At 37.8% G+C, this 72,089-nt stretch overlaps 1 protein-coding gene and 2 long non-coding RNA genes across 3 annotated transcripts; 2 read left to right on the top strand and 1 right to left on the bottom strand.

Annotated features, from left to right (window-relative positions):
* The first annotated feature begins 21,525 nt into the window (after positions 1 to 21,525).
* On the top strand, positions 21,526 to 21,913 carry LOC104222083 (ATP synthase small subunit 6, mitochondrial-like). Its single transcript, XM_009773265.2, has 2 exons — positions 21,526 to 21,759; positions 21,867 to 21,913. The coding sequence occupies exons 1-2, from the start codon at positions 21,639 to 21,641 to the stop codon at positions 21,911 to 21,913; spliced, it is 168 nt and encodes a 55-aa protein (XP_009771567.1). The 5' UTR covers positions 21,526 to 21,638.
* Positions 21,914 to 26,188: 4,275 nt separating this feature from the next.
* Positions 26,189 to 26,638, top strand: LOC104222076 (uncharacterized). The gene is made up of 2 exons (XR_709870.2): positions 26,189 to 26,254; positions 26,408 to 26,638. It is a non-coding gene; the product is annotated as an uncharacterized lncRNA (long non-coding RNA).
* A 2,812-nt stretch (positions 26,639 to 29,450) lies between these two features.
* Positions 29,451 to 30,820, bottom strand: LOC138872147 (uncharacterized). The gene is made up of 2 exons (XR_011400591.1): positions 30,637 to 30,820; positions 29,451 to 29,955 (listed from the first exon to the last, which is right to left on the bottom strand). It is a non-coding gene; the product is annotated as an uncharacterized lncRNA (long non-coding RNA).
* Between the last annotated feature and the right edge of the window lie 41,269 nt (positions 30,821 to 72,089).

Below are 72,089 nucleotides of genomic sequence, written 5' to 3'. Positions count from 1 at the left end.
TCAAGATGGTCTCATGTGTGCCTATTATCATCTCGCAACCTGGCGTTTGCAAAGCTATTAGCCCAAATAATTCGATTAAGGGCACAATTTCCAAATTATCCTATAAAGGCTATTCGCCTTGATAATGCTGGAGAATTCTCATTTCAAGCTTTTGATGATTATTGTCTATCAGTTGGGATAAAAGTTGAACATCTTGTAGCTTATGTTCATACTCAAAATGGCCTTGCAGATTCATTTATTAAACGTCTGCAATTGATAGCGAGACCACTACTAATGAAAACAAAATTGCCCACAACTGTTTGGGGCCATGCTATCTTGCATGCAGCATCACTTATCCGTCTCAGACCGACACATTATAATAAATATTCTCTGTCACAATTAGTTTTTGGTCATGAACCAAATATTGCTCATCTACAAATTTTTGGATGTGTTGTATATGTGCTAGTAGCACCACCGCAGTAAGATGGGACCATAGAGAAGTATAGGAATATACGTTGGGTTTGAATCACCCTCTATTATTCGCTATCTTGAACCATTGACAAGAGATTTATTTACTGCTAGATTTGCAGATTGTCGGTTTGATGAAACAAATTTCCCACAATTAGGGGGAGAGAAAAAGGAAATAAAAAGAGAAATTGTGTGAAAAGTTTCATCATTATTTCACTTTGATCCACGTACCCCTATATGTAATCAGGAGGTCCAGAAGATCATCTATTTACAGAATATAGCAAATCAAATGTTAGATGCATTTACTGATTTGAAAAGGATAACTAAGTCAAATATCCCTGCAGAGAATGTGCCTATCTGAATTGATGTCCCAGTAGGACCATCTACTAGCATGAGAGATAGTGAACCTAAAGCACGCCTGAAGCGTGGTAGGCCTTTGGGTTCGAAGGATCGAAATCCTCAAAAAAGAAAATCGACAAATGATCAAAACGATACTATAAAGGGATCTCCTGAAGAGACCCAAGATCTGATTAGTTCTGAGATTACTGAAGAAATCAATAAACCCGAAGCTCATGTGAGTGAGGAACTTTTAATAAGTTCGACCGGTGATGGGATTAATTTAAATCGATCTGAAATAGTGGTGGATAATATTTTTGCATATAATGTTGCACTTAATATTATGCAAGATAGTGAGGATCTTGAACCTCGATCTGTCGAAGAATGCCAACAAAGATCTGATTGGCCAAAATGGAAACAGGTAATTCAATCGGAATTGAAGTCACTTGCTAAAAGAGAGGTCTTTGGACCAGTAGTCCAAACACCTGCTGGTATAAAACCAGTTGGTCATAAATGGGTTTTTGTGCGAAAAAGGAATGATAAAAATGAAGTTGAAAGATACAAAGCTCGCCTTGTTGCACAAGGATTCTCACAACGACCTGGAGTCGATTTTGATGAAACATATTCACCTGTTATGGATGCCATAACATTTCGATATCTCATCAGTTTAGCACTACATGAAAAGCTTGAAATACATCTAATGGATGTAGTTACAGCTTATCTGTACGGTTCACTTGATAATGAAATTTATATGAAAATCCCTGAAGGATTTAAAATGCCTGAAGCAAAATCTCAGGAAATGTATTCAATCAGATTACAAAGATCTTTGTACGGTTTAAAGCAATCTGGGCGGATGTGGTATAATCGCCTTAGTGAATATTTGCTGAAAGAAGGTTACATAAATAATGTTATTTGTCCATGTATTTTTATAAAGAAAATGGCATCAAAATTTGTTATACTTACTGTTTATGTTGATGACATAAATCTTGTTGGAACTCTAGAAGAGCTCCAAAAGGCAATTGAATATCTTAAGAAAGAATTTGAGATGAAAGATCTTGGAAAGACAAAACTTTGTCTTGGTGTGCAAATTGAACATTTAGTAGACATGATCTTTATCTATCAATCTGCATATACAAGAAGGATCTTAAAACGCTTTTACATGGACAAAGCACACCCATTGAGTACATCAATGGTTGTTCGATCACTTGAGGTGAATAAGAATTTGTTCCGACCCCCAGAAAAGGATGAGGAACTCCGTGGTCCCAAAGTACCCTATCTCAGTGCAATCGGTGCACTAATGCATCTTGCTAATGCTACAAGGCCTGACATAGCATTTTCTATTAATTTACTAGTAAGATACAGTTCTTCTCCTACACTAAGACATTGGGACGGGATTAAGCATATATTGCGATATTTAAAGGGAACTCTTGATATGGGTTTGTTTTATGCTAACAAAGATAGTGCAGATCTTGTTGGTTATGCAGATACAGGTTATTTATCTGATCCCCATAAAGCTCGATCTCAAACCGGGTACGTGTTTACATATGGAGGTATTGTCATATTATGGCGCTCCATAAAGCAATCTATTGTTGTTACTTCTTCAAATCATGCTGAGATAATAGCTATTCATGAAGCAAGTAGGGAATGCGTATGGTTGAGATCAATAATTCATTTTATTCGAGAAAAATGTGGTTTGGAATGTGAGAAAAGACCCACAATTTTATACGAAGACAATGCTGCATGCATAGCCCAATTGAAGGGAGGATTTATAAAAGGAGATAGAACGAAGCACATTTCACCAAAATTATTCTACACACACGACCTTCAGAAAAATAGTGACATTGATGTGCAACAAGTCCATTCAAGTGATAATCCAACAACACTAAATCTTTGCCAACTTCAACTTTTGAGAAGATGGTATACAAGATTGGAATGCGGAGACTCAAATATTTGAAACAAGGTTCTCATCAAGGGGAGTAAAATACGCGATGCACTCTTTTTTCCTTACTAAGGTTTTTTTCCCATGGGGTTTTCCTTATAAAGTTTTTAATGAGGCACCTAGCAATGCGTATTACTAAATATGTGTACTCTTTTTCCTTCACTAAGATTTTTTTCCACGTGGTTTTTCCTAGTAAGGTTTTAATGAGGCACATTATCTTTTAATGAACATCCAAGGGGGAGTGTTATAAATACTAGTATTATCACCCGCGCGAATGCGCGGACACTAACCATGTAATATAATTGAGTTATTTGGATTATATGTAAATAATCTTAAAACTTAAATTTTCTCCATTAAATATAGATAATCATTGGATATTAATTAAGAAACACTACATGAAAAAGATTATCCATTTCTCAAATTTCCTATATATATTTTAATTTTAATTTTTTGATATCATTCTCGCGGGTGTCATTGGATCCTAAAATTAGTCGGGAAGCAAAATAATAACTCATTTTATAACAAAACAATCAAAGGTTGAGACTATGAAGAATTCTTTGGATACGACTTGACTCTTTTACTACTACTTGAAATCTTATGTTGTGTGTTGATATCTTTCAAAAATTATTTCTATTTTAAAACTTCAGTTTCTAAAACATTATTTTTAAATAATAATTTATTTTATAATAATGTAAGTGAAAATATTATCCTTAATTCAAAACTAATTTTAGTCGGCTATCTAAGAATTTAAAAAATTGTTTAGCCAGTAATTTTTTTTCCAGTGTGACTCCATTTTGATATTTGACATTAACCATATTAAATATCCGAGTTTTTTGAATGATATGTAAATAACCTTAAAATTTAAACCTTCTAGATAATCGTTAGATATCAGTTACGAAACAGTACATGAAAAAGACTAACATTTTCTCAAATCTCGTAATGATAATTTTATTTTTGCACCATTCTCATTGGTTTCATTGGAATCTAAAAATAGCTTAAAAGTGAAATAATACTCGTATTTATGTCAAAGCACAAAGGTTGACACAATATGAACGATTCTTTGGTTATGACATGACTTTTTTACTACGACTTGAACTCTTATTTGGTATGTTGTTATCTTTCAAAAAATATTTCTATTTTGACATTCCAATTTCTAAATATATATATATATATATATATATATATAATCTATATAATGATGCAAGCGAAGATATTATCTTTAATTTAAAATTCTCTTTAGTCAGCTATTTAAGAATTTAAATGATATTTTATTTCAATATGACGTTATTTTGAGTTTATCGATATCTCTAGCCACATATTTTGAAATTTGGAATAAACTATATACCGAGGCGGATCTAAGATTTATACTTTATGGATTCAATTTTTAAGGTTTTAGCATTGAACTCATTATATTTTTAGAGTTATGAGTTCATATCTACTATTTTTATATTTTTAAGAATGTTTTACATATATATTTTTGCTTAGTGTGAAAAGTTACGGGTTTAATTAAACCTGTTGCCAACACTCTACATCTGCCTCTGCCTATATATATATATATACAAATATTTTGTTCTTTGAATCACTGAATGTTAAATTAGTTAATTGTTATTGTATAATATTGCATATATTATTTTGAAATTGCCAAGTAGTTTTTTCTCGACACCATATTTGGCTTACCTTCAATGCAAACTGTTCAAATTGCATTTATATTCAAATTCAGATATCATATCAGTTTGTTAGTAATAGTAATTTTTTAAAAGCGACACATAATTTAAATTAAAAAAATATCTAAGATATCCTTGTCTTATAGTCTATGTATTTGAGTTGAAAAAAATATTTAAAATCGATGATATCAACTTCCAAATTTTTTATACTTAACATAGATGAAACAAAAGAAGTGTAACGACCCGACTAGTCGTTTTGAGCTTTTGCACTTCGCTCGCCAGTTCTCGGGCATGACTTGCCCCGTGTGGTGTATTATGACTTATGTAAATCGTTGGTGTTGGGTTTCAGATTAATTGGAATGAATTTGGAAGAACAGTTCTCAGTTTGAAGCCTTAAATTTGAAAGATTTGACCAAGAGTTGACTTGTTTGTATATGATCTCGGATCAAACTTTTTATGATTTGGTTAGCTCCGTTAGGTGATTTGGGACTTAGGGGCGTGATCGGAATGCATTTTGGAGGTCCGTGGAAGGTTTAGGCTTAAATTGGCGAAATTGAGATTTCAGCGTTTTCCGGTTGATAGCTGAGATTTTGATATAGAGGTTGGAATGAAATTCCGGAAGCTGTAGTAGCTTTGTTGTGTCATTTAGGATATGTGTGCAGAATTTTAGGTCATTCGGACGAGATTTGATCGACCTTTTGATCGAAAGCATAATTTAAGAGTTCTTTGGGTTCTTAGGCTTGAATCCTACGTTAAATTGGTGATTTGATATTGTTGTGAGCGTTCCGAAGTTTTGAACAAGGTTGAACGATGTCATGGGAGGTGTTGGTACAATTGGTTTGAAGTTCTGGGAGTTCCGGGTAGGTTCCGGGATATTTTAGGCCGAAAATCATAGCTGTAGCAGGTCCGGAAGGGTTTCAGGCCTCGGAACCCACCCGCGCGGTCTGCACAAAAAGAAGTGCGGCCACGGTATGTGCTGCGTGGACCACACAAAATGAAGTGCGGCCACGGTAGGTACTGTGCGGCAGCGGTGGGGAACGTTTCACTAGTCCTACTTTGGAAGCTCATATCTTTTGATCTACAAGGAATTTTAAGATGATTCAAACTTGAAAGTTGTAGTACTTTGTGTCTAGTATCTAGAAAGGTAAAGATATTGCAATTTGGACATCTGTAGCGAAGGTTATGGCCAAAATACTAAAGCCTGTCACTACAGAGGAAAGCCTGTGCGGCCACGGTCGTTTTTGTGAGGACCGCACTGGTTTTGTGCGGACCGCGGTCGATTTTATGCGGTCCGCGGAGGTGGAAATCTTTGAGGTACTCAATAAATACGAGATTTTGGGTTTTATTTGATATTTTGACCTAGAGAGCTCGAATTCTGGCAATTTTTTGAAAGTTTTTCAAGAACTTCATCGGGGTAAATGATTCTAACTCAGATTTGGCTAGATTACATGAATCTATCATTGAATTCATCATTTAATTCGTGATTTGGGATGGAATTTGGGAAGAAAAATTGTGGAATCTTCCAAAAATATAAACTGATGATTTGAAGGACCAAATGGTATCGGAATTGGATAATTTTCGTATGGTTAGACTCGTGAGAGTATAAGGATTCAAGTTTTGTGAATTTTGTCAAATTCCGAGATGTGGGCCCGGGGATCAGGTTTGACCAATTTCTAGAATTTTGTGGTAATTCGATTGTTTTCGCTTGGGCTTCGTTCCCTTAGCATATTGTGATGTATTCGTTCTGATTTTGGATAGATTCGACGCGTGTGGAGGCCGATTTGAGGGGCAAAGGCATCGTGAGCTAGAGATTTAGCCGATTTGAGGTGAGTAATGATTGTAAATGATGTCCTGAGGGTTTGAAACCCCGTATTTGCACATCGTAGTGCTATATTGAGGTGAGACACACGCTCGATGACTAGCGTAGGGTCGTGCACTATTGGGGATTGTGACTTGGTCCGTCCCGATTGATGATTTTACCGCGTATTTGGCTGAAACTTATTTGCTATCATCATGATTTGGGCTGTTTACCATATTTGGGCTTCGTTCCAACTATTTGAACCCTTCGGGGATTTTATTACTATTTCCTCACTCTTTTGACTTATTACTTAAATTTAGTCATGTTATTTTCCACTGTTTTACTACTCAGCCATATTTACTCAGTTTTGAGACTTAAATGATATTTTAAATGATGTTTTGGGCTGAGAAATACTATTTTACTAATGCCCGAGGGGCTTGTGAGTATTTTTGACTGAGTAAGGCCGAGGGCCTAGTTGTGAGGAAACGTTGATATTGATTTGAGGCTGAGGGCCTGAGATATGTATGCCACGAGGTGGCTTGTTGATATTGTTTATGAGGCCAAGGACCTGAGATATATATATATACGCCACGAGGTGTCTTGACTGATATAAGGCCGAGGGCCTAGATTTGATGCCACGAGATGGCTTGATATTTTGCTTGGGCCGTAAGGGGTCCCTCCCGGAGTCTGTACACCCCCAGTGAGTACGGGTACCCATTGTCATGTGAGATATAGCGCGAGGGGTTAATATTGTTCTATGTGATAGCCCAAGGGGCTGGTATTGTTCTATGTGATTGCCTGAGGGGTTGGTACCGTTCTATGTGATTGCTCGAGGGGCTGGTATTGTTGTGAGATATTTGCCCGAGGGGTAGAGTTGTTGACATTGAGCCCGAGGGGCAGAGTTGTTGACATTGAGCCCGAGGGGCGAACCTTTATGTGTTTATCTTTTATATTTACCTATTAAACTATGTTATTTGTGCCCGAGGGGCAGATTTCTGTGCTTATCTGCACTAGTTGTTTTGCATTCATTTGCGTACTGTTGAAAAAGCCATTTTCAAAGAAGTTTAAACTAAGCTAAGATGTTTAAAGAGATTTTACAGCTTCACTACTTTCTTACTGGTTTTTGAACTGCTTCTATACAGCATCTTGATATGTTGTACGTGATTTCTTTCCTTCAATATTTATTTACATTTGTTACTCACTAAGTTGGAGTACTCACTTTACTCCTTGCACCCCTGTGTGCAGATTCAGGCGTTATTGGTACCGCTCCCGAGTGCTAATACCTCCAACTTCAGGCGGGCTTCCGCAGATTACGAGGTAGTTGTTGATGTCCCCAGCCCCGTGTCTCTACTCCCTTATCATCTCTATCTCTTTTCATACATCTGTACTAGCTTATAGACTTAGCAAACTTGTATTATGAATTATAGATGCTCATGACTAGTGACACCCCGGTTAGGGCCGTGTAGGGCTGGATTTCTGCATTGTTATCTATGTTTCCGCTATTCAGTAATATGTAAACCATGTTTAGACTATATTTGTGTTGATTAACTGTTTAAAAAGTGAATTGGGTTTAATTGGCTGGCCTTGTCTTCACGAGAGGCACCATCATGACCGTGTTCGGGTTTAGGGTCGTGACAAGAAGAAATCCGTTGTCATCTCTTATTTCTGGTTTTTAAATTTTTCAAACATCTTTTCTATATTTATTTTCTTTTATCTTATTTCTTTTAGGATATTAAAAATTAAAATTAACGAACAGTACTCTCTTTCCTCTCTCTTTCCTCGAAATCAGATTTTAACGTTTAAAAATGTACGTCAGACCGTTACTGTTGCCGGTGAACCCTCCGGCGACGGCGACCAGGTAAATGACCCTGACCCTTCCCCCCCCCCTCTCTCTTCTCTCTCTATTCTCTCTCTCCTCCCTTCTCTCTTTTCATTTTTTCACTTTTTCTTCTTCTCTTCCCTCTTACCTCTAGTAGAGTCTCGCAGATCGGTACGAAGACGTCTGTATTTATCCTCGAGAGGCTGCAGAACCTTTAAGAAAACTTCACATTCTTGAATTCTTATCGTGCGTCCTTGATTCAGCTTGAAATGTAACTCTTTGAATTTCTTCCACGCGTTCGTATGCGCGCATGATCGCTCAGTATCAGATGTGCATTGATGGCTTGTGATTCCTTAATCGAGGGGCGAGATGTGATTTCTGTGAGTTGATGTTGGTCCAGTTTGGAGAACTTGAGGCCGGATCTTTGCCTATGGCTTGAGCACCAAGGTGCTGATTATGTGAGCAAGTATTTTTGAACGTATATGTTCGGTATTGTCCCTATTAGTGGAAGTGACGACTGGATAACTATGTGATGAGTATTTGGTACTGCGAGATGTATCCACATGATTTGGAAGTGACAAAAAGGTCTGCTAGAGGATAGAAGAACTATTAGGTGCTTGAATTCCATCTTTATTCGAGGTATAGCCCCGAGTTATGGGCGTGTGGAGGATCTTTTCATGTTTCCCAGTTGTGAGTGAAGTAAATTTCATGTTGCGGTATGAGTTCAGACTGAGGAAGACTAAGTGACTACGTACAGTTTATGACGGTGGAAGGTATACAGAAATGTTAGTTAGAGGCAAAGCAGGTGGGTTATCTCCTGCGAAATGTTCTGAGGTTGTACGATCCTTATGTGTCTGTTAGAAGATCTCATTTTCAAGTGAAGGATATGTGTTGCAACTTAAATTGGGTCACTTAGAGAGTGGGTGTAACTATTGCGAGAGTAGAATGCGAGATTTGCAGAAGAGTTAAAATTCTAGATGATCTGTGTTTTCATAAGCTTATAAAAGATTTGAGTTTAATCTCACTATGGTATCATGTCATCAATAGAGTATAATCGTTATGAGTTATTGAGTGTGTGTTGATCTATGGCTTCGAGCCGAGTGGGGAAGTCTGCCATTGATTAGGCGATTGCATGGATAGGTGCTATGTTGGTTCCAGTTTGAGGCATGCTGGTGAATCAGTTATGGCTTGCGGAAATTGAGACCGAGGATGGCTCGAGTAAAGGAAAATTTTGACAGAGGTTATATTATGCTTCATAGGGTATGAGAATCACGGAATATCTTGAGTTGTTGTTGGTAAAGGATGCTCGATGCATAGAGTAGGAAGTTGTTTGGTTGTACTGGAATAAGGTTACATTCTGCGGTGTCAGAGTGCTAGTGAGGCATGGGTTGACGGTTCGTTTAATTAGGCTAATTGTGGTTTGAGTAGAGGATGACTCTCGGGAATGGTTCTAATAGGTTCAAGACTTTCAGGTAATAATTGGAGATATTTAAGTGTATAATTGGGCTAGAAACTGAGGTTTGCATTAGAGGGTGCCAAGACTTGTGTCACTTCTATATCAATTATGGGATCCTATGTATCAATATCATGAAGGTAAAGGTAACGGATTTAGATTCATAGGAAGTTTCCTCAGAGTAAAGTATTTTGAATGTGGTGCCTTTGGGAATAGTTAAGAGAGTATTCAGTGGCTTATGGGTGTCGAACGGTGTGGCTTTATGCTTGGGTCCTGTGTGGTAAGTTTGGGTTGAGGAATTGTGATGTTATAGCAAGAAGGAGTATCAAGTTGAAGGTAAATCAGAAGGAAACTTGGATAGATGGCATAGCTTGGTAGTGGGTCGGATCGATATGGTAAGGATATGATTAACTCTTTGGATGCTTATGGGGTAATAAGTCTCTACAGGTGTTTCGCGGCAATTCTTTTGGGTTTTAGAGTCATACGTAGCTCGGTTGAGTTAGAAGGATTCAGTCCTGATGAGGTAGGGTTGTGCAAATGGAATTCGGGGAGTTCTTGGTGGTTCCTACCTTCGTTGGAGATGTATATTTTCCTATTGGCATGAGGAGCATATGATGTATAGTGTTTTTTTTTCTAGATGGGATCAATGGGAAGTTCTTGGCTAGTGAAATGCATAGTTGCTTGCGGTTCGGAAGGGATATGAAGTTCTCATGGTTATCCTAGAATGGTATGGGTTATGCGGTATTTTGTAAATAATTGAGAATTGCGTGTGTGAGGTCGCGGTTCGGTTCTGAAAGGAAGATCATAAAATTCTTAGGCAGCACAGGCAGTTTCAGATAATTAGAGGAATGATCTTCAGATTATTAAGGAAATGGTATTGCTAATTGGAGTGATTTGACAAGGGTATATGTTTCAGAAAAGGCAGTGAGATTAAGTTGATGGTACTTCGGTAATATTGCGGCACTTTATTGTTAGATCGACTGCTGATATTCGAGTTTTCTTGACGGCACAAGGGAATTTTAGAGTATCTTTCGTGGAATGATTGGGTATTTGAGGTGTGGTATGCATTCGGATGGCGGAATTAGGATCAGGTGTGTTGATTCATGTGCCATATGGATTTGGAGACGGGAAGTTCTCATATTCAGGCTATGTTGTGGTTACGAGTCGTGGGTATCAGTACTGTTTAGTGACTATCAGGGTTTGGAGACCCGAGCGGATCTTTTGTTGCTTGGTATGTTAGATTTTGGATGTGATATTAGGTTCAGATTGGTTGTCTCCATGTTGTGTCGTTTTGGAATATTGCGCTAAGGCGGCGTTGTTGGCTATGCCGGAGATACCACATATTGAGTGGTGAGGTTCAACGGATTATGTCCTAGTGGAGTGGTTTTATATTTCGAAGACCCAGCGGATGGCTGGGAAGAATTGTCTTTCTTATGTGGGCTTTCGTGATAGATGGCAATGCAGAGGCTTCTACCATTGATTCAGTTCCGGTGGGGAAGGGCTTTTCGAATGTGTTTCTTGTGGCCGGGCATGCTGCCGGAAAAGGTTGTTGATTTCGGTATTGATTTGATGCCGGGCACCGTGTATCATATGGCACCGACAAAGTTATAGGGGTAGAAGGAGCAGCTTCAAGACTTCCTTGATAAGGAGTTCATTGGCAGGCCAATGTAGATGCGTGTTCTAACTTGAGCCGGCTTGGTTGGCACCAAATTGTATTGTTGAGGGATGTGTTGATTCGAGTGTTATTGAGCTTATTAGTAATCTGGGGAGGTCTATGAGTTACCTTTTTGTGTTGCGAGATGTATGATTTGTTGGTTGTGGGCACATATGGTGCGGTTCTATTAGGGTTTCATAGTGGAAGTCGAGCGGGAAGAGTATTGGGTGTTGCTCGGTAAATGGCGTATCGGTTATGTCCTTTCAAGTTTGTGTGGTGTAGGTTATTTGCTTTACCGTGGGTATGATGATATGTTTTGGCTCCAGACATCAAATTATGCGTGGTTGTCGATTTCGATCATAGTGACTTGAGGTGGTTCATATGGAACAGTGTTGGATAGGATCACGCATCACGGCGAAGTGATATGAAGGTATGACCTTGCGGGTTAGATTTGTGTGTTCTGTTCTTATGATGTGAGACGGGTTCTCAACCTTGTGTTGTGGTGGTACTGGTGAGCTTGAGGTACAGCTCTTTCATTTGAGTCAGTTTCATGATGTAAGTATGTTCGGATTGTTGCTTATTGGTGCGCGGACTGTGCAAGTTGTGGCTTTAGTCTGTATTGATGTGTCATGTCACCAGAGTAATTGTGTTGGATTAGATGAGATCGTTGGGGTCTTTAATGAATACAAATGGACTCGATTTCAGCATGTTTGAAGGATAATATCAAGATTCGGCTCAGAAATGTGCTATGGTCCTTGCCAAAGGAGAATTGGCTTCATGAATGGTTGATCTGAGAAACGGTTATGGTTATTATGTGTTTCATTTATCATTGGCAGTATATGAAAGTGTTGGAATGAGACTTTAGTGATAAGAGTTTTTTTCCTATCGGTATTTGGGTGTTGTGTACAGCTGCTGTGAATAGAAGTTATTGCTACGAGCATTTGAGTTATGTGGTTTATCATGTAATTGCATCTGAGGTTGTAGGTATGGGTTATTACAGCTGGTTCGGGCTTATTCAGAGTATAGATATGAGATTTTGATCTTATGGATGATTTCGATAGTGGAAATGCGGTTCTAATGTTTATGGGCTAGGATGGGTTGTGAGATTTCAGTCATATTGTGTTATCGGACCTATGTGAGATAGGGTGACGTGGGATCACCCACGGGTATATGCATGGTAAGGTTATTCAGCAATTGGTTGGCTTTTAGAACAACTCTTGGCATGCTCGAGGACGAACGTATGTTTAAGTGGGGAGGATGTAACGACCCGACCGGTCATTTTGAGCTTTTGTACTTCGCTCGCCAGTTCTCGGGCATGACTTGTCCCGTGTGGTGTATTATGACTTATGTAAATCGTTGGTGTTGGATTAGGTTAATTGGAACGAATTTGGAAGAACAGTTCTCAGTTTGAAGCCTTAAATTTGAAAGGTTTGACCAAGAGTTGACTTGTTTGTATATGATCTCGGATCAGAATTTTTATGATTTGGTTAGCTCCGTTAGGTGATTTGGGACTTAGGGGCGTGATCGGAATGCATTTTGGTGGTCTGTGGAAGGTTTAGGCTTAAATTGGTGAAATTGAGATTTCGGCGTTTTCCGGTTGATAGTTGAAATTTTGATATAGAGATTGGAATGAAATTCCGGAAGCTGCAGTAGCTTCGTTGTATCATTTGGGATGTGTGTGCAAAAGTTTAGGTCATTCGGACGAGATTTGATAGACCTTTTGATCGAAAGCATAATTTAAGAGTTCTTGGGGTTCTTAGGCTTGAATCCTATATTAAATTGGTGATTTGATGTTGTTGTGAGCATTTCGAAGTTTTGAACAAGTTTGAACGATATCATGGGAGGTGTTGGTACAATTGGTTTGAAGTGTCAGGAGTTCCGGGTAGGTTCCGGGATGTTTTAGGCCGAAAATCATAGTTGTAGCAGGTCCAAAAGGGTTTCAGGCCTCGGAACCCACCCGCGCGATCTGCACAAATAGAAGTGCGGCCGCGGTATGTGCTGCGCGGACCGCACAAAATGAAATGCGGCCGCAGTAGGTGCTGTGCGGACAACATAAAATGCTGTGCGGCCGCGGTGGGGAATGTTTCACTAGTCCTACTTCGGAAGCTCGTATCATTTGATATACAAGAAATTTTGAGATGATTTAAAAACAAAATTTGTAGACCTTCGTGTCTAGTTTCCTGAAAGGTAAAGATATTGCAATTTGGACATCTGTAGCAAAAGTTATGGCCAAAATGCTAAAGCCTGTCACTATAGAGGAAAGCCTGTGCGGCCGCGGTCGTTTTTGTGCGGACCGCGATCGATTTTGTGCGGTCCGCGGAGGTGAAAATCTGTGGGGTACTTTATAAATACCAGGTTTTGGATTTTATTTGATATTTTGACCTAGAGGGCTCGAAATTTGGCAATTTTTCGAAAGTTTTTCAAGAACTTCATCGGGGTAAGTGATTCTAACTCAGATTTGGCTATAGTACATGAATCTATCATTGAATTCATCATTTAATTCGTGATTTGGGATGGAATTTGAGAAGAAAATTTGTGGAATCTTCCAAAAATATAAAATGATGATTTGAAGGACCAAATGGTACCAGAATTGGATAATTTTTATATGGTTAGACTCGTGAGAGTATAAGGATTCTAGTTTTGTGAATTTTGTCAAATTCCGAGATGTGGGCCTGGGGGTCGAGTTTGACCAATTTCTGGAATTTTGTGGTAATTCAATTGTTTTCTCTTGGGCTTCGTTCCTTGTGATGTATTCGTTCTGATTTTGGATAGATTCGACGCGTGTGGAGGCTGATATGAGGGGCAAAGGCGTCGCGAGCTAGAGATTTAGCCGATTCGAGGTGAGTAATGATTGTAAATGATGTTTTGAGGGTTTGAAACCCCGGATTTGCACATCATAGTGCTATATTGAGGTGAGACACATGATCGATGACTAGCGTGGGGGCGTGCACTATTGAGGATTGTGACTTGGTCCGTCTCGATTGATGATTTTATCGCGTATTTGACTGAAACTTATTTGATATCATCATGATTTGGGCTGTTTACCATATTTGGGCTTTGTTCCAACTATTTTAACCCTTCGGGGATTTTATTACTATTTCCTCTCTGTTTTGACTTATTACTTTAAACTCAGTCATGTTATTTTCTATTGTTTTACTACTCAGCCATATTTACTCAGTTTTGAGACTTAAATGATATTTTAAATGATGTTTGGGGCTGAGTAATAATGTTTTACTAATGCCCGAGGGGCTTGAGAGTATTTTTTACTGAGTAAGGCCGAGGGCTTAGTTGTGAGGAAGCACTGATACTGATTTGAGGCCGACGGCCTGAGATATGTAGGCGCTTGGGCCGTAAGGGGCCCCTCCCAGAGTCTGTACACCCCCAGTGAGCACGGATACCCATTGTGATGTGAGATATAGCCCGAGGAGCTGATATTATTCTATGTGATAGCCCAAGGGACTGGTATTGTTCTATGTGATTGCCCGAGGGGCTGGTACCATTTTATGTGATTGCCCGAGGGGCTGGTACCATTTTATGTGATTGCCCGAGGGGCTGGTATTGTTCTGAAATATTTTCCCGAGGGGAAGAGTTGTTGACATTGAGCCCGAGGGGCAAACCTTTACGTGTTTATCTTTCATATTTACCTGTCATTTACCTGTTAAACTATGTTATTTGTGCCCGAGGGGCGGATTTCTGTGCTTATCTGCACTAGCTCTTTTGCATTCATTTGCGTACTGTTGAAAAAGCCATTTTCAAAGAAGTTTAAACTGAGCTAAGATGTTTAAAGAGATTTTACAGCTTCACTGCTTTCTTACTAGTTTTTGAACTGCTTCTATACAGCATCTTGATATGCTTTACATGATTTCTTGCCTTCAGTCTTTATTTACATTTGTTACTCACTGAGTTGGAGTACTCACTTTACTCCTTGCACCCCTGTGTGAAGATTCAGGCATTGTTGGTACCGCTCCCGATTGCTGATACCTCCAGCTTTAGGCGGGCTTCTGCAGATTACGAGGTAGTTGTTGACGTCCGTAGCCCCGTGTCTCTACTCACTTATCATCTCTATCTCTTTTTCAGACACCTGTACTAGCTTATAGACTTAGTAGACTTGTATTATGAATTATAGATGCTCATGACTAGTGACACCCCGGTTAGAGCCGTGTAGGGCTGGATTTCCGCATTGTTATCTATGTTTCTGCTATTCAGTATTATGTAAACCATGTTTAGACTATATTTGTGTTGATTAACTGTTTAAAAAGTGAATTGGGTTTAATTGGCTGGCCTTGTCTTCACGAGAGGCGCCATCACAACCGGGTTCGGGTTTAGGGTCGTGACAAGAAGAAATTCGTTGTCATATCTTATTTCTGGTTTTTAGATTTTTCAAACATCTTTTTTATATTTATTTTCTTTTATCTTATTTCTTTTAGGATATTAAATATTAAAATTAACGAACAGTACTCTCTTTTCTCGAAATCGGATTTTAATATTTAAAAACGTACGTCAGACCGTTATTGTTACTGGCGAACCCTCCGGCGACGGTGACCAGGTAAGTGACCCCGACCCTCCCCCCTCTCTCTACTCTCTCTCCATTCTCTCTCTCCTCCCTTCTCTCTTTTCATTTTTTTCCACCTTTTTTTCTTCTCCCGGTGACTTGTCCTCGCGTCGGCGTCTTCTGTTTAGTCCGGTTGCAGCCCAACCCCCTCCCCTGTTCTTCTTTTCTCCTCTTTCTTTTTTTCTTCTTCTTTCACTGCCCGCTTTGTCTCTGCAGCCCCGGTGTTCTCCGGCGACGTCAGACCGGTCCGGCAACTCCAATTGGACCAATACCAGATCGGTGTTCATCAGTGGTGACGATGGCAGCCCTGTATTCCTTTATTTTTCTTGGTCCCGTGGTGTGTTTTGTGTGTTGTAGGTAGCATTTTTGTGGCCGTTTGGTGGCGGGAGGGAAGTGCACGCGCAAAAGCAGTAGAGCATTCCAGTTGGCAGGAACAAGAGCAGTGCATCGGGTTTCTCAGCATACGGTATACACCAAGTCGAAAGTCTAGGTTAGGGACTATGGATATTAGCAGTGAGCGGGACATGCGTGTGCGGACAAAAGGAACAACCTCGATAAGGGTTGTAAGCACGTGATTTTTGCCCTATGAGAGAACTCCCTCTGCTACCCTCGCGGGGCGGAAAAAGGAGGTGTGACAAGGGTCAACAAGGGTCGGCAAGAATTGGATGCGAACGTGCTAGGTGGACGCAACATCGTCGTATATACCAAGACAATCCCCAGGTTCTACTCGTGGGAGTTGGTACCTCCCCTTATTCATTTTCTTTTATTGTGTTAGTTAAATTATTGCAATCTTTCTTCCTATTTTTTTATCCATCGTATTAGTGCGCTTATAGTTGTAAAGTGTCTTTGTCTAACTTGGTCTGTTGCCTTGTGTGTATTAGGGATTCCCATAGTCTGTCGTAAGTATAGTGGCTATGGTCTGGGATGGTCGAGTAAGGTCATGTCCTCGGGGGGAGCGGGGGGTGGGGCGGGATATAGGGCATAGGTTAGGGGGTGGGTCGGGAGGCAAGGGAGGTAAAGGGAACAAGGGTGCCAATAGGTTAAGAATCGGGTCATGGAATGTAGGTACATTGACGGGTAAGTCTATAGAGTTGGCAACGATTCTCCAGAAGATGAGGGTCAATATAGCGTGTGTCCAAGAGACAAGGTGGATAGGGTCGAGGGCGAAAGATGCGGACCGGGTATAAACTTTGGTACTTAGGGGTCGAGAAAGGTAAGAATGGAGTGGGTATCTTGGTGGATAAGGAACTTAGAGAGTCTGTGGTCGAAGTTAGAAGAGTGAATGATAGATTGATGGTTATTAAGTTGGTGGTTGGTGAGTACACCCTAAACGTCATTAGCGCCTATGCACCGCATGTGGGCCTAATGAGGAGGTTAAACGACGCTTCTAGGAAGGGATAGATGAGATTGTGCGCCAGGTACCACCTACCAAGAAGCTATTCATAGGAGGGGACTTAAATGGTCATATTGGGGCGACCACAGGTGGTTATGGCGAGGTGCATAGAGGCTTTGGTTTTGGGGAGAGGAACGGTGGAGGTACTATGCTGTTGGACTTTGCTAAGGCTTTCGGGTTGGTGATTGCGAACTCTAGATTTCCGAAGAGGAATAAACATTTGGTTACTTTTCAGAATGCGGCAGCGAAGACTCAGATTGACTATCTCCTCCTCAGGAGGTGTGACAGCGGGCTGTGCAAGGACTGCAAGGTGATTCCGCGTGAGACACTCGTGATGCAGCATAGACTATTGGTGATAGACGTTGGTATTAGGTTAAAGAAGAGGAAACAGACTGCTCGGGGAACACCGAGAATCAAGTGGGAGCTTTGACTAAGGATAAATCCCAAGAGTTGGAGTGGCGGCTGTCGGCTATGGGTTCTTGGAGGAGCAGTGGGGACGCAAACACTATGTGGGTAGCAACAACAAACTATATAAGGGCATCTGCGAGAGAGGTATTAGGGGTCTCGAACGGTGTCTCTGGTGGGCATAAAGGAGACTGGTGATTGAATGAAGTGGTCCAAGGTAAAGTGGAAGCGAAGAAGGTAGCATACATGAAGCTAGTGGGGAGCATAGGTGAGGAGAAGAGGCTAAGGTAGCTAGGAAGGAAGCTAAACTGTCAGTCAGAGAGGCTAAAACTGCGATTTATGGTCATCTGTACAAGGAACTAGGGGAAAAGGGCGGTGAGAAGAAGTTATTCCGGCTGGACAAGTTGAGAGAGAGGAAGGCTCTGGATTTGGACCAAGTGAGATGCATCAAGGACGAAGATGGTAGGATACTGATGGAAGATGCCCAGATTAAGAGGAGATGACAAACTTACTTCCATAAACTTCTGAATGAAAAAGGGGAACAGGATATTGTGCTAGGTGAATTGGAGCATTCCGAGAGTCACCATGACTTCGGGCATTGCAGGCGTATCGAGGTTGAGGAGGTTGTGGGGGCTATGCGTAAGATGAGTAGGGACAGAGCAACCGGGCTAGACGAGATTCCGGTGGAATTTTGGAAGTGTGTAGGGAGAGCGGGTTTGGAGTGGTTGACTAGGTTGTTTAAAGTTATTTTTAAGGCGAAGAGGATGCCGGATGAGTGGAGGTGGAGTACGGTGGTTCCATTGTATAAGAACAAAGGTGATATCCAAAGTTGTAACAATTATAGGGGTATTAAATTACTGAGTCATACCATGAAAGTATGGGAGAGAGTCATTGAAGCGATGGTGAGGAGGACAGTGTCTATATTCGACAACCAGTTCGGGTTTATACCAGGTCATTCTACCACAGAAGCTATACACCTTGTTAGGAGATTGGTGGAACTGTACAGAGAGAGAAAGAAGGATCTGCACATGGTGTTTATTGACCTAGAGAAAGCATATGACAAGGTTCCTAGAGAAGTTCCCTGGAGATGCTTGGAGACAAAAGGTGTGTCGATTCCCTATATTATGGCGATTAGGGACATGTATGATGGGGCCAAGACTCGGGTTAGGACAGTAGGAGGTGACTCTGAGCATTTTCTGGTTGAAATGGGGTTACACCAAGGCTCTACGCTCAGTCTGTTCTTATTCGTCCTGGTGATGGATGCATTAATAAACCATATTCAAGGGGAGGTGCCATGGTGCATGCTATTTGCCGATGACATAGTTCTGATTGATGAGTCACAAGCCGAGGTTAACGGGAGACTAGAAGTTTGGAGACAGACTCTTGAGTTTAAAGGTTTCAAGCTGAGCAGAACGAAGACGGAATACCTGGAGTGTAAGTTCAGCACTGAGCCGGAGGAAGTGAGTGTAGATGTGAGGCTTGAATCACAGGTTATCCCAAGTAAAGGCAACTTCAAGTACCTTGGTTCGGTTATCCACGGGAGAGGGAGATCGATGAGGATGTCGCACACCGTATTGGGGTAGGATGGATGAAGTGGAGGTTAGCATCCGGAGTTTTGTGTGATAAGAGAGTGCCAACAATACTCAAAGGTAAGTTCTATAAAGCAGTGGTTAGACCGGCGATGATGTATGGGGCTGAGTGTTGGCCTGTTAAGAACTCACATATCCAAAAGATGAAAGTAGCAGAAATAAGGATGTTGAGGTGGATGTACAGGCACACTAGGATGGACAAGATTAGAAATGATGATATTCGGGAGAAGGTGCACATGGCTCCCATTGATGACAAGATGCGGGAAGCGAGACTGAGATGGTTCGGACATGTACAGAGGAGAAGCCAAGATGCTCCAGTAAAGAGGTGTGAACGACTGGTTGTGGAGGGCACGAGAAGAGGTAGAGGGAGGCCTAAGAAGTATTGGGGAGAAGTGATCAGGATGGATATGACGAGGCTTCAGATTTCCGAGGACATGACACTTGATAGGAAGTTATGGAGGTCGAGTATTACGGTTGTAGGCTAGGAGGTAGCTGAGTCTTGCGTTACCTTGTACTGTTGTGAGCCTAGTCTGGTAGGATTTTTGTCTGAAATAGCTAGGGGCGTTGCAGTGTCTTACTATTTTCTTTTTTCGGTGCAAGACCTATTTACTAGCCATCATTTTTGTTTTGCATTTTTCCTTCTGCATTTTATGTTCCTATTTTTCCTATGATCTCTGTGGTGAAACTAATATTCTCTCCTTTTTGTTTTTCTTATTATCTTGAGCCGAGGGTCTTCCGGAAACAGCCTCTCTACTCCTTTGGGGTAGGAGTAAGGTCTGCGTACATACTACCCTCCCCAGACCCCACTTGTGGGATTTTACTGGGTCGTTGTTGTTGTTATCTTATTTTTTATGTCTTTCTTTTTTTTTTTTACAAAAAAATAATTTATTTCTCTATAAAAAGATGAGTTTAAATAGAAATTGTCTACATAAGAACTTTATTTATATTTTTAATGTTTAGTTGAAATTCTTCCATATTTTTCTTTTTGCTTTATCTAATCAACCTAAATAAGTGCTCGACTTACCACTTAAATTAAAAAACTGAAAAATGTGTAATTTATATATAATCCATATATAATATGTGTATAATATATATATATATATATATATATATATATATATATATATATATATATATATATATATATATAATATGTATGTATGACTAACATAGTCAAATATAAAATAAAGTTACCATATACTATTTGCATTTATTAGCTTGCCACTTGGCTTAACCACAATGCAATTATATATGGTAACTTTCTTGCTTTAATATATATATATATATATACTAGTCTTAGATATATATATATATATATTAAACTCTTTTTTGTTACCTGGATAACCATAGACATATATCCTATATGTTACATTTATTATTTATTTTAAAAGAAATTCGATTTATTCAAATCTAGCTATATTATTTTAAAGAACTATAATTATAGGGTTTTAAGTGTGAAAGAGTTCTATAGTTATATGGAATAGTTTTTTTTTTCACAGTCGCATTAGTATTTAAATAATTAGAAAAGATAACAAAAGTTCCTATCATTATTGCATATGATCATTAACCGAATTAAGTATGATAGCTTGACAAAAAAAAGATAAATTTCTTTTTTTTTTTAATTTTAATTCAAATTTAAAAACTTTATCTATAAATTCAAAATTATTCTTTAATTCAATTCAGTTATATATATATATATATATATGACTAACATAGTCAAATATAAAATAAAGTTACCATATACTATTTGCATTTATTAGCTTGCCACTTGGCTTAATCACAATGCAATTATCTATGATAACTTTCTTGCTTTAATATATATATATAGATATAACATTATGGATGTTCATTTAGTACCCCGTTGTAAATGGGCTTCCTGAAGAAGCTTATCCATATGGAACTACGCCATAAATATGTTTATCTATTTAATACTCTATTGAAAATAAGCCTCCTGAAGAAGCTTATCACTTCAGTATCCGGGTATGGATAAACATTACCCCGGTAGAAGATTATCCATATCGGGTATAATAAGCTTATCCTTTCGATAATAGGTTATGGATAAACATTACCCCGGTAGAAGATTATCCATAACGGGTATAATGAGCTTATCCTTTCAGTACTCCGTTATAGATAAACATTACCCCCAGTAGAAAGTTATCTATATCTGGTACAATGAGCTTATCCTTTCAGTACTCCGTTATGGATAAACATTACTCTCAGTAGAAGATTATCCATATCTGGTATAATAGCAACTTACACAACAGCTTGCAGTATCAGCTTACAGCAGCTTGCAGTAGTAACTTACACAACAACTTCCTTTCTTCTATAAATAGCGTAGATTTCAGTTCATTATGTACATCAATTTGAATTCGAATAATATATCAGTTTCTCTCTATACTTATCTTTACTTTACCGTCTTTATTTTATAACAAATTAGTATAAATTACAGCATTATTTCTTTATACCTTGAAACAAACAGACCCTTATACCAGCTTTTACTCTTGCGTTAGCTGCCAATCTAACATTGTACTCCATTATCGAGGAAATTCTACCAAAGGAGAGAGAGAAGACAGAAGCCTAAGTTTGGAAATGAGAAAATTCGACGCGTGGCCGGTGTTTTTCCGGAGGGAATGGAGCCGCAACTGGCCGTTCCTGGTGGGTTTTGCCGTCACCGGCGCTATCATCACCAAAATGTCCCTCGGCCTCACTGGTCTGCACCGTGTTTCTCTCTTTTCTATAATCTGTTTATATATCTCAATGTCTCTGTTATGATGATTGAATCCGATTATGTTTTGGCGATGTTTGAAACTTTTGCAGAGGAGGAAGCAAAGAACTCTCGATTTGCGCAGAGGCATAAGAAGTAAGTCCTGTAACCTTAAATTGAATTTATACTGTAGATCTCTATGTTGATTCATCTTTACAGTATGAAATGTTTAAGAAACTAACAGCTTGTTTGGATGGTTGTTACATGTTGTATTGTATCGTATTGTTACTTTTAAATATAATGTTTGTTTTGATTGTTACTTAAGTTTTATTGTATCGTATTGTTAAATCCTTTGTGACGTAACGGCGGAAGTGTCACTTTACGGAGCGACCGATTAGGTGTGGTCGTTACCTAATTTTTTCTCTAATCTTGCTCTTTTTTATTATTAAATACTCCTACCCTATCTTTTTATCTAATAATTTTACCTAGTACCTTACTTTTTATTTATAATATTGCAAGTTTATTCTTCGTATTATTAGTGCATGACATCAAACAATACAATCTATCCAAACATTATATACATCAAAACGATACAGTAAAATACAATACAATAAAATATGATACATTATGAAACGATACATAACAACCATCCAAACAAGTTGTAAGGGCAGCTAATGAACGGAAATTTGGCTTTTAGGCTTTTATGACTATGTATAACGAGCTGTAGTTTTAAGGGGTTTCTTGTTGAGTGCAAAAGGATTGTTTATGTTTGCATTCCCGATTGTAAGTAGATGATAAAAGGTGAAACATTTTTTTTCCTGAAGTGCGCCAGAGTTTGAGGCAGAGGATTTATTTTTGTAATTCAGGAGTTACGAGTGGTCAAAGCAAGGATATGTGCCCTGAAACTATAGGATATATGAATACCTTTGTAACAACAATACTCTCAGATGTAGAAAGCCAAAATTTTTATGTAGGAAAGTCTTAGGAGTTTTTTAGGAGTAATGTAGAGGAAAAAGCTTAGAAACTCATGCTAAGAACTGCAACCGGGTTGAATAGGATACTGAGCCTAGTAACAAAAGAAATTTTCAGGTTAGAAGACAGATCGAGAGACAGGCTAGAATGTGAGTTCCAAAGGCTTGATTGCGAGCTGTAAAGAATCCAGAAGCTCTGGTTGAGTCAGGAAGAATCAATTAATGTAAGATTCAGAAGAGACTTAAATGCTAGGAGTTTGAGGTAATGAACAATTTCCCTGATGTGATACAAATCCAGTTGCCTCGGCTACAAAAAGAGATGAATTAAGGTGGAACGGAGATAATGCCAACCGTTTCTCCAGTAAATCCTACTATTTTTAGTTTGGCGAAGGAGAATGCCCTGTGGAAACATTTCTGAAAGCAATTTGGAGGACAAAAGCTCCGCCAGAAATTACTTCCTTTGGGTGGACGACCATACATGATGCCATCCTAATTCCTGACAACCTGAAGAAATGGGGCTTGATTCTTTGCAATAGAAGCTACATATTTGACCAGAAGATGGTGGTATATGTTTCTAGCTCATTTAGAGCTGTCTTGAAAAATTATGTCCCAATCAGAGTAGTCAAAAGCAAAAAGTGTAAAAAGCGCCAAGGTCTTTTAGAGCTTTAAACGCAAAGCGTAATTAAAGCGTGGGCTTTAGCGGTTTAGCCAAGAAAACCGCTAATGAAGAAAATTTTGACTATAATCAAGCCAGCATATGTGTGTGCGTGCGTGTGTTTTGTGTGTGTGTGTGGTGTTGTATGTGTGTGTTGTTGTGCCCTTAAAGACAGAACCATGAGTGAAGGTGGACACGATTTAGACAAGAGAATGGAAAAACTATAACATGTTGCTGTGCTCTTAAAGATAACCCATCGGTGAAGGTGCACACGCCTTAGCACCTTGATGCACTCTAAAGCATCAACCGAGCGAGGGATAGGGCACAACCTGGGCTTCCCCGAGCTTCAGGGTCTAGGTGAACTTAAAACGAGCTTTAGCAACGCTGTTACTAATGGAAAAAGAAGCAAAGAAGACATGATAGATAATAGCATGTACATTGCATAGCAAATATGGAACGAGGGAAGCAGGATATGGGAGATGATACTATTTTACATAGCTTGGCAAATATTGAAGTAAAGAAGCAGGAAAAGCATTTAAAAGCAATGTGATAGGGCCTGACGACTGGTTTTTTTGGGGCAACCAGAACAAGCGGGTGTCTTTATTGATTTATGAGCTCTTTGTGAACTTTATGTACATCTTTGTAGTCTGCCAAGTTGGTGCTTTTGCTTCGTTATAAAAAGAAAAAAAATAAACCAAAAGGGAGATCAAAATAACTGACTGTAAAGGAACAGGATTAAGGGGTGTTGACTGTTGAGTTATTGTTCAGAAAGTGGGGGAGCAAATTTTATCAAAAAGTGTGGGAGCAAACTTTACTTTATTTGGTTGTCTCTTGGGCTATTTAAGTTTTTTTACATGGTCTATCAAAAAATGCTTGATGTACATGGTTTATGCCTTTGGGTGCGTCTACAACAGCAACATACCCAGTGTATTCCTACAAGAGGGATTTGGGGAGGGTAGTATGTAAGCAGGCCTTACCCCTACCTTGTGAAGGTAGCGAAGTTGTTTCCGGTAGACCCTCGGCTCAATGAAAGCATAATCACAGCAGTAATGACAAAGACTACGGAAAGAAGAGCAGTAACAACAACCAGAAAAATAACAGAACCGAAGTAAACGAAACAACAAGTAGTAAAAGAGATCTAAGACTAGGAAATATGAGAATAACAGTAGTACTACAGGTAAGAAAGGGAATTATAGGTTTGAAAGAGAAAAATGCTCGACTACTCACTAACCTACTACCCTAATCCTCGACTTCCACACCTATCTATCAAGGGCCATGCCCTCGGAGATCTGAAGATATGTCATGTCTTTCTTGATCACATCTCGCCAATACTTCTACTGCGTACCTCTACCTCTCCATGGATTCGCCATAGCCTTTGGATGCGTCTGTTCTAAAAAAATTCAGTTGACCTATATGAATAGAATTATGTTTGAGTTGACTAGAGCACCAAAAAGACCTTGAGTTTTCTATGGTTTCTATTGGTGGTACTGATATTGTCTCTTTTCGTCTTCTTGAACTGAGGGTCTTTCGGAAACAAACTCTCTATTCCCTCAGAGTTGGGGTAAGGTCTGCGTACACACTACCCTCCCCATACCCCACTAGTGGAATTTTACTGGGTCGTTGTTGTTGTTGTTGATTGATATGCTTACCGACACATTAAACAAGACACGTGGATCATTTCCAGATATTGCATTTCTCAGAAAGGCGATTGCTTAGTGAATGTTTTATCATTTTTTTGTTTTATATACTCTGCATGTATGTAACTCATTTGATTAAAAAGTATTTACATGTACTTGATGTGTAGACTTCTATTTGTTGTGAATTGGAACCAACTTTGTTCGTGTACAGCTCTTGGTCTCTTTTAATGGGCTTTTTACATCACAATGATGGCCAAACAATGTTTCCTTATGGAAGATTGCTTAGGTTATTGGTTTTAAATGTTCTTCTGAATATAATTTGCCCTGACATGTTGGGCGTACTATTCTTAATGTCACTCATCTACTGTTAATTGCAAAAAAATATCATACTTCGTTTCAGCTGTAATCTCTGTCAGTATAGTGGAATGTTATGATCTTATTGGCCTAGAACTATGAGATATGCTGAGAGTAGCGGGATGAATTAGCCCACTTAAAGTCGTTATATTATCTCATTGAGGTGGGATAAAAGAAGCCTTAGATAATTTTCTCTACTCCTGCTTGAAGCTTAGCAAGACAAAAGCAATGATGTAAAAACCTCTTACTTTACCTGGATTATGTTAAAGGGTTTTTTTATATTTATTGGTCCCATTGTTATCCAATTTTTGATTAGTAAGTGAACCCAAACCATCTGATCTGAAAGCTCTGTTAAAGTTTGAAGATGCACCCTATCTCAAGGTGAAGGTGTTTAAAGTAAGATTGCCTGAACCATGTGTCTCCTTGGATTGCTCAGCTTAGAAAGAAAAGGAAAAGAGTTATGTGGTTAGAGTAACTAACATCTATTCATATCAGGAAATTTTGACCTTTTATTGCTGAAAGTCTGAAACCACCATAGTATTTGAGAGTTGCTTTTTCTGAGCTCCGAATGCTCACTGTACGTAGAAATGAATATTATTTTTCAACTGTGATAGATCCTGGTTGATATTTGTGGCGTTGAAGCAACATAAATTATTACTGTATTATTTCTTATTTATTTTGTTGGCTTCTAATGTGGAGGAAAATTTCATCTGTTTCATTCGGGTTTTGTATTAGAAACAATACTTGCTAGATTAGTAATGGATTTATCTTATGTCACTAATCTTCCAACTTGTCTAACTTGTTTTATGTGCTTGCAGTTAAATCTTGTCATGCTTAATTTTGCGGCTGAGTGGAGACTACCATGCTGGACAGCCCTTTTTTTGGTACTATTTTTTTAACTGTCGAAGACAAATTTATATTGCATAAAATGTCTCCCAAATCTTTTGGTGGAGACTAAACTCATGTTATTGGAAGCTATCATTTAACTGAAAACTGCTTTTGTTTTCTATACTACTAACTAAGGATTTATCTCTCAGAACCCTCCTTGAATGTGAAATATTCTGAGAGTTCTTTGACAATCTCCCAGTTCTATAATCACGTTCGTCTCAGTAGCAGACAGCTGAGTTCTACCTTCCATAGTTTTCTATGATGGTATTTGACTGGATCTAGAGTTTAAAATGTTTATGTGACTTGTATATTATAGTAGCAATAGTGGAACAAATAAGTTGGACTGTCTTATGCAACAAAGGTTTATGGGTTTTGGTTTCTGATCATCCCCAATTGCGTATGTACACGAATGGAAGGATGCTGATATCTGTTGTTTTCAATCCAATGAAATATGCAGACAAGGATTTCTTTCTTATTTTTGTTTGCCATATGTTACTAAATCCCCTGATCTATCAGCATTCAAGAGACTACTGCGGCAGACATCCATGCCTGTTATTGTGTCTCTTTCGGATAGACCTTATGTCACGTTCCGAAATTGGATGCCCCTGATGGGAACTTAGCGAGCCAAAATTTGATGGCCGTTGTAATTAGCGAGAATTTATTGACGAGTTTAGATGGTGACTCCATTGAATAAATCTTTTTTTTTTTCCGGCATATTTGAGAATTCCCTGTTTTCAAATGAAACATCCTTTTAAGTGGTGAAAAGGGGAACGAAAAGGAAAGATATATAAATTACTAAAGAGACCTGGATTTTATTCAAATAACAGATTAACATGGCGTTCTCTTTTGAATTTTTGTTGCTTAAGGAAAAATTTACCAGACCAACATGTTCCCCGAAAAATTAGTAAACATTTAAAATACGTTAAAGGACCAAATATACTCCTCTACTATTGTTTAAATTTAATAATTTGAGTTTATCCTCTTGCCGTTGGGTAAATTTGCAAATATACCCATATTTTAACAGAAAAATGATATTGTATAGTCGCTCTCAAAATAATTGCCCAAAAATGTATATTTTTTTAATATATATATATATACACATTTTGTATGTTAACTAAAAAATTATACAAATTTTATACACTTTTTCAGCTACCAAATATAAATAGTTTCTGACGTGGACTAAAAATGACAGGGAAACTACTAGCTATGTTCATTTATAAGTAGCTTATTACAAAAATTGGCCAATTCATTAAATATTACTAATATTAGTCAATTAGCTATTTGTAGTAAAAAAAAGAAGAGAAAGGCCAAATTTTTACTTTCGTTTGAGTGAGCGTTGTTAGAATAGATTGGATATACCTTAAGGAGCTTGAATCTCAGTTTTGGAGTGATTTGGTGGAGTTTTGAGGTGGTTTGAATTGAAAATTCGAAGTAGAAGATGAACATGAAAAAATGATCTGTGTATCACATATGTATTATATTTGTATCAAATGTGTATCACATGTATATCCATATATACCTGTATGTGAGATACATGCATGATACACATTTGATACATGTGTCGCAGGAGAATTTTTTGAACTCAATTTTAACTATGAATTTTGATATCAAATCAGTCCAAATCACCTCCAATATTCCTCAAATTTTGTATATTGACTCATTTATATGTTTTCAATGAATTTCAACCATCCATAAAATTTCCTTTCCGTCGTTGCATATGATATTGCTAATCATGCTTAAAAATATGAAATGAGATTTTTGCGTGTGATTTTTGGGGAGAAAGAACCTTATTTATTTGAATTTTTAATTTTCATATGTGTTTTGCTAGTTTTTGTAAGTTTATGATTAATGGCTAGAAGTTAGTAAGTTGAAATTTATTTGGGACATTTATGTAAGATTCCCAAAATGATAATACCCCTATTTACATAACACTTGGCAGCCTCTAGTCAAAGTCCAACCCAGAAACTAAAATCCCGAAACCGGCCTAAAACCCATGACTCGTCTCACGCGTGTAATGTTAAAATAGCACGGTCTAGCCAGTTTTCAGACTGGTCATTCAAAAATAGTCAGCGTTTGCCGAATCATTAAAAAATAGCCACTATTTTGCTGCAACAGAGACCGGTCCAACATAATATACCCAAGTTCGGTGCACCTGTGTATGAACTTCCAGCATATTATGCTGGACCGGTATACTTTGCTAGCTCCAGTATAATATACTGGAGATTGGAGCACCGGTGCTCGAAACTCCAATATATTATGCTGGACCGGTATATTATACTGGAACTCCAGTATATTATGCTGGAGTATTTTTCCGGATTTTAAATAGTATTTTCGTTCAGATTTATCTTTACATGAAAAGTGGTTAAATATCGATTACTTTTGAAATTGTGGCTATTTTTGAATGATCGCTTGTAAATCTGGTTATTTTTGAATTTCCCCCGCGTGTAACAGGGTAAAGAATGAACTCAACCTTCCTCGCTAGCGGAGTGATGGTGGTAAACTCGACCCAGCGTTAAAATTGGGTTTCGAAAAATCAGCCATGAAATACAAACTAATCTAACATGATAAATAATAGAGAAACTTCCAGAAATTATTATGTTTTAGTGGTTATTAGCTAGTTGTAGTTACCATTTACTATATTACTTCTTATAGCTATGTTTCAGATTTTTAGAACGTATTCAATGTATTTAAGTTACTGTATTCATGAATACGATAGCATTTCTAGGCGTGAAACATGAGATTACAGCTAGACAGATTTTTGTATTCGAGTGTATTGGACTGTATGCATGGCATGAAACATGGGACTACAGTTGGACAGATTATTGTATTCGACTGTATTCACGGCGTGAAACAAGGGATTACACTATTTTTAAACAGAAAGTGAATCAATTAACATAATAGACTCCTAATATAACTCAACAAACTCAATTATAACACACAAATTTCGTATTTTCAGTTATAAAAAATATTCTCAACCGAAAAACACTCCAAAAGTATAGCAATCTTCAGAGAAATTATATAATACATATATATATATAAATTATATTAATTAAAAAAATATATGAATACATTCATGAAATATAGAGAGACAGTGAATACAATGGAATACAACGGGATACATTGAAATACAATGGAAACAAAGACAATGAATACAATGAAAATACATAGAACACATCGAGATACATTGGAATACAATGAAAAAAAAAGACAATAAATACAATGAAATACAACGAGATACATTGAAATACATTAAAATATATTAACAGAAGTATTTCTTCTGCGAATCTGGTATCCGAAGTATATCGATCAATTGGATCGCGAACCTTCTAACTACATCGATGAACGCCACGGTGAACCAGTACCCTGGCACTGTACTAAGTAGTGCAATCAAGGTTTGTGCTCTTGCAATCTTGTAAACTTCTTGAACGACATTCATGGTTTTGGCTGCTGGTATCCATCCAATTGCGCTGGACACATCTTTTTGGAATAGATTTTGGCTATAGAAAGCAATGTCCAACAAGAACCATGTGGAAGTTGTGCCGCATAGGTGCAACCCATGGCGACGGACAAATTCCCAAGAAAATAGACCAAATTTATTGGTTTCGTCCCTAGACATTTGTTTTATTTTTGCATCCTCAGGATCAATGTCAACTTGCAGTACCCTTGAGATCTGATTCGTTAAAACAAGAGAAAATGTCTATGGAGAAAGACTGGAGTTCAGAGAGAGATGGTGGAAAAAAATCTGAAAGAATGAGAGAGAAAAATAATACAAAGCGTATTTTATGGCTTAAGGGTAGGAGGTGACCATAAATAGATATTTTGGTATAAAAATCAAAAGGTAGCTATGAAATATAACTTTTTAAAAGGGTATTTATTTAAAATAAATAAAGTATCAACCTTTGCTATAGGAGGTAAAAATTTCTAAATAATACTATATAAACTAGTAAATTAGCCTTAAAGGAAATCAAAATATAGTTAAATAATTATTGTTAAAATTCTTCTATAACTAAAAAGATATAAATCTTCTCTTATCTCAATTCTTCAACCATAAAACTATTAATTAATTATATTCTCAAGGTTGATACCAAACTGGAAAAACAAAACCCAGCTCAACAAATTCAAGAGATAATGTGTTCTTAAGCAAAAAGCCAAAATATATATTCCCAAATCCCAATTACCAGTTGGTATCTCATGTTTATATTTTAAATAAGTGAAGGAGTTGTGACATAAAAAGGGAAAAGAAAATAAACCATATAAACGATCAACACATTTTGGCCATGCTCATTTGTCAGATTTGTATGTAACAAAAGATAAATGTAATAATATAGTTGTTAAGCAACAAAGTAATAAAATGTTAAATGTATCATAAATAAGTTACCTTGGCAATTATTAAAAAAATATTGATGTGGATGATCTATATATAATCGTTTTAGCGGAGGTGAAGTTGAAGTCTTCCGGGTGATGACCTTTATTCGTAAAACGAAGGGAACTTCTGTATACTCTATTGAAGATTCAAGATTAATCGAGTCTCACATGCAGCATAATAACCAAAAAAACCAAAGTTGATTTCTACAGTTAACTTAAAATCAAAGAGAAAAGTGAGAATATAAAATATAGAGATACATGAAAGACAACAAATAGTTTCAAAAACAAAAAGAGATTTACGTCAGGGGATTAGGAGAAAGAATAGAAAGAACCTTCTTTCTTGAAGCGCAAGAAAGAAAAGGAAGCAGATTGTGAAAGCTAAGCATTTTTAAAGAGAGGATTTAATTTGCTGTGGGTGGTAAAATCTATATCTATATATAGAGAGATATATATAAAAGAGAGACATTGACAGCTAATGTGGCATTCTTCTAAGCCAGGATTTCAACTTATCTTTTCTCTCAATTATATTTTTCACCCTTTTTCTATTATTTTGCCTCTTTCCTATTTGTTCAAAATATTTTTTATCCTTCCGTTCACTAAAAAGTATTGTCCTTTCATTAACCCTTTCCATTAAATCTCACTCAATTAATTAATCTTCTTAATAACGTCTCCTGCGTTACTTTTCACACAACCCAAATGTCTTATGTCTATACAAACAAACAATACCGGTTGTCAAACACAATTGTATCTTCTATCAGCAACTTTTTGGCCTTTCAAAATACATTTTTACTGTCAAGTTCTACCCATCGAATCTACAAAACAGGGCAGGGTGCACAATATAACTCGAATAGGTATTCCCTTTTCTCGCTCTCTCTCTGTTGTAGCTTCCATCTAATTGTCTTTCACTTAATTTTCACTGCTAATGCTTGCATCTTTTTCTGTTCCACTTGTGATGCTAATTACATAAGTATTTGATTTGGAATACATAATGTGTTTCATAAAACTTGCTTGGACAGGCCGGCCTCCATAGATGTGGCCAGCCCAGGACAAGGGCCTACAACAATCACTCTTGAAACGCCCATTGCTTTATTTAAACTTGAACGTAAAACCTGAAAGATGATGTGGCCAGCCCAGGACATTAGGGCCTACAACAATCACTCTTGAAACGCCCATTGCTTTTTTTAAACTTGAACGTAAAACATGAAAGATGATGTGGCCAGCCCAGGACAAGGGCCTACAACAATCACTCTTGAAACGCCCATTGCTTTATTTAAACTTGAACGTAAAACCTGAAAGATGCGTTTTAGATAAATATCTTTACTCCTATTATCTTTACTTCTGTTGTTGTCTATTTGCTTCTTTTTTTCATTTCAACCCTACATTGTTCCTCAGGTATCAAGACATTCTTTTTAGTATTTTAATTTAGTTTGCATCTAGGATAACTCATTCTTTTTAATTTTTTTTTTAAATTTACAGTTTATGTAAATTTTTTTCATATTTATTCGGTCCGGTAATTTATACACAATACTTGCCTTGGTGTAGTTTATACGATGGAGCAGAGATGAGCAACTTCGTCAATGTTGAATTTCTCTTTCGATCAGTATGTATTTTCCTCAACTCTCAATATATTTTGGCTTCCACATAATTATGTCCTTCGTGTAGTTGTAATTTTTTTATCCTCTTTAAGTTATCAAATATATTGTAGTGAATATGTCTCTTTGAAATGCAAATTTGGTATCTTACTTCTTTGACGAGAATCAAAATGAATATCAATACGATTATAAGAGATTTTTAGTTAGTGATTTGTTGTGAACTATTAAGTATATTTCTTCTCAAATTTGACTTTGATGAGTGGATTAATTCGCTGGTTCATAAACATATTTAGTCTACATGTTTGACAGGAATGTTAAGCCTCATTTTAGTGTAGGTGTAACCACTAAAACTTTTTCTGATTCGTTTAAATCGAATCTCTTACTATCAAATGTTCGAACATTTTTTTTCTTCAGGTTTTACCAATCGTTCTTTACGATTAAGTCTCGATTCTCTCAGTCAACAATGCTGAGCAACATTGATTCCACCATTTGTGCTTTCGAATTTCAACTGCTCTCTAAATTTGTTCAACTATTTTGCAAAAAACTCCACTTACCCAACTGACATATTTAATTTAGTCACGATGACATGAAGATAATTTAATCCATTTTTGCTTTCTAATTTCAGCTTTGCTTTTCAATTGGGTTAATTCATTTGTTGGATCACTTCAGTTATTCGCTGATTCATACATTTATTCTTTCTCGAGTTCCAGGTTTTAACTTCGACAGTGAATGAATTGAAGATCAATGAAAAGGATTCTCTCCTCCTGATAAATGATGTTATTTGCGATGGAACCTTCATCCCCATGAAAACCATTGGCCAGCAAGCAGTGACAGTTCCAAAGATAAGGAAGGAGTACAACGATGAAGAGAAAAATTTTCGAGAAAAAATGATCCTCGTCTATGGTATTGGACCAGACGAGTATAACAAAATTTTTGCCTGTCAATCTGCCAAACAGATCTGGAAGCTCTCCAAATAGCACATGAAGGAACAACTTAAGTCAAACATTCAAATATCGACATCCTCACCACTGAGTATGAACTCTTCAGGATGAAGGATGATGAGTCCATTCGGGACATGCACACTCGATTCACCTCCATCATAAATGAGCTTCACTCTCTAGGGGAGATTATCTCAAAGAACAAACTTGTCAGAAAAATACTTAGTGTATTACCTGGTTCCTGGGAAAGCAAAGTCAATGCCATCACCAAGGCAAAAGATCTGCAAAAGTTAATCATTGATGAACCCATCGGATATCTGAAGACCTATGAAATAAAGAAATAGAAGGACCATGAAAGAAAAGAACCCAAAAAGGATAAGAACCCGATCTTCAAGGAGGACAACAATGACTCAAGTGGCGAGGACGCTGGGATGGCTTATCTAACAAAAAGATTTCAGAAAATGGTGCACAGAAATGGAGGTATTTCAAAAAGAGGTAGCTCCAGTAGACCAAAAGGTTATGACTTGTGTCATAAATGTAGGAAGTCATGATATTTCATCAAAGATTGTCCTCTGCACAAGCACAACACAAATAAAACAGCCAAGAAGAACCTGATTCCTTATAAGAGATTCAAGAGAAAAGATGTCGCTGATAATATTGTGAAACAAGCTCTTGCTGCAGGGGAAGATTCCTCCGGTGAATCTGAAGGAGATGATGAACAAGGTGACACCTCCATGATGGCCGTTGAAAGTGAAACATCTGAATATGACTCCATCCTTTTCCCTGATGGCAAAATCTAACGAGGATGAAGATGATGATGACGATGAGGTAAACTTCCTGGACGTTCAAAGAAATTTGAAGTCTTATTCTCAGAAGAAGACTATATCTCTGGCAAATGTTTTAATTTATGCTTATCATAATCTCATTAATGATAAAATGGTTTAACTATGGAACTAGGAGAGGTTGAACATGAGAGAGATGATCTGGTAGTCGTAGTGGTTGATTTAAAAGAAACCATTGATCATTTAAAAAGGGAAAATGATACTTTAACCAAAAAAATTGAAAAATAGAGCATGAGAGAGATCACTTGTTGGTAGTAGTTGTGGATCTAAAAAAACAATTGAAGAACTAAAGAGGGAAACAATTTTGGGAATGCTCAGAAGGGAAAGAAAGTTGCGAGCGAGGCACACCTTAAGCTTGAAAATGAGCTAAAAATGGTAAAATCTAGTTTGTGTGCCGAACTTGAAAGAAACAGACAACTTCAGGAAGATCTAGGAAAAGTTAAAAATGACCTAGAAAAATATCTAAAGTGGACCTGATACTCTGATGCAATCACTGCCATGTATAAAAACAATTGGGGGAACAAGCAGGGAATCAGGTTTCAGAAAGAAAAGACTCCCTACAACCCACACAACAAGTATGTCACTGTCCCTGATAACTGGCTTTGCACTCACTGTGCTAATACTGGGCACTTTAAAGAAACCTATAAAGCTAGATTTCAGTCCCAGCAGAGAAATAAAGTTTTTGTTGAAAAAGTAACTACTGCTGAAGGACCTGGTCCCTCTAATAAAAAATGTGTGATGCCTGTTTGGACAAGAAAAAGTTTAATTCACCTTTTTCCTCACTACAAGGGACCCAAACTTTTTTGGGTTCCTAAGTTTAATCCTTGATTTCCTTGTGCATAGAGCAATGAAATGAAGCAGCCAAAGATGGTATATAGATAGTGTCTGCTCTAAGCGTATGGATGGAAGCACCGACCATTTCCTTTCACTCAAAGCCCTGCAAGGTGGGAGTGTGTCCTTTGGCAATGGAAAAAGGGATACATTCTGGGAGTAGGAAGAGTTGGAAAGACACTAACTCATTCAATTGAAAATGTGTACTATGTGAATGGACTAAAATATAGCCTACTGAGTGTATCTCAAATTTGTGACAAAGGAAATAAAGTGGGATTCTTATCAAAGACTTGCACTGTTACAAATCTTGTAAATGGTGAAGCGGTTCTGATGGCAAAAAGATTCAAAAATATCTATGTTGCTGATTTTGAGTCTTTGAATAATGGGGATCTTACACTTGAGTGTTGTTGATGATGATGCTGCACTTTAGCATAGAATATTGGGACATACAAGCATTTCATTGCTAAATAAGTTGGTCAAGAAGGACCTGGTTCGTGGTCTGCCTAAGTCAAGATTCAAATATCACAAGTTGTGTGATGCATGTGTAAGAGGAAAGCAAGTCAGGTCCTCCTTCAAGTCCAAAAAGGAACTAAGCACCTGAAGGCTACTTGATCTCCTCCATATGGATCTGTGTGGAATTATGAGGGTGCCAAGTAGAGGAGGAAAGAAGTACATTTTCGTCATAGTAGATGACTACTCTAGATTCACATGAACCTTGTTCCTCAGAACCAAGGATGAAAATTTTCAAGTGTTTGTTGCCTTTGTGAAGTAGATTCAAGTGAAGATGAGGTATAATATTGTGAGTATAAGATCTGATCACGGCACAGAGTTCGACAATGTAAAATTCAACGAATTCTGTGCTGAAAATGGTATAAGCCATAATTTTTCAGCTCCTAGAACACCCTAACAAAATGGTGTTGTGGAGAGGTAAAATAGGACTTTTGAAGACATGGAAAGGACTATGCTGATTGACATTGCAAAAGGTTTTTGGGCGAAAGCAGTCGACACTGCATGCTACTTGGTGACCAGTTGCATGATCAGGTCCCTCTTGAACAAAACCCCGTATGATTGTTGAACGGGAGGAAACTCAAGCTAACCCACTTGAGGACGTTTGGCTGCAAATGTTTCATTTTCAATAATGGTAAGGTAGCACTGGGAAAATTTGATGCCAAGAGTGATGAAAGAATTTTTCTTGGCTATTCATAACAAAGCAAAGTATACAAGGTCTACAACAAAAGAACTCAATTTGTTAAAGAAAGCATACATGTGATCTTTGATGAATCACACCACTTATGTGGGAAGATTCACATGATAAGGTTGATCAAGATGGAGAACAGTCAAAGGTTCTTGGTAAAGTCATTGATATGGCAAATGGAAAGGCTGACATGATGAGTCAAGTCAAGGAATCCAACGAAAAAGATGCAGCAGAATCACCAGCTGATACAGAGGAACCTGGTTCCTCTATCACAATAAATGAAGCAAAGAACATAGTTGCTGATGTCGTGCAAGGAACTCTTGATGCTGAGTTGAGAAGTGACACTTACCCCTCCATTAATGCCAGTAATGGATCCCATTCAGAGGAACTTGGGTCTTCCTACAATCAGATTCAGGTGTCTAAATTGGAAGCACAAAAGTTCATATCCTCTCCAAAATGTGATCACTCCTCTTGACTCAAGGATTCAAACCAGATCAAAGACAAGAAGTTCACTTGCCTTCTCAGCTTTCCTTTCTCAAATTGAGCCCAAAACTATCAAGGAAGCATTGAAAGATGATGACTGGATTACTGCTATGCAAGATAAACTCTATCAATTTCAGAGGAATAACATATGTCACCTGGTTCCTCGGCCCTCATACCGAACTATTATAGGAACTAGGTGGGTGTTCAGAAACAAGCTTGATGAATTTGGGAATACAACAAGGAACAAGACCAGGTTAGTAGTGCAAAGCTATAATCAAGAAGAAGTGATAGACTATGATGAGACTTTTACCCCAGCTGATCGAATGGAAACCATCAGAATCCTCATTGCCTTTGCATCTCATATGGAATTCAAATTGTTCCAACTGGATGTCAAAAGTGCATTTCTAAATGGATATTTAAGGGAAGAAGTCTTCGTCAAACAACCACCTGGTTTTGAGTGTCATGAGCATCCTGAATATGTATTCAAACTTGACAAGGCATTATATGGACTGAAGCAGGCCCCTTGCGCATGGTATGAAAGGTTGTCCAAGTTTCTTCTTGAAAATGACTTTAATAGAGAAAAAATCGACAACACCCTATTTCTGAAGAAATGAGGGAGGAACCTGCTCATCGTGCAAGTCTACATTGACGACATCATCTTTGGTACAATAAATTATTCCTTCTGTGAGGAGTTTTCAAAGCTTAAGGGAAGCGAGTTCGAAATGAGCATGACAATACAAATCAACTCCCCACAGCTGTAAAGTAGCCGCACTGTTTTCTCTACACACACGCAATAATACAAACAATGCATCAGTTGCTTTATGGAGCATGACTTGTACCGTAAATTGCTTCCATCATCCAAGTGACATCACTTGTATATTATCAACATGAAGCAAGGGAAAAACACACACTTGAACGATCCAAAAATCATCAAGGTTCTCTCTCAAGTGTGTTGCCATCTTCCAAGTTACTTCAAGGCTTCAAGAACGATGAACAACAGAACAAAGGACCAGTTTCCAGCACTGTGTTACCATATGTCATTAGTTGTGTTGTATCTTTGTTAGAGTGATCTACTTGTAATTCCTACGTAGCTTAGCTAGAAGCAGTATGTAGAAAACCATATGTAAAACCATAAACTTTGTGTTTGTGCCTTGGCTAGAATTAGTTGAGTTGTGAGCTTTGTCATAGAGTTATTACAAAGAAACTTGTAATAGAGTTATGACAAGTAAGTGAGGGATTAAGAGGTTAATCCTAAGTTACAATAGTTTGTAATCTGAAGTTTGCTCAGTTAGTGAAGTTGAAATCCTACGAGTATAAGTCGTGGTTCTTAATCCCGTGAGCTGATAGTTTTAACTCTGCTGTCTTATTTACTTATCTCTGATTATGTGTATTCTATGTGAAAAGATAGAGAACCAGGTTCGTATGAGATGAAATGGTCAAAGAGTTTCGTATCCTTATGTGAATAAAGGAAAAATCAGAGGATGAGTACGAGAAATATATTACCGGTTTTTTTTATCATCTTCAGAATAAAGACTGTAAAAGTGTTGAAAATGTTGAGAGTCGTTACTGTTCAAACAGAGAAGACATGGATGAGAGATCCTTATGTTGCAGAAGGACGTGAGAAGGAAACCAAATAAAAGCATAACTGTTGAAGGAAGTCAAAGGGACGTGTCTTTTGAAGGAAGAGAAAGAGCACTCGAGTAAAGAGGGAAAAGGCTAAATTTTGAGAAAATTGGAAAATAGCTTTCCTAACTTGTGAGACATGCCACATCACACCTTCGTGCCTCTCCTTTATATATATATATATATATACTAGTTCTCGAACACGTGCGTTGCACGTGTATCCCATGTTAATTAGTATGAGTAGCAAATTGACAGGTCGGGTCGAATATGGTTTGGGTTGAAAACGAATAATAAAAAAACGGTTCAATTATCCGATCCAACCCATATTTAATACAAATAAAAAACGGGTTAACCGGCCATATTATCCATGACTACTTATAATCACTTTTGGAAGAATTTCTTGTCTCCTAAACTTGAGGAATCCCCAATTTGAAGTTTTACAAATGTAAAAGTTAAACCCATTAGTTATCCATTTTCTAAATGGATAATATGGTTCTTATCTATATTTAACTCGTTTTTAAAAAGTTCATTATCCAACCCATTTTTTAATGGATAATATAACTGATTAACTATTTTCTTTTAACCATTTTGCCACCACTATTAATTAGTATAAATTAACAAGAAAGCTAATAAGTTTTGGAATATGCAATCATGTTTGTGCAATTATAACAATTATTATGTATATTGGATCTATCAACATTTTGAGGGAGAAAGGAACTCCATCTAGAGAATAGAAATAATGAACTGCTTAGTATTTTTTTTTTTTTTTTTTTTTTTTTACTTTTTTGGTGTAAAGAATGCCCTGTAATAATAGTCACTCCATACTTGACATCATACAATTCATGTAAGTTTTTGTTATCATAGAATCTCTGTAAATTTTTGTTTTAAGGGGATTCTTATCTTTTTTTTTCTTGGAGTATGTATGTTCTCACTTCTAATTGTACTTGTGCTATTATATTTATAAAATTGTAAGCATCCTTAGAAAAGAAGTAGATATTACTATAAACATTTACCATTAATGTATCACGTTATATAATTTAATTATAGAGGCAACAATTCAATTTTTATTTTTACACTGATCTTCTTATGTTTGCAAAGTGTTCCACTTATTAGTTACGATTGTAAATCACCACCACCCAAAGTAGTAGTATAACACAAAAGGCAACCAATCATTTTAAAACAAAGATATAATAACAAAATCAAATAAGGATGCCAAAGATTGCAACAATCTAAATTTCAGCTTTTGGACCACTACAAAATATACCAAAATGGAACATGAATCAGACACAATAAATAAAGAGAAGAAAATCAAGAAGAATTCAAAAATTAAACCTGTTATATGTTGCAGAATGAAGTCCGACAAAACCAATGGATTTTTTGAGGAAAGGGAAAATTTTGACAGAACCAAGAGAAACGAATATACAGATTAGACAACTTGATGTGCATTTTTATAGAGTGAAATAAAGAATTTATGCAAAAATATTACACTACTATTACCCTAGAAGATGAAAGAAACAAAACTGAATTATGAAAACTATATGACTTTCCATCAATAATAATCACAATAAATAAATAGAGTACTTAATATATCATTTAAGATTGCAAGAACTAATGTTCCCACGTAATTGTATATTTATTGTATTTTCATGTTCATATGCATTGTAAGTGAAAAGATGTTTAGTAGATTAATAAATTTATTAAAATATATATTTACATTTTTGTACAAAAGTGTTATAGAAATAATGTTTGTCTGAAGGGTATGGCCATTCATTTTTTGATGGGTATTTTGGTAATTCAAGTTTTTACTTTGGGGCTTCCTACTTATAATATAATATGATATATATATTATTAGGGATAGTTATTAGGAAATATAGTATTTATCTTATTAATATTTTGAATTGTGCATAATCACCATAATACATGCAACGCGTGCCAATGCTCTCAAGCGATGCAGAAACATCTTTACAGTTTCAACTTTTATTTGTTGCTGCTAATACGCATATTTATTAAAAGTTAAGAAAGATAAGTAATAGAGTTTTTATACTGGGGGACTGTTCTGGCTATACAAGTTCCAGAATAGTAAATATTAAAAGCAAGTAACGCATAAGAGGGGTCCTTCATAGTGTATAGGATGACAACGTTGATGGCCTGCGCAAGGACCTAAGGTCATGCCATGTTTAACATGTAGATCCGCTACAATATTGGCTTCACGGGTAAATATGTTGGTGCTCCGGATGTCCTAGCATTATCGGTAATGACCTGCATTCCAAAATAATAGGCAAGTAAAGATTAGTCCATGCGTGCAAGACTCTTTGCATTACCTAAGAATCTATTTCTGTTAGTGGATATAGGTGAAATTGTTGAGCAATTTTCAATCATATCAACAAGGCTTGTAACTCTGATTCGAGTGCTGATGAACACATAATTTTTGTGGAGAAACCAAGAATCCACTAGCATTGATTGTTTCTAAATACTCCAGCAGCCAAAGGCGGAGCCACAAATATATGTGTTCAGAAGTCTAATATGTTTAAGTTACTGGGTTCTAAATTAATAAATTGTACATATTCGATGAATTTCTTAAAACAAATACATGATTTGGACAAAGCTACTGGGTTTCGCCGAACTCGTATGTTATGTTCTAGCTCCATCCCTGCCAGCAACACCACCTATCTTAGTGATAGGATTAAAAGCGTCGCCAATAAGGTGTTTTGGGCGGGTGCCATTTAATGTATTCGAGGGTGGAAATGGGATGGGGAGTTGGAGATGGAGTGAGGAAATGAAATTCGATCACATGGAAGAAAATATTTTTGATGGAGACATGTGCATGCAAGTTATTGAAGAGGTTGTGATTTCGGTTGGTCCAAATATGCCAAAAGATGAAAGGGATAAGTAAAGTTATTGGGACTTCAATTCCTTGGTAGGTGAAAGAATGGTGAGTGTTGGTACAATGAAGTCTAAGCCGGGAAATAAAGGAAATAGCGTTAGTAGTGTTAATATTAAAGAAGTTCCATATGGTATGAGAATGAATGCACTCGAAAAAAAGATGATGGAGGGATTTAGTTATGTTCGCACAAGAGTGGTAGTTATGGGTGTTCAAACCAAACCGAAAAATTGCACCAAACTGAAAAACCAAATCAAACCGATTAAAAAACCCGACTAGATTTGATTTGACTTGGTTTGGTATTGAATAAAAAAGCCCGAACCAAACCGACATATAAATATATAAATTTTATTTATATTTTTAAGACTTTATAGTGAATTTTCTTTAGAAAATGTAGAAATATTTGAGATCCGCTCATGTATTAACCTTGAAAGCGTAAATTAACGAAAAATTATTGTTAGACGACTAAGAAAATAACTATCATGTGTTATTAAAAAAAATTCTCCCATTAGAATATTTTAATAGATCATATGTTTGTCAATTTTTTTCCCATATTTACTAAACATATATTCATTTATCAAAACTTTATCTATAATTTTAACAAAGTAAGATTGAAATAATATTCATGTAACAAAAAACTCGAAAACCCTAAAAACCCGACAAAATCGAACCAATCCAAACCGATATAGTTGGTTTGGTTTAATTTTGGTAAAAACCGAACCAATCCGGTCCATGTACACCCCTAGTGGCAGTAAGAGTGGTGAAGAACATTAATATATGACAGATATGAAGCAGCAGGTAGCCGACTAAGAATGAGTAGCCAAAGAAAAGTTTTAATTTTATTGGGGATATGAAGGGTCCAAATCTATTTGATATCAGGCGGGTTAGCGGGAAGATTACAATGTGTGACAAGATAAAGGTGGTAAGCTGATTTAGCGCAAAAGGAGCTTGTAGAATTAGCAAGCCAACAATATGTATCGGCTGTGGGGAAGTAGGATTAAAGTAAGTATTGTGGATGAGAAAAGAGAGATCTTCAGGCAGTTCAAAGGAAAGGGCAATGGCGTCCCGATTACCATTGGACAGAAGGTAATCCAGTGTAAGAAATTGTTCATTATAGGTTAAAGGACCTTGGATAAGGCTATGAAGCGTGGAGTTATTGAGCCAAGTATCATCCCAGATGTTAATAGAGGTTCTTCTGCCAATGTGCCCCTTCATTGCTGGCACAATAAAGGAATGACCTTTGTAAAGATTTTTTCAAGTAGACGAATCTCGTGCCTTGGAAGGGGAGTAGCGGCCAGGAGAGAGGTTGGTTTGTATTTGGAGGTGATAATTCTGGTCCAAAGAGATTTGGGTACAGTTTCAACTTGGTTTAGCCATGGTTTCTCCGATCTTTGCTATCTTTACTCAATTATCTGTAACACACTTCAAATAATCTCGAGTCAGGCACAAGTTTCTTTGCAATTTCAACTTAAATACTAGTTACCATACTATAATAATTTAAATAATTGAGACTACTGTATTCATTCACTAAATTTAAATTTTATATGAGTCTCTAATATCAGTCGAAATATTAACTTCCTACGAGTTTAGCAATTTTAATCGTAAATATAATATTTTAAATACTGGAAAAAGAGAAAAAAACGGATTCTAGGAACTTTTTTCTACTTGTTCTTTTTCTGTTAAGAAAAACACCTTAGGGCTCATTTGGTACGAGGGATAAGGGTTAATCCTGAAATTAAATTTGAGATGAGTTTATCCCATATTGGTTGGGATAAAATCGCGATATAACTAATCCCGGGATAGTAGTATTTTTTATCCCTGTAGGAGTGTATGATAACTAATCCCAGAATAATTAATCTCAAAATAATTAATCATGGGATAACTTATTTCCAACCAAACAACTCCTTAGTATATTGAAAGACGAAAATATAAGGGTTTAGCTCTCTTGCACATGTAAATGTTAATATGTCTCAATGCTTATCTAAATTATTACTCTCTCCATCTCAAATTATATGTCGTGTTTTTTTTTACACGTTGCTTAAGAAAATATTAATTAGAAGTAGTTTTGGATTTTTTTTAACCTTTATTTATGTCTCAAGATATAATTCCTCTTCCTTAAAATTTTTTCTATTTGTGCTATCTCCATTTTCAAGAACAGTTATTATTAAAAGTAAAATGGACAAAATAATTAATTTTGTTTTGAACTTCGAAAATGACAAATAATATAAGATAACTATTTTTGAAAATTACGAAATATAATTTGAAACGCAGAGAGTAACATTTTGTACTTCTTTCATTTTAAATTGTCACGACCCAATTTTCCTTATAGGCCGTGATGACGCCCAACGTCGTTTCTAGACAAGCCAACGATGAACTGGCCATGTATTATTCTTTTTAACATTTTTTTGAAATGGTTGATTTTTAATTATTAAATGAGTAAGAGGTGTAAAATTTAATAAAATAAAGTGTAAACAATTATAAGACACGTGTGGTGAAATAAATACTCAAAATTATTGTCTACTAGCATAGTTTCAAGACCTGGTGTCACAAGTGCATGAACTACTAGCAGAATATACAAAAATACTAAACTACTGTCTGAAATAGAGTAGACAGAAGGCGGAGTTGGCTTGGTCGGGGGCTATGAGGAAGGCGGAGGCTTTGGATATCGTGATCTGTGTCCTTCGTTTCAAGCGAGAAAATGCTGGAGATAGCGAGGATCAAGAGGAGCGGCTTGATGAACGGATTGGAGAATTGGAAAAAGAGGCATCTGGCCTTTGTGATCGAGTCGCCGCTCTTGAAGCCGAGAAGGCCCAATTACTGGCTCGGCCGTCCTCTCCCCATACTTCTGGTTTACCTAATATTACTCGAGATTTGTACGAGGAGTAGATTCACACCGAGGCTCAGCTGGATATATTTAGATATCTGATAAGGGCAGGAGCCATTTTGGAAGCTGTCTTCGAGGATTCTCGTGTTAAGTCACGCGGAGCTCGTGTCGCTTGTGGCTATGATCCTGCTGTCCCACCCCTTTTTCTCGCGAAATCGGGTTTTGATATTTCTGGGACACTGTTTTCTGAGAGGGTAGGGAATTGGATTTGAAAGAATCGCCACCTAACGGATTAATGTACGTTAGGACACCTAGAGCAGATAACTTATGTAACCAATTCACATCACCAGAGATCGGGTAAGATCTCGAAATTAACTTGAGGGGAAGATGTTAGACACCCCTCGAGATCCACAATAATGGGTCCCGACCGAACTTAACTTAAGCGAATTAGTCTTAAAAGGGGAAGAAAATAATTTGGACAAATACAATATTCAATTTATTTTAAACAGGAGTATAGGGGGGTGGTCCTATATTTTTAGCCTATAGGATCATTCCATGCAATACTTTGTAACTCCCTCAAGTCGGGGTGTTACTCATAGCATTAGCGCACGAACTATCATCTCCTTACTACCCAATTTACTATCTTTAAGTTGTTACTTAAGCATTCTAGTAGTTTCTAGCTCGTTCCTTATGCGTGCACTACCCGTTCCTTACCTATAGCCCTGGAGGTATTAGGACCTCTATTTGGGATAGTTCTAGACCAACCTATATGGCTTAAGTGATTGACAATAGCGATTGAATTTAGAATCAATCAACAGGATCTTATAGGCATGATTTCTACGAGCTTATTAATTACAGACCTATAGACATAGTTTCTGGGTGTAGCACTGATTTTAACTCGTAAAGATAGATTTTTATTTCCTATAGGCATGCTTTCTAATTGCTGAATTGACTTAAATCTTGTAGGCATGATTTCTAAATTTGAAATTGACGTTAGTCCTATAGGCATGATATCTATTGATTTAAACCCTATAGGCATGATTTCTAAGTTTGAAACTAATTTCTTTAATCCTATAGGCATGATATCTATTAGTTGTATCCGGGTAGAAATTAACAGATGTCAGAAAGGATAATTAGCTCAAACAACAAGGTCCTATAGGCATGATTGCTAATGCACATTTGTTGAAAATATGTATAGATCCTATGAACATGATTTCTAATGTACAGAATTGAACGAAAGTCCTATAAGCAGGATCCCTAGTATGCAAATGTAAAATACAGAATCAAAATGATCATAAAAGTCCTATAGGCAGGATTTCTAAACACAGTATAGTACTCATACAATTCAATCAACATAATTACATCCTATAGGCAAGATTTCTACCCAGTTTTGATAAAAGATATAAGAAAAACCTCCCGCAACTTTACTAAATATCCCCAAATCTGCTATTACATAGTTATTACAGACCAGAATAGCCGAATGAATTACATAATGGTAATAGTTACACTATAGGAAGCCTTCATAGGCCCAAGTAAACCTAGGAACCAAGCCTTCCAACCATAACCACTTTGAAGCACAACATAGGGGTTCATAGCATATTAGGACCAGGTTTTCAATGTGTCAAAGTTCCCAAGGACCTCAGGAGACCCAGGGCAATGCTCACACCAGAACCACATTCAGAAGATAGTTCATAAAAGATTGGAAAACCAACCCCCAGTGTGTCAGAGTTCAAAGAAGTCTCAAGGACCCTAGGCAGTGCTTACACTGGGGTGGTTGAGAACCTAAGGGACTAAGAGTAGGGGTTCAGTACATAAAGGAATAAAGGGCAGGTTTTAAAATAGTTCAATTTCAGAAGAAGGAAAGTTCAGAATACAGAGTTGCAGGCAGAACTGCACCAGGAAGCAAGCGAGGTTCATGTTCAGCATATAGTTCAAATAGATTCAAATCTGATCAAGCAAGTACTCATGCTAATATTCAAACCAGTCATGGTTTAATCACAATAGCAATTAGGCAGAAACATTTGAGTCAAACAAACATGACATATGAGTTAAGCCACAAGCTAATTGATTACATGCTTATAGTGTGAAAAATTCAGAACAGATAGAGGATTAATAAGTAATACATGATGCAAGTTAAACCTTAGGCTAACTCATGCGAGGATTCATATTATTTGAACAAATTAGTCCTAAGTTAACAGTGTCACTAAATGGAATCACATAATCATGTGAAGGACAGAATCATGCTGAGAATTGAAACAGGCCAGTCAAGCAAAGCATAAAGAATGAAATTGCAAAGGTTGGGGCATACAAGTTAAGTAAGAAAGCAAGTAAGCCACAACAGTTAAGTTCCAGAATGATGTGGCCTTGGATTTTAGCTGGCCAAAACCAGTGACACTTAGTGCAGAAATCAGAACAAGAGAGAACAGGAGAGAGCTTAAGTTTTTTAGTTTTTAGCGAAAATCGGAGAGTTCGAGTCTTGTTTTTTAGGGAAAGTAGGGAAGGGGTTTAAATAGTACTCAATGAAACAAACAAATAAGATAATAGGTCAATCATAGACAAATAAGGATTGGAAATAATTCCAGAATCGATTTAAAGTCGGCTTCAATCAGTTAACAGAACATAGTAGCATAAAATCAGGCAAGTATTACTTAAATTAGGGAGGATATTATACAGAATCATTCAATATTCAAAAATGCCGAATCAAATAAGGTAGGGAGTAATGAGAACAGGTAAATCGAACCAAATAAGGGAGTACCAATATCGTACAAGAAAGGAATGGCAAGGTTGTAATCTTAGCAAAGATTTCCAAACCCTAATTTGGGGTAAGTAAAATTAATCAGCAATTAACGCCAGAGTTAAAGATAAATAGACAGAAACATTAAGAGAAATAATTAAATAATCGAAACCCTAAAAAAATAGGCAGAAATACAAAGACATATAGACGAAAATAACTAGGGTAAGTGAAATCAATCAGAAGTAATAAAGAAAACCATAATAGATACACAGAGATAAAACAACAGATTTGGTTCGTCTTTGAAAATCAAAACCCTAATTTTAGGGTAAATAAAATTGGTCAGAAATAGTAGAGAAACTATAGAACATAGAGATAGAGATACCAAAACATTAAAGGAAAAATACTAAAAAATAAAAATTATTTTAGATCTGGAAAGATTTAAAACCTAATTTTAGGGTAAGTAAAATATTCAACCAAAAATAGACAGATTCGACGAGTATCAAGGTAAATAATAACATTAAAGCGAACCAAAAATGAACCAAAATCTGGTTTGAACCAGAGATCCAAAACTCTAACTGAAAGATATGAAAAATGTTCACACTCATAGATATAAGATATTTTGAACCAGATCTGGTTTCGAATCTCTCGAGATCAACTTGCAATTTGAGGCAAACCAGTCAAGTAATATAAAAAACTAGTGGCTGGTAAAGAGGTAAGACTAGATATGGTAAGGAATTAAGGAATGATTCCTTTTCTCGATAGGAATCAAAAGGAAATGGTGACGGTGGGTTAGGGTTTGAGAGGGTGAGGGGTGAGGAGATGAGAGGATTAGAGGATGACGGATGGAGGGAAATGATTTAGGGTTAGGGGGTATTTGGTACAATTAAAAAGGGTTGGGCGATTGGGAGCCGTTGATCTTCTGAGATCAACGGCTAGGATTAGAGATTATGGGCGAGTGGGTTAGTTGGACGGGTATGGGTCTGGGGTAATTGGGTTATGATAATTGGGCTGGTTAGGTTCGAAATTAATTAGAAAAAGGGCTAGATTTTAAATACCCCATTAAATCAATAAAATAATTTATACAAAATAATTAATAAATAATAAATTTTTTATTTGTGCATGAAAATGATTTAAAATAGTTACTTAACAGTATAAAAATATATAAAGTCATTTTTATGTAAATAATGTAATTATGCATATATATGGGCTATTATTGCAAAAGTGCAATTCTAGCATTAAAAATATAAATGTAATTATAAAAAATACAATTAAAATATTTAAGCACTATATGGGCATAATTGATGAATTTAGATAATTAAATCATCATAAAAATAATATGAGGGATTAAAGAATGCAGAAATAAATTAATTTAAGGCCTTTAAAATTATAGAAAAATTATAAAAATACTTGTGCATGTCTGTAAATCTAATAATAATGCATGTGCACTATTTAAAAAAATATATATACATATTTAAATATATGAGGTAAAAATTGGGTATCAACAGCTGCCCCTCTTTACCCGGAAATGATGCAAAGAGTTATTGGGTAAAGAAATGATGACCGATTTTGACTGAATGGGGTATTTTGAAAAATATAGGCCACACCCTGATATTTGAGCTACCTACATATCCCTGGTTTTACATAAATCAGGCCGTGTGTAGTTCTGGACCCAACGATGAACGAAACCGATGGAATTGTTATAGGAATGGTCGTATGTTTTGGAAAGGGTTCCTTTTTGGAAGGATAGTATCGGATAGGTTTATGCGGATTTATGAATATGAATCTGAGGCGTAACAAATGTATCACAGGGCATGTATCTGAATGGTCATAGAGTAAAGGCGAGTAATTGTTGAGAGTCAGTTACATTTGAAATAATGGTAAGATATAAATGGTATGAGCGGAAACCGGAGCGAAGGTTGCTCTCATTTGAAGAACGGTTACTTCCTGGATTACCTGCAAAACTTAAAACACGATACATGCAAGTATATAGATTACTGCGAGAATTTAAACATGATGCAAATTCCCTTCGGACCATGAAGGTTGTCTTTGGACAATGAAGATGACGTCCTTAGACCATGACGTCCTGGGCTATGAATCATGAGATAAGGGATTCGCAGGCCATGAAATAATGTTCTCGGATCATGAGAATGGTGCCTCTGAACCATGACGCCTTTGAATAATGATGTGCAGTATTGAGGGATCTTCAAGCCATGACATGGTGTCTTCAGGCTATGAGGATGATGCCTTCGGACTTTGACGCCTTTGGACAAGTTGGTTCTACATCAGCCCATGAAGTGCAGAGACATGGTACCAAAGGTAATAACAAGGCAAGCTTAGTCTTGTGCAGAGTTTGGGGGCAGAGCTTAGCTCCGAGAGAAGAGAATAATGCAAGGTTTAGAATAGAGCACCATTTATGCAAAGGGAGACAATGCTAAGTCTCATGAGAAGGCAATGCTTAGCCTTATGCAAATGGGGAGGCAGGGCTTAGTCTCATGTAGGAATTGAGACAAGGCTTAGTCTCATGCAAAGAGAAAGCAATGCTTAGCCTTGTGCAGGTAGGGAGACAGGGCTTAGCTTCATGCAAGAATTGAGATAGGGCTTAGTCTCATACAAAGAGAAGGCAATGCTTAGCCTTATGCAAATATGGAGGCAGGGCTTAGACTTATGCAAAGATCGAGACAGAGCTTAGTAGTCTCATGCAGAGAAAAGGCAACGCTTAGCCTTATAAATATAGGGAGGCAGGGCTTAACCTCATGCAGGAATTGAGATAGGGCTTAGTCTCATGCAAAGAGAAGGCAATGCTTAGCCTTGTGCAGGTAGGGAGGCAAGGCTTAGCCTCATGCAAGAATTGAGACAGAGCTTAGTCTCATGCAAAGAGAAGGTAATGCTTAGCCTTATACAGAAATGGAGGCATGGCTTAGCCTCATGCAGAGAGAAGGAAATGCTTAGCCTTATGCAAATATGGAGGCAGGGCTTAGCCTCATACAAGGATCGAGACATAGCTTAGCCTCGTGCAATGGACAAATAGTAAATAGGAGCAGAATATTTCTTAGTTGGAGATATATTTGCGCTTGGCAGCCTGGTTGTTATGAAGGTAATGATTTTAAGGCGCATGTACTTGTGGTTATTCCTTATCCCTGCATTCAAAGAAAAATCGTGAGTTTTGTAGGGGAGGTTGGTTTGTGCCTTTGTATGCTTGTTTTGCTTTGCTTTGCTCTGGAGATCCTGTTCAAGTTATCCTGGGTAACACCTGGCTACCATAGAAAGAAAGTTTTCAAAAAAATATGCAATTATTTGATGAAATAGAGTTATTTTAGAAAACATAGTGGTTTATAATATCAAGTAAATTAGATGAACTAACGATTGTGACACTTTTAGATATATTGTGGCTTTCTTTGCATTAGAATTTTGAGGGTCCTCCTCAAAATTCTGTCCAGTTTAGTAAGTGATCCTTCGACCGTTCTGCATGTAACAACGTTTGTTGGATCTGCTCTAGAATTTGGAGAATCCTTCTCAAAATTCTGCCCCAGTTACTTAACCGACTTTCTGACTGTCTTACATATGATGACGTCAGCTAGACTTGCTCCGGATTTTTGAGGGTCCTCCTCAAAATTCTGCCCTAGTTTCTGGTTCTGGGGGAAATAAAGATTTTATTAATATGTGACTGAACCCATAGGGCTGCCTTCATATCCCCTCTTAAACGGGAATCAGGTCAAGCGTGGTTCAGTTTACATCATATGAAAAAACATAAAATGGTTTACACATAGTATCTTTTGACTGCATCTGAATTGATAGGCTTTGGCCAGATTTCTCCATCCATCTCAGTGAGTATGAGTGCCTCTCCTATTAATACTCTGTGAACCATGTAGGGACCTTTCTAGTTGGGTGAAAATTTCCCTTTGGCTTCATCTTGATATGGAAAGATCCGCTTCAGCACCAGCTACACCGGTGTGAACTGTTTTGGTTTGACCCTTTTATTGAAAGCTATGGACATTCTATTCTGATAAAGCTGACCGTGACATAGTGAATTCATCCTCTTTCTGTCTATGAGGGCTAGTTGCTCATAACGACTCCTTATCCATTCTGCATTACTGAGTTCAGCTTCTTGTATGATCCTTAAAGAAGGAATTTCTACCTCGTTGGGAATGACAACTTCGGTACCGTAAACTAGCAAATAAGGAGTTTCCCCAGTTGATGTGCGGACCATGGTACGGTATCCCAATAAGGCGAATGGTAACTTCTCATGCCATTGCTTGTGATTTTCTACCATTTTCCTTAATATATTTTTGATGTTTTTGTTGTCAGCTTCCACGGCTCTGTTCATTTGAGGCCTGTATGCTGTGGAGTTTTGTGCTTGATCTTGAAAGTTCACACATGGATTTCATCAGGTCACTTTTGAAATTGGCGGCATTATCAGTGATGATGAACTCGGGAACCCCGAATTGACAAACAATACAATCCCTAACAAAATCTGCGACAACTTTCTTGGTTACCGCTTTGTAAGACGCAGCCTCTACCCATTTTGTGAAGTAATCGATGACCACTAAAATGAACATGTGCTCATTTGAAGCAGTGGGCTTGATTTGGCTGATGACATCCATTCCCCAGGTAGTAAAAGGCCAAGGTGAGCTTATTGCATTAAGCTCGTTTGGTGGCACTCGTATCATGTCTACATGTATCTAGCATTGGTAGCATTTCTGAACATACCGTATGCAGTCTGTCTCCATGGTCATCCAAAAGTATCCATCCCTGAGTAGCTTCTTGGCCAAGACAAAGCCATTCATATATGGGCAGCAGGTTTTGGCATGTATCTCCTCGAGCAATTTGGAAGCCTCTTTTGCGTCAACACACGTTAATAGTCCCAAATCAGGAGTTCTTATATACAGGGTTCCTCCGCTTTGGAAGAAGTGATTGGACAACCTCTAAAGTGTGCGTTTCTGAGTATGGTTTGCATGCTTCGGTATTCTCCTTTTGCCAGGTACTCTTTGATGTTGTGGAATCAGGGTTTCCGTCCGTTTCTTCTTCAACATGAGCACAATATGCTGGATGATTATGGATCCTCATTGGGATGGGATCGATGAAATTCTTGTCTGAATGTTATATCATTAATGACAAGGTGGCCAGTGCGTCTACAAATTCATTCTGAATTCTGGGAACATGTTTGAATTCTATCTTCGTGAACCTCTTCATCAGTTCTTGCACACGTTATAGGTATGGTAGTATCTTGGTATTTTTTGTAGCCCATTCTCCTTGAACTTGATGTACCAGAAGATCCGAATCACCAATTACCAACAACTCTTGTATGTTCATGTCGATGGCCAAATTGAGTCCCATGATGCAAGCCTCATATTCTGCCATATTGTTGGTGCATGGAAACCTAAGCTTTGCAGATACCAGATAATGTTGACCCGTATCTGACACCAAGACCGCTTCAATACCCACTCCTTTGAAGTTTGCAGCTCTGTCAAAAAACATTCTCCAACCATCGTAGGCTTCAGCAATGTCCTCTTCTATGAATGACACTTCTTCATCATGAAAATACGTTTTTAGTGGTTCGTACTCTCCTCCTACAAGATTTTCAGCAAGATGGTCTGCCAATGCTTGTCCTTTGACTGCCTTCTGAGTTACATAGATGATATCAAACTCACTCAGCAATATTTGTCACTTGGCTAACTTCTCGGTGGGCATAGGCTTCTGAAAGATGTACTTTAGAGGATCCATCCTTGATATGAGGTATGTGGTATAGGCACAAAAGTAATGCCTCAATTTCTGAGCTGTCCATGTCAAAGCACAACAAGTGCGTTCTAGCAGAAAGTACCGTGGTTCATAAGGTGTGAACTTCTTACTCAAGTAATATATGACTTGCTCCTTTCTTCCTGTATCGTCATATTGTCCCAAAATACAACCGAAATCCCCATCTATTATGGACAAATAGAGTAGAAAAGGTCTCCCAGGTTCTAGCGGGACTAGGACTAGTGGTGTGGACATATATTCCTTAATTCTGTCAAAAGCCCTCTGACAATCTTCAGTCCAACTAGTTTCAGCGTCCTTCCTCAACATTTTGAAGATGGGTTCACATATTACTATGGACTGTGCTATGAAGCAGCTAATGTAATTAAGGCATCCTAGGAAGCTCATCACATCCTTCTTGCTCTTTGGTGGTGGTAACTCTTGGATAGATTTAACTTTTGATGGGTCCAACTCGATTCCTCGGCGGCTGACGATGAATCCCAACAATTTTCCTGCAAGAACCCCGAATGCACATTTTGCGGGGTTCAGTTTTAAATTGTACCTCCATAGCTTGTCAAAGAACTTCCTCAAGTCTGCTATGTGATTTGTGGTCCTCTTGGATTTGATGATGACGTCGTCAACATATACTTCTATTTCCTTGTGTATCATATTATGGAAGATGGCCGTCATTGCTCTCATATAGGTGGCCCCAACGTTCTTTAGACCGAATGGCATCATTTTGTAGTAGTACACTCCCCACAGTGTAATGAAGGTTGTTTTCTCTGCATCTTCTTTGTCTATCCAAATATGATGATAACCCGCGAAGCAATCTACAAAGGATTGGAATTCATGCTTGGCTCAATTTCGGTTAAAATATGTATATTTGGTAGTGGGAAATCATCCATGGGACTCGCTCTGTTTAAATTCCGATAGTCAACACACACCCTGACTTTCCCATCTTTCTTCGAAATTGGTACGATGTTGGCTAACCAGGTTAGGTACTCAACTACCCTGAGGACTTTGGCTTTGATCTGCTTAGTGACTTCTTCCTTGATTTTTAGGCTCATGTCTGGTTTGAAATTTCTGAGTTTCTGCTTCACCGGCGGACATATTGGATTGGTAGGCAACTTATGAGCCACTATGGATATGCTCAGGCCAGTCATGTCATCATATGACCATGGAATAATATCCTCATATTCTTTCAGGAAACGAGTGTATTTTTTCTTTTCTGACGATGATAGGTGAATGCTTATGCGAGTTTCTTTAATGGTTTCAGAATCTCCCAAATTGATTGCCTCGGTCTCGTCTAGGTTGGACTTAGGTTTGTTCTCAAAATTCTCAACTTCTCTGATAACTTCCTCAGGTATTTCATCCTCTTCTTCTGAATCACTATCCTTATGTTGCGTTGTCTCATTACATGTCACAGTCGTTGGTTCATCAAGGTAAGAAATAGTAATGTTGTAGAAGAAAGATAACGATAATAAAACATCAAATTATTTGATAAATGCTAAAATGTTAAACAAAATATCGTCTGAATAACTTCAAAACGATGTTTTCCAAAACAAAATACTAAAAGGAAGTTATTTTAAAAATTAAATGCTCAAAAAGACTTGTTTTTTCAAATATCATTAGTAGCCATGCTACCCTAGGACTCGTTTAGCCCTTGATGGTGTGGTGGTCCAGTTCTTGAGAAATTCTCTCCTTTCTAACATATGAATAGTAAGTCCTTCTTCCTCCTCCTCCTCAACTATCACATTGCAGTCCATATCCTCATCTTCTAGGAACAAGTTCCTTAGCCCAACCAAAGCTTCCTCCTTTGCAGATCCCCATATTCTGTTGGCCTGGTGAAAGGTCTAACTCGATGCGGCACCGGTTGCTCGATAGGGTAAGAGGGACAATACCATGGAGACGACCAATCATCATATTCTTGCCATGTATACTGATATTCGAGCCCAAAAGTTGTGCCATGGCGTTTCAACTATATCGGTTTGATAATGTCTTGGAGTTTCTTCCCAAGCCCTTTGTCGGGTTCATACCCTGACCATGCCAGTATACTTTCTATTTTGCTACTCCACCACTTATCTTTCTCAATTGCATTGACACGCTCGATGCGGTGATAAGTTTCTCCACCCAGCTTTCTTTTATTCCCGACAACCATGACAGTTTGACTCGTGTAAGTGGGATTACTTCCATCTCCATGAATGATTAATTCTTTATGGTTCCATTTGAATTTCACGGCCTGGTGTAACGTAGAAGCCACAACTCCAGCGGCATGTATCCAAGGTCGTCCCGGTAAAAGATTGTATGTAGCAGATATGTCTAATACTTGAAACTCAACATCGAACCAGGTCGGGCCCATCCGCAAACAAAGGTTAATTTCCCCAATTGTGGCTCTTTGAGGCCCATCAAATGCCTTCACATTCATACTCGCTACTCATATCTCATGAAAATATTTGCCCAACCTTTTCAGAGTAGTAAGTGGACAAATTTGAGGCTTGAACTCCCATCTATTAAACCTCTGCGATGAATTTGTCCTCAAATTGTACAGTGATGTGTAGTGCCCTATTGTGACTTAGTCCTTCAGGTGGTAAACATCTTCCTAGAAGGTGATCTTCTGGCTTTCCAGTACTTGCCCTACCATGTTGGCCATCTTTCCACTGGTGATGCTGTTAGGCACATAAGCTTCATTCAACACCTTTATCAGAGCATTCCTATGCGCCTAAGAATTTTGCAGCAGAGACAAGATGGATATCTGGGCGAGAGTCTTGATCAGATGATCGAAGACAGAGTATTCTCTTACTTGTACTTTCCTCCAGAGATCATTTGGACCAGTTTCAATGACGGGTTGTTTGGTAGCAGCTTCCTTGATTGTTCCTCCCAAATTTTCGGGTGTATAGATCCTTCCAGTACTGGTCATCCCCTGTGCAGCACCAGGCACTTCCATTTTTGCTTTTCCTTTCCTCCTAATTTCGGCAACATAATTCCAGGGTATGGCATTGGAATTGAAAGGTGGTGTGGGTGCCACCGTCATAGTGAAGGGTGTGGCTATTTCTACTTCAAATGGAGTAGGTGTGGTCGCAGGTGTGATTACTTCAATTTCAAACGGGACTGATGTGGCTACTTCAACTTCGACTGGTAGCTGTATCTGTACCACAATAAGAGTGAGTGTGACTGCTGGTTTAGGGTCATCGCCTTTCCAAATAAGCCCAATCGACGCTTCAGGATCCCATTCTTCATCGATTTCTATCATATTTACTCTTTCACCCCTATGATCTGGGAGGGGATTTTTGCGGACATTTGGCGCGACTTTCTTTGCTTGTATGAATTTGGTATCAATCAGGGTTTGAATCTTGTCTTTCAGAGTACGACATTCATCAATAGTATGCCCCTTCATGCCGGAATGGTATGCACATGTTTTGTTTGGGTTGACCCACTAGGAGGAGTTTTCCATGGTGACAGCGGGAATGGGGGTGACATATCCGGCAACCTTCAGTCTTTCGTATAGCTGGTCAATAGGTTCTGCAATAGGGGTGTACTGTCTGGGCGGCCTGCGATCGAAATTGGGTTTGGGTTTTTGATAGTTTTGACGAGTTGGAGGCGAATGGTAATAGGCTAGCTGGGTGTTATAAGTGTGATAGGTGGTAGAGGGTTGAGAATATCTGGAAGGTGAAGGCTGGTATGTGGGTGGAGGTGTTTAGTATATGAATGGGGATTTTGGACCTTGGGCCACCATCAATACCCCTATTTCTTTCTTCTTCGATATACCCCCTGACTGTAAGTCTTTGTTCGTAGCCTGCAATGCCTCAAAATTGGTTGCCATCCAACTCTTCCTTCTTCAATCCTTTCCCTGAGATTGATGATGTCGGAGAATTTGTGATTTTTGATAACCATTAACCTTTCATAGTAATGTGGATCTTGGGCCCTGATAAAGAATTTGTTCATATGCTCTTCCTCTAGTGTTGGCTTGACTTTTGCAACTTCTGACCTCCATCGAGTAGCATACTCGCGAAAAGTCTCTGTTGGTTTCTTCTTGAGATTCTGTATGTAGAAGACATCCGATATATTCTCTGTGTTAAACTTGAATCAGTCCATGAAGTCCGATGCCATGCTTACCCAGTTGATCCATTTCTTGGGATTTTGACTTATGTACCAAGATAAGGCATCTCCAATGAGACTCCTCATGAATAGCTTCATGCGAATCCTTTCATCTTTCCCAACTCCCACGAGCTTATCATAGTATGTTCTCAAATGTACCTTCGAGTCACCCATTCCGTCAAACATCTCAAACTTAGGAGGTTTGTAACCCTCCAACAGTTCCATGTCTGACTGAATGCATAGATCCTCATAATTCAAACCTTCAATTCCTTTGCCTCATTCAATACCCTGGACTCGGTTGTGAGCTTCTGGAGCTCCTCCACCATGTTCTTATTGAGCAGGTCCTTCTCGATAGATTCTGGAGTGTATGAGATTGGTTGAGTAGAATGGGGTAAAGTTTCCACGTATATGGGATTGTGTTGGTGGGCGCCGGGGGTTGGAGTGTAGTGGTGATCATTAGTGAAATTTTATGGATCAGGGATAGGTTGTGGGCTATTATGAGGAGTATGGTAAGTGGTTTGTGGGTATTGAGTAGGAAGATGTTGATGCTGGGGATGAGTGGGTATTGGGGGATGATTAGGATTTTGGGGAAGAGTTACGTATTGATGGGGTGTGGGAGGATTTTGTGGATATTGGTTTGGTGTGTTCTGAGAAGGTACTGGGTTTTGAGCATTTTATTGGTTAACATCTGTGACGTTTAGGGTGAGGGAGAGGTTTGACAAGTTGCAGACCTACTCAAGTTCCCCTTGCAATTCCAGTATTTTCTGTTCCAACCGTAGGACCAAATCATTTTGGGCCGGAGTACTCCGACCGCCTGAAGTTTCAACATTTTCTACATGCACAACATTTTCTTTCCGGTTACCACTCATATCATCCATCTTAGCCTTTCCCTTGCTTTTCGGATTACTTAGAGGAGGAGGAGGTGGAGGGCCTCTGGATCTTGTGTGATATGCTGACGATGCCAATATGTGCGAACCAATCTTAGGGGATGGGAATAATTAAAATAAAGAAAAAAGGCAAAGGGTAAATAAGTCAGTAAGGATTCTGAGAAGCATTTGCAGTATTTAAACACGTATTGCGAGAATGTAAATTCACGTTCTAATTTGGGGAACCTCGTTGTGCCCAAGGTAGGCCTAGCGACAAGTAGATTTGGAGAGATTTAATGCTGATAAATGCCTCATTTCATTAATGTAGTAAATAATACAAACCTAAAAACAACAATAAATAAATGAGTTACTAGTGGCATTTGCCTTATTACATTCTAATTCCAAAATGACTCAAAACAGATAAACCTAATCTACTTGGTCCTAGAGGGACCTTCCCCATATTTGACCCTCTTGGCTCCGTCGATCTGATTCCCTAGGTCGTGTATGTCCAGTAGTAGGTATGCCCTCGCTAGGTATCCTCCCTCGTTGCCTTCTGCATTCTGACAGTCTAAGACCTTTTTCCTCATCTTCCCTTCTAGTTCCATTAGACCCTGCTCCAAATATTCCAACCTTTTTGTAGACCTTGTAGCCATTTCGTTCCACTCATTAATTAACTCCATGTCTAACTTATGTTGTTCCAAATGACTGGCTTCGGACTCGAGGACCCTTTTGCTCAACCTTTCATACTTCACTTGTGCTTCAGCAACCTCATCTATGACTTTGTTTCCTTGATCAATCCCTGGCTCGACCATTCCTACTATGTTATCTTCTAACCATGATGGGTAAGTACACATGACCGGTGTGATATTGATCTGGCTCGATTGTATCCTTTTCCACGATAATCTTCAAATGCCACATGTGTTGGGCCTCACATTTGTATGGAATAGCGTCATCCTGAAAATCTTCTCTATAATGACTCATTTTGGAGACTCGTGGTATGACTTGTTTTCTACCAGCTTGTCTCATGACCCTGATAGGAACATAAGGATTTATTCCCCTTAACCCAATCAACACCACGTGCGGAACATCCCTGGATCTTATGATGAATTCATTAGTAGGGAACCACTCGAACATCCAGTGAACCTGTTCCTCGGTCAAACTGCTGAAAAACTGTGCCCATTCTATAGCATTCTCTAGTTGTGCAAATCTGTCTGGGATAAAAGTCATTCTTTTAAGATGGTGGAAAGCTATGTGATCGTTCCATGGTCTCTGTGGAAACTCTTGGTGGTATTGAACCCTCTGAAGATGATCTAACAACCAAATATGCAGTAGCAAGTTGCAACCCTCAAAATGTTTGAACCCTTCCTTGCAACGATCTAGAGCCCGGTATATGTCTACTACAATCATCGGACAATAGTATAGGTTTGTCCCTCGATTCCCTCCATTAAAGCTTTGATTACCATGGCCAACCTGGTGTTAATTCTATCCCCTTGGCTTGGAAACACCATCATACCCAGAAAGCAGACGATGAATACAAAAACCCTACGGTGAGTCCAACCCAGGGAAGTGATGGATAATTCATCATGAAAATACGGTGAGATTTGCTGTGTCCATATCGTTCATAGAGGAAGTTGAAGGGTATGTAGGACTTCTTCATGCACTCCAAGTCATCATTCTCTCTCAGACCCATCATCTTCAGAAACTCCATGGTAGTGCGGTTTTTCGGTACTAGTAAGTCAGGACTATCCCATGGTAATGCAGCGAATCCTCCTATTTCCTCCAAAAGAGGAGTCATTTCTATATCGCCAAAATGGAATACAACTTCTTCTCCATCCCAGAACATAATAACAGCCTCGATTAACATGTTGTTTGGTTGGATGTCCAATAAAGAAGGTAAATTTCCAAGCACTCTTTTCACATGATTTTTGTCGCTTAGCGAAAGGTTTTCCCACCATTCTAACAACAACGGTGGTATACTTCGGACCATGTTGAACCTGGGAACTTCGTGCCTCATTTTCTGCAAAAATAAACAGAGTTAGACCCTCCCCTCCAGATTCAACTGCTTACACATTAACGATTAGCATGTCGGCATTTATCTCTCCAAATAATGCACATATCGTGGTTGCGCATGTTGGGATTATGGAAATCCCAGTGGAATTTGGACAAGGCTTCCTTAAAGGGTTATTATGCAGACAACATATCAACCCAGGCTAGGTTTGATCATGATGCATGTACAGTTATTATCAGAGTAAGGTTTCTATAGAAGTCTATACTGGTACCCTCAAGCGGACAACTTGAGAGGGAAAGGCACAAAACCGTCGACTACACCGTTGATCGACTAGTTTTACCGCAAATAAGCCTTTCCAAATTTAAAGGGTGATTTTAGGAAGATCGCGGACACTCATCAAGTGCCACTATAGTATTAGTACGTATGAGTGGAATATGATGTTGGGCATGAAGTTATGCAAAAGAAAATAACATGTTGCCAAGTATTTGCACGATGAATAATGATAAAATGTGGTATTTAATAACCTTAAAGACATTTAAGAAATAAAAACAAGGATACAAGTCAGTTTCTATAGTAAAAAGTGATAAAACAGGGAAGAGAAATAATAAATGAATGAAGATAGGCAAATAAATTCACATAGAGTGGAAGGGGTGTGCAAGTATTAATAGAATAATAAAGACATGCTTAAAGACTAATTCACAAACAAGTTCGTTATGGTAAGAGCCTAAAGATATCCACCAGCAGAGTCGCCAGGCTGTCGCGCCCCCTTTTCTTGCGAAATCGAATTTCGACATTTCTGGGACAATTCTTTTCTGAGAGGGTAGGGAATTGGATTTGAAAGAATCGCCACCTAACATATTAAGGTGCGTTAGGGAACCTAGAGCAGATAACTCATGTAACCAGTTTACATCACCAGAGATCGGGTAAAGGCTCGAAATTACCTTGAGGGGAAGGTGTTAGATACCTCTCGAGGTCCACAATGGTGGGTCCCGACCAAACTTAACTTAAACGAATTAGTCTTAAAAGGGGAAGAAAACAATTTGGACAAATAGAATATTCAATTTATTTTAAACAAGAGTATAGGTGGGTAGTCCTAAATTTTTAGCCTATAGGATCATTCCATGCAATACTTTGTAACTCCCTCAAGTCGGGGTGTTACTCATAGCATTAGCGCACGGACTATCATCTCCTTACTACCTTTAAGTTGTTACTTAAGAGTTATAATAGTTTCTAGCTCGTTCCTTATGCGTGCACTACCCGTACTTTACCTATGGACCTGGAGGTATTAGGACCTCTATTTGGGATAGTTCTAGACCAGCCTATATTACTTAAAAATGTGAAATCTAGGCAACAAACAAAACAAACAGGACTTTCAGATAAAGAACAAGTATGTGCTCACATTGACCTCCACACATAGGCAACAGAAGCACGCAATTGAATCAACAAACTTCATTAACTTTTGAATCCTATAGGCAGGATATCTACGTGAGAAAAACAGAGTATAAAGGCAGTTTTATTAAGGATGCATTATGACCTATTTGTTTGCCTACTGATTTTATTCAGCATGAATCTGGGCACTTCAGGCAGTAATATGTCAGAATTTAGATCCAGAATTATTGTTAACTCCTACAGATACATGGCTTAAGTGATTGATAATAGCGATTGAATTCAGAATCGATCAACAGCATCCTATAGGCATGATTTCTACGAGCTTATTAATTACAGACCTATAGATATAGTTTCTGGGTGTAGCACTGATTTTAACTCGTAAAGATAGATTTTTATTTCCTATAGGCATGCTTTCTAATTGTTGAATTAACTTAAACCTTGTTGGCATGATTTCTAAATTTGAAATTGACTTTAGTCCTATAGGCATGATATCTATTGATTTAAACCCCATATGCATGATTTCTAGGTTTGAACTGATTTTTTTAATCCTATAGGCATGATATCTATTAGTTGTATCCGGGTAGAAATTAACAGATCGTCAGAAAGGATAATTAGCTCAAACAACAAGGTCCTATAGGCATGATTGCTAATGCACATTTGTTGAAAATATGTATAGTTCCTATGAACAGGATTTCTAATGTATAGAATTGAACGAAAGTCCTATAAGCAGGATCCCTAGTATGAAAATGTAAAATACAGAATCAAAATGATCATGAAAGTCTTATAGGCAGGATTTCTAAACACAACACAATTTATCACGACCCGGATTTTCCACCCTCAGGAGTTGTGATGACACCTACTAGTGAAAGCTAGGCAAGCCAACTATTTTAATTAATTAACCCTTTTCATTTTAACCTCTTAACAAATGCAAGTTAACATATTATAAATGTGAGCACGTGATTTTTGCCCTATATATGAATTATTCCCATAAAATTTCAAACAAAAGATTTTTCCTTGTTTTTACAATTTTTGCGAATTTTGTGTTAATTGGTTGCATTTCATTTGTGCATGTTAATGAAAATACAAAAAAAATATATATACGCATTTTCATGTAGGATTTAATTTCACATTTTTAGGATTAAGTTGCTTTTAGAACAAAATATAAAGAAAATAACGAAAAAGTCAATTTTTTGCATTCCTAATTATTTAATTGCAAATTCGTCCTGGAGTAGTTTTAAAAAAAAAATAATTTTAGAAGTTAACTAGTTTAATTTTAGAATATATTGGAAATTTATTTTAATTTGTGCATTTTTATGAAATCAGAAAATATATATGTATTTATATATAAAATACAAAGTGAAAAACAAAATACCAAAAATAGATAAAGAAGAAAGTAAAAAGAAGAGTAAAAAGTAGAGTTGGGCCAAATTGGTCTGGCCCAAACTCATGAACCCGCCGAAATCGGTCGAATAGCCTAGACCCGCCCATTGACCCGGTCCACTCCCCCTTCTAATGGAAATGACGTCGTTTCGTGGTCTTTCAATCATGACCGTTGGATCTCATCAATCCAACGGCCCGGAACTAACGAGGTTTCTCCTATATAGCTGTCCGAATGCCCCCTACCCCATCTCGTCTCTCTCGTCTCCCCGTCTCTCAGAAAACCCAAATAGAACCCTAACCGCCGCCACCATATCCACAACCCTGAAACCCGGCGGCGCCGATGCCAATCACTCCCAAACTTACACCCCTCATTCTCCTCACTCTCCTCTTTCCATCCATGCTAACGGTTTCTCTCGAGTCAAGCCCAGGATCCTCGAATATTTGTTTGAAGATTCGGGCCAACTCACAAGTTCGTCCAAATGACTCTAAATCTTTACCAGACAGTCTCCTCGTCTTCCTCTTCACAAATCCGTGGGTAATTTCTTTCGAAGATCATCAGGCCGCCCCAAATTTCCCATCTAGGGTTCGAGTTTTTCTGCCATTTGAAAGCTTCCCTCTTGGACGATTTTAGTTAATGTTATGAGTTTATTTTGACTAAGATGAACCCATAATATTAATTAAAATTTTCTCCCAGAAATCAAATAAGCTCGGATTATTCAGTAAGTCGTTCTTCCCGTCTTTAGTTTCGATTAGTTCGATTCTTGTTCTATCTTTTAATTAAGCGTGGTTCTAATTTCTGAATAGTTTAATTAGTAATTTGTTTGTGTGGTAATTCTGTTGATTAGATAGATTAGTAATGCATGTTTCCGTAAGTTTCTTAGGTTAATTTTCATTCTATTGTTTAGTTTGTTTTCTCCTGATCAGTTTTAGTCAGTCGATCGATTAGGTGTCAATTCAGGTTTAATTAGCTCTTATTCAGCTTTAGTTAGTATAATGGTTGGGTGTTAATTCAGTTTTCATTAGTTTAAATAATTAGTGCCAGTCAAATATTTGTTTAAAAAAACTGTTGTTTCTTGATTTTCGTGATATTTTGATTCTGTGGGTAATTCAATTATAGGTTTTGTTCTATGATTTCAGTTATTAGTTTAATTAGTTGTTCATTCAATATTAGTGTTAATTGATGCAGTGTGTAGGATAGTTTGTTTGGGTTAGCTGATTAATTCATTTATTAGTTAACTTTAGTTAGATTTTAGCTGGGGTTAAAGGGATTGGGATCAGTCAGCAGTGGGCTGTAAATCCCAGACTAGTAGAAGGACATTTTAGGGATAGAAAATGGCAGTTTCTTTGAGAATAGTAATTTCAAAGCAGGAGTAAGGGTAGTATAGGTGTTTTAGGGGTAAAAGAGCATCCTAGGGCCTTCTAGAAGGGTATTTTAGAGTAGATTTCAGCCAACTTAGGATATTAGCTTGGGAAACAAGTCAAGAAATGAGGGACTAAACTGAAAATAGGGAAGGGACTAAAAAGAAAATAAAAAATATGATTAATCCTCTTGGGTCACCTATAAAAGGGGGTGAAATGCCTTGAAAAGGAGGGGGGGGAGAAAAACGAATCTTGGAGCCTAGAAGAATTCCACTAAACATGTTCTTCAGCTCCCAAATATGAAATTCTATCAGCTGAAGGACAACATTTTTCTGATTTGATTTCGAGTGGTTTCTAAAATCAAACAAGTCAAATTTGGAATCATTGGTCTCGGATTTTTGGTTGGCATGCCCGAATGTGTTTTGGGTTGATTATTTGAGTTTGCTCTGCATTCCCACTCATTTCCTGCTGAACTGTTGAACCTGGGTGGATAGAAATACTCCTTCACTGACTGTGACTGGGTTATTACCTTAGTTTCTGAGCCGCTGAGCTGTTACTGCTGCTAACCTCCTTTTCTCTATTTACATTCCAATTTCCAGGTACACTTCTTTGAACCTCACTGATGTATGCTCGTTGAAGTTGAAATGAAATGTTCAAAGGGTCTATTGTTCAACTGAAGGCAGTCTGTATTTTAACTGATATTAATCGTGTAGTTTTCTGTTATATAACTGGCAGTTATATGTATGATTAAGATTGTTCCGTAAGGTTGATTACATGTTGAATGTTGCATAACGTTGAACTGTTGAATTGGGCATTTGAAATAGCGTGAGCATAGGCTTGGTCTAATTTGAAGGTTCGTGTGAATTCAATAGTCATCAGTAGCAATTGGATCTATGTAAATGACATGTGAATTCAGGAGCAGGTCTGGTGACATTTAGCCCAGTTACTAGTACTTTTGTCATTGATCATGCTAGTGTAATAGAATGTCTGCTTTTGATTAAAGGCTCTGAAATCGATCGGTAGGCAAACCTGATTTATTGTTGGTAGATTGGCATTGAAACCAGTTAAAAATCATGAAACAAAACTCATTCACAATTGAATTAGTTCATTAAAAGTAGTAGGTCATGATAGGTAACTGTCACACCTCCTTTTTGCGCGCCTACCTCAAAGGGTAAGAGCGCGAGGGAGTTTTTCCAATTTAAGTGACTATATTCGAAATGAGATTATTTATTTAATTCAGAGTCGCCACTTGGGAAAGGTTTGGCTTTTGGTGTCCCAAGTCACCGGTTTGTCTTGAATCCCAAATCGAGGAAAATATTTGACTTTCCAAATGAAGTCTGCGAACCAGAAATTCTAAGTAAGGAATTCTGTTGACCCGAGGGAAGGTGTTAGGCACCCTCGAATCCCGTGGTTCTAGCACGGTCGCTTAAATTGTTATAATGGCTAAATATCTGATTTAATACATGTTATTACTTATGTACTTTCATTAAGTTTAAACCGTTTTTATTATTATTTATTTTTTATGGAATTGCAACGTCGTGAAAAATGCATTTCGAACCATGTCACAATCAATGCGCCCATGGTTGTTAATACATTCCGACTCCGTTGAGATTTGGATTTGGGTCACATAAATGCGCACCCGAATTTAAGAAGGTAAGATTATTAAAATGCACGCCTGAAGCAATTATCGTATTATTATTTCTGGGTAAGGCCGTGGAATTTTGCTAAACGGCTCATCCCGAAGTCTAAGTAATTTTAATTAAACATTTATCGAGGGCCCCGCAATTTGTGCGTTTTATTTGGCGAGGCTCATCTCATTTATTTTTATCAGGATAATCCTAAAGTGCCTACATTTTCTATTAAAATTGTCTCTACAAAATGAAAGAGAAAAGGTCTTAATTTATTTACATGCTTGAGTTGTTATAGTTGAGTTTCGAATATGATTCGTAAATTCTGAAAATGATACAAGCAAGGCAGTCCGTTGCCAATACGGGCCCAGGCCCAACGTATATGTCATTAAACTAAATATGGGCTTCACGTATTACTACCTAGTTACATTATACTAGGCATGTTCTCAGTTTGTCAAATTAAAAAAAAACTTAGCAATCTAATTTTAATCCTAAACCAATTACATGCTGGAATTAACCAATATTATTTAACTAAACAATATTCTTACAAGTTCCGAAATGGTCTATTCGTTTGATTTTTAACTTAGACGGAGTTACTACACCATTTATTTATTTTTAGGCAATATATATAGATAGTTCAATCGTTAAGCTATCGTCGGATGTTCCACTATATATATATTAAATAGCTACATGATTCCGATTTTTGTAAGCTAAATAATTTATATATACAAATAAAATTAAGAATATAATTCAAAATAAATTTAGAACTTCAATTCTTCATTTTTCGTATTCATGCTTCCTGTTTCAGTTTACAATAATCAGCGTGTCAGTTGTGTACCTGATATTGGAAGCAAAAGAAAAGTGAGAGATCAGCAGAAATTCAGTAGCATACAACAACAACAACCCCAGCAACTAGTAACAACCAGCGACGAGAAACTTAGTGACAGATTTTAAAATCAAGACAAAATCCAGAAACAACAACAACAACCAACGGACAAAAACAAAGGGAATCTTTTCAGATTTTTGAAAGACTAATTAGTGTTTAACCCTTAATTTCTCAATCCGTATATCAGAATATTTGGATTGTATATCAGGTGTATATTCTTGTTCTTTTGAATTTCCAGAATGTTTTTCTTTTTATTTTTCTAAAGTCTTAGTATTTTTTTTTTCGGAATTCTCTCTTAAAATTTTTCTTCCTCCTTAAAATCTGATTCAAGACCTCTATATATATCCCATCCCATAAATCTTTTAATCAATTAAAATCAACCCATTTTCTCCTACCAAACCCATTATCTTTCCACTCATCCCCATTACATTAAATAAGTATATCAACCCTACCCCATTATATTTTGTCCCCCATGCCTAACATAAACAAATACAAGATTCCCCCACACTAAAATTTGTCTTGTCCCCCATTTAATTAAACAATAATATCAAAACTCACCCCATTACATTTTGTCCCCCATGCTTAACATAAAGAATTACAAAATGTTCAATTACCAAACTACCCCTCCGACCTTATTGCAATTACCATTTTACCCCTGAACGTACTACAAATTACCAAACTACCCCATCAGCTATAACAATCAATTAATCAAACTTAACCAAAATATAGACAATATGATCAATTTCTAACAATGTTCAAACAACAAATCACATGAACATGATTTCTTCAATATTTCAACAACAAATCACATGAACATGATTTCTTCAACATTTCAAACAACAAATCACATGAACACAAATTGAACAACAAAGAACAACTAAAAATTTGATTGAACAATATTTTAGCAACAAGCAAACCTATTTTCAAATTTAACAACAACAACAACAAACAAGTATATTCAGATTTCTAAATTCAATAATATTGAACTTAAAATCAACTCTAACAACATTACAACAAACAATTCCTATATTAAACTTAAACAAGATTATGAGACAAATTCAAGAAATAATCATAAATGATAAACAAGAAATCAAACTATACAAATTTCGGATTCAAGATCAACCAAACAAAGTATGAACATGAATGAAAATATTCAATAACAATAACAAACAAACTTTGTTCAAACTTCGAATTAAACTTAAACAAAACAAATAAACATATTCAAATTACTAATCTTCAAATAGTCAATTAAATCCAACCAAAATTATAACAAAGATATATGATCCAAAATTAAGAAGCAAAACATTAACTTCACATTAAATTACTAAATTAAAAACGAACTTCAAACAAAGATGAACATGAATTAAATCTATTTTTAAACAACAAAACATGACGGATTCACATGATTTAAACAATGTTAACAATTTCTGAAAATACATAAAACACATGAAACAAATTGAAGAAACAATTAATTTAAACTTCAATTTGAATCTAACAAACATTAAACTAACAATTCCCTTTTTACAAAAAATGAATAAAATTAACATGAAATAAACATGAAAAACAACTAATTAATTTCTCATTTAAATCTGAAAATTAAATTAACAAAACACATGAACAAACTAGAAAATTATTTCAATGACGAACAAACAAAACAAGAATCGAATCATTTAACGATTTTGGATCCGAAAAATATCAAACAAAAATATAGACAAAATAAAACTTAGAACAACTAACCGTAAATGACCAACGACGAACATCGAACGAACTCTAAATGAAACCAACGAAACTTTGACATAACGAAGAAGACGAAGTAAGAGCCGAAGTAGGAACGTGAAGCAGCAGTGCCGGCAGCAGCAACGGCGACCCAGCAGCGGCGACCCAGCAGCGGTAGTAGCAGCACGATGGAGGAAACAGAACCAGCTACCACGACGAGGCAGGAGAAGCAGCGGCGACGGTGGGGTTTGGACGATGAAGCAGCAGCTGCGGCGGTGGGGTTTGGACGATGAAGCAGCAGAAGTCGATGCGGAATCAGCTGCCATGGAAGAGAGTGGTCGACGAGGGCAATGGCGGACTGCTTGGTGGAGCTGGGCAGCCATGGATGTTGAGCTCAAGCTCGAGCTTGACGAAGGGCGAAGAAGATGAAGTGACGATGCAGAGACAGCTGCGTGGACAGCAACAACTATGGTTCTTGGGGTCGTTTGGACATGACGAACTGGTTGTTGATGGAGTTTGGACGAGAGGGAGTGGGGTCGAGGGCAGCCATGGTTGTTCTTTGGAGTTTTGAGGAAGAAGAAGGAGAATAAGGGGGGGGGATGGTTTAGGTATTTTTTAGGGTTTTTTTTGTTTTTTTGTTTTGTGTTGCTTGTAAGATAATAGGGGTGTTGGGTTATGGACTGGGTCGACCCAGTTCGAAATGGACTGGGTCATAGGGAAGGCTGGGCCATTTTTTGGGCCTGTGGCTTGAAATCGAAGAAGAGGCCCAATTCCGACTTTCTTTATATTTTTTGATCTCTTTTCTTCTTTTATTTTTTTTTAAACTAAATTATAAAAAATACTTAAACTATTATTAAGAACTAAATTAAGTTATAAAAGCGCAAATTAACTCCAAATAACAATTAACGCACAATTAAGTAATAATTAAGCATAAAATCGTATATTTGGACATTAAATGCTAAAAATGCAAACGATGCCTATTTTTGTAATTTTTATTTTTTTTGTAAAACAAACTTAGTTACTAACAATTGTATAATTAAATCCTACATGCGAAATGCGACATATTTTGTATTTTTAATAATTTAACAAATAAACATGCATAGACAAACATACAAATAGTTACACAAAATATCACAAAATATCACAAAAATTGCACATCAAGAAAAATTATTTTATTTTTGAATTTTTTTTTGAGAGTAATTCTCATATTGGGCAAAAATCACGTGCTTACAGCTGCCCCTCTTTGCCTGAAGACACGAAGGGTTTTCGTGCAAAGATAAAGCGAACGATTTTTGCCCATCCGAGTACTCCGTGTGAAACATTTTTTGAAAATGATTTAACCGAACCTTTGCTTCAAAGGTTTCCTACATATCTTGGGCTAAACAGGAATCAGGTCAATGTAGTTCGGGAAATTTTGGTAGCGGGGACTACCATGGGATTGCAATGCTTGTTGTTACTGCTGTTGCTGTTGCTACTTTACTGACCTCCTTATTACAACTAAAGGAAACTGAAACTGAACTAACTACTTATGCCTATCAACCGCTAGTTACAAGATTCCTATCTATAATTCTTCTACAACTTGATCTTGGGTCTTAGCTAATTCTGCTTGTAGACTTCGATCCAAATCTTGATGCTTGCAAGTTGTAGGCGCTTGTTTATTTCTGCAGTATTGAATGAAACGGGATTGGCGGAGCTCGGGAATTTGATCCAATTTTTTGAGTGACCTGCCCTTTGTTTGTTCCAATATGTGGGAACATCTTTTTTTTTTGTTCTTTTGTTCTTTTCTTTATTCTGGATTGAGACTCATCCCGTAGGTCGTCTTGATCCATGCACCTCAGGGTCAGACCTGCTGAGACAACAAAATAAACGAACGAAATTTTCTGCCCCAGTTTCTCTAGGAAAATTTCGTGAGTTAATTGTCATGAAAATTTACAGCACTAATGAGGGGATTGGAAAAAACCCTAGTCTACAAAGCGCAACTCAAGGATTGGAGCCCTAATGTTGGCTAAAGGAAGGTTGCTCAACTCAGGGATTGGAGCCTTAATATCGGCTAACAGAAAAAACGCTCAGTTCAGGGATTAGAGCCCTAATGCTGGCTAAATAGAAACCTGTTCAACATACGGATCGGAGCCCTAAATTCGGAGAATTGCCAGGTTATGCTGGAAAGGGTCCACGGGTTATGCCGGGAAGATTCATCGGGTTATGCCAGAAAAGAGGTCCCTGGGTTATGCCAGGGAGGTCCACGGGTTATGCCGAGTAAGTCATCGGGTTATGCCGGAAAAGGAAAAGAGGTCCCTGGGTTATGCCAGGGAGGTCCACGGGTTATGCCGGGGAAGTCATCGGGTTATGCCGGGAAAGGAAAAGAGTCCTTGGGTTATGCCGGGGAAGTCATCGGGTTATGCTGGGAAAGGAAAAGAGTCCTCGGGTTATGCTGGGGAAGTCATCGGGTTATGCCGGAAAAGGGAGAGAGTCCTCGGGTTATGCCGGGGAAGTCATCGAGTTATACCGAAAAAGGGAAAGAGTCCTCGGGTTATACCAGGGAGGTCCACGGGTTATGCCGGGAAAGGGAAAGAGTCCTCGGGTTATGCCGGGGAAGTCATCGGGTTATACCGAAAAAGGGAAAGAGTCCTCGGGTTATGCCAGGGAGGTCCACGGGTTATGCCGGGGAAGTCATCGGGTTATGCCGGAAAAGGGAGAAAGTCCTCGGGTTATGCCGGGGAAGTCATCGGGTTATACCGAAAAAGGGAAAGAGGTCCCTGGGTTATGCCAGGGAGGTCCACGGGTTATGCCGGGAAAGGGAAAAAGTCCTCGGGTTATGCCGGGGAAGTCATCGGGTTATGCTGGAAAAGGGAGAAAGTCCTCGGGTTATGCCGGGGAAGTTATTGGGTTATACCGAAAAAGGGAAAGAGGCCCCTGGGTTATGCCAGGGAGGTCCACGGGTTATGCCGGGAAAGGGAAAGAGTCCTCGGGTTATGCCGGGGAAGTCATCGGGTTATACCGGAAAAGGGAGAGAATCCTCGGGTTATGCCGGGGAAGTTATCGGGTTATACCGAAAAAGGGAAAGAGGTCCCTGGGTTATGCCAGGCAGGTCCACGGGTTATGCCGGGAAAGGGAAAGAGTCCTCGGGTTATGCTGGGGAAATCATCGGGTTATGCCGGAAAAGGGAGAGAGTCCTCAGGTTACCATGATTTGTTTTTCTTTTGGGATTTTCATTTTTATTATTTTTTTTGTCTTCTTTTTTTTTCTTTTTTTAATTTCCTTTTATTTATCAAAATGCATGAAAGAATTCTGGGGAAACTTCCTTTTGGTCGTTTTCCTGCTGCAAAGCTGTTTCAACGCTCGCGCACTTCATTTCTTTTTGGGCTACACCTGCTTCTTGCACGGTTGCTTTGGATCGCACCTGTCTCAGTTTTCCTAAATAAAGAAAAATTGTCAGTTTGAAATTGTGGTCGGTTTTGTGGCCTTCATTGTTTTTCTTGGTCCCAAGCTTCATTTCTGTTGAGAAAATTCGCCATTGATTGGCTTCCAAGGCAACCTCCTTTCAAACTGATAAGACTCAATATTTCAGGATTTCACGATGATTTGTGCATGTACGGATCTGTTTCTTCCGTCTCACTCTGCTTGGGGATTTTGAGGTAATCAAACGCCACGATCAGTCGGGATTGGACTGACGCATCACTGAGGTCTGGTATGTTCTCCACCTCTTGCCAAATAGAGCCCTGTGAAACCGGTCCTGCCACCTTTTCTTTCTAGCATGTTTTGGGGCTTAGGGTTAAACCGAAAAGGAATCCAAAGAAAAGTAAACAAAGAGCGAAAAAAAAATAAATTTAAAAAGAGAAGCGTCCTTTTTTTGGGAAAAGAAAGACTTATCTGAGGTGCATGCTGGCTTTAAATTTACATAACCTGCTTTTTGGACTGGATGCCCGACTCTCACGAACCTACATTTTCTCATGAACCAAACGGATCTATGTTTCCAAACCAGGGAACCTTGCCAGAACCTTCTGTGGTGAAATCCTCTTTCGGCCGACAGCGCCCTTTGCGAGTTTTCGCTAGCCGACCTCTCTCATTTCTCTTCTTACCGTCGCCTTATAGTGCTCGTCATGAGTTTTCACTAACAAGACTCTCTCATTTTGATTTCTCTGCTCGCCATCGCCTTATGGTGCCCGTAGGTTTTCACCAATAAGACTCTCTCATTTTATTTCTCTCATCCTGACTGCGTCGGATCCGAGCAACTGCGTCCTTTGATTTTGAAGAAACTTTTGCCGATTGATCGGAAGGACTTGCAACAGGTTTGGGGTCAATAGAACTTGGATCGAATTACAAATTTGGAACCGTCCAGGCGGGATTATCGCCGAATTATTATAATGTCTGCCCCAGTTTAACTTTTTGGGGAAAATTAGATTTTGGTTTTGGTGTGACTGAACCCCATAGAGAGGTTGCCTACGTATCCTTTCGGAATCAAGTCA

Source organism: Nicotiana sylvestris, chromosome 6 (genome assembly GCF_000393655.2).
Source record: "Nicotiana sylvestris chromosome 6, ASM39365v2, whole genome shotgun sequence".
Classification (NCBI taxonomy): Eukaryota; Viridiplantae; Streptophyta; class Magnoliopsida; order Solanales; family Solanaceae; genus Nicotiana; species Nicotiana sylvestris.
Note: the sequence above shows the minus strand (reverse complement) of the source record. Positions and strands in the feature narration are given on the sequence as shown.

Excerpts from the sequence above, each read along its gene's own strand:
- LOC104222083 (XM_009773265.2), top strand. The coding sequence starts at position 21,639 with ATGAGAAAATTCGACGCGTGGCCGGTGTTTTTCCGGAGGGAATGGAGC. Across the intron at positions 21,760-21,866 it reads AATGTCCCTCGGCCTCACTG|AGGAGGAAGCAAAGAACTCT; the intron begins GTCTGCACCGTG and ends AAACTTTTGCAG.